This window comes from Camellia sinensis, chromosome 11, assembly GCF_055761805.1.
Source record: "Camellia sinensis isolate YWXY chromosome 11, ASM5576180v1, whole genome shotgun sequence".
Taxonomy (NCBI): domain Eukaryota; kingdom Viridiplantae; phylum Streptophyta; class Magnoliopsida; order Ericales; family Theaceae; genus Camellia; species Camellia sinensis.
In genome coordinates, this window is record NC_138971.1 from 53463419 (window position 1) to 53535507 (window position 72089).

Genomic DNA, 72089 nt, shown 5'->3' on the forward strand with positions numbered 1-72089 from the left:
ACTTCTTTTTTATATAGTTAAAATAAGGTGCTAGAATCAGAAGTTGTTTGAAGTAAGTTCAACCAAACAGTCCAAAATAATTTTTTCAAAGTTAGAATCTATAAGTTGGCCAAAATAAGCCACACCAAATACCCCAAATAAGCCTTACAATTTTGATATAATTATATTTTACGTGTATAAGCCCATAAAGGCCGTGAATCACTATGAACAACCCAAGCCCATCACTTGGAGCCCAATACATAACCCAGCCGGTGAGGTCCAGAACAGCTGGAATCCAACATGGCATAAAGAGCCAATGGCATCCAGACACATGGCAGGTGAAGGATGAGCCACATCAGCAGACAAAGATCTGCAAAGTTATTGCCACTGCACATCACCATTAATACAGCCCATCACAGCATTTATTACGACAACACCTCTCCGTCGGAACAGGACCCCCTTACCCTGAACAAGATAAGCTACAGCATAGATTTTCGGCGAGGAGGGCAGGTCGGAAGGGACAGTGAAATGATTACCAAAGGATATAAGCAAACGTTGAAGATAAGAAGAATGTTAAGCTTTTTATCTCTAATCTCTCTCTACACCCTACATCTCCTTTTAATTTGCTCGTCGGAGGGTTCACTGGGGACTACCCCGTTCCCCGTTGGACTTGTTTGCAGGTTATCCGGTGGTCTTAATCATTTGGGCGTGGGCCTGAGGAGCTTGGACCTGTCCGATCCATTCACTGGAACAAACTGTATCATCAGTTGGCACCGTCTGTGGGAAAGACTTTGCTCCGCGCGACAGTTGTGCTCATTGTCGCCGGAGACCCTATCCCAACAACCTTTTCGTCCTACCCATCAAAGTGTATGGTCACGACTAAATCCATGGCTTCTCACAATAATGCTGCCGACCATTAGGCCGACCCCCCCAATCCAAACAACCCACCGCGGTATTTTATCAAGCTTACTAACAGCATTAACCGCATGGCTGAGCAAAACCAGGCCCTAATAAATGCTTTACTCCAAAGAAACCTTCCGATGCCTCCTCCACCACCTCCAGATATTCCACCCAACCAAGAAAGAGCCCCAAGCCATACTGTTCCGTAACCCTATCTACCCAACTTGGAAGGTTTGCAACCTCATCCCCCACATATAAATCTACCACATCCACCCCCACACTCGTATGTCGTGGCACCAGCCCTTGAAGGGGAAGCCCGCAGCGTCCTGCCCCCATTGACTGACCGTGGTGACAACATTCCCCTCTGGGACGCTGATCTCCGAGCAATGAAGCTCCAACTCCAAGGGGTCATGCAGAACATTCAGCATAAACCCTCTACCACAGCAAACTCACCATTTGTTGCCTCCATCCGGGACAAACCTCTGCCCGCCAAGTTCAAGATGCCCACCATTGACTCTTTTGACGGTACGACGGACCTAGTCAACCATCTGCAGACCTACCGAACCCTCATGATCCTCCATGCCTTCCCTGACGAGATCATGTGTCGGGCTTTCCCCGTGACACTGAAGGGGTCAGCTCGACTGTGGTTCAGCCAGTTACCAGCAGACTCTGTCTCCACTTTCCAGCAACTCAGCGACTCCTTCCTTAGCCATTTCATTGGAGCCCAGCGCCAACGCCGCCCGGCAACCCAACTCCTCAACATCCGTCAGACCGAGGGGGAGTCGCTGCGCAGTTTCGTTACCCGCTTCAACACCGAAGCCTTGCAAGTAGCGGAAAACGATGACAAGGTCATCCTCACGGCTTTCATGGCCGGGCTACGATCGTTCGATTTCCTCTTCTCCCTCTCCAAAAATCCCCCAACCTCCATGGCAGCCCTACTCTCCAAAGCCTAGAAATACATGAATGCTGAAGATTCACTAGCCGCTCGGCAGGATCTAATAGCTAAAAACCCGACCCCCAGAGAAAAGAGAAAAGACTTAGAACCCAGAAACACCCAGTATAATAGCCAAACTCCCCACTATACAGATCGACCTCCCCGCGCTGACCGGTCGGCACCAGCCCGACCGCCTGGTCGGTTCGAGCGGTACACCCTCCTTAATTCTCCCATGGAACAAGTCCTCAACTAGATCCAACGGGACTACCCTCTCAAATGGCCCCTACCTTCATGGACCACTTCCAATCGGAAAGACCAGTCCAAATTTTGTCATTTCCACCAGGACCATGGCCATAACACTGATGACTGCATCAACCTCAAAGATCAGGTCGAGACCCTAATACGTCAAGGGCGTCTCAGCCGGTTCACGGACACCCGCCCTCAGCAGAGGCAAAGAACCGAGCCTCTTAGAAACAACCGCCGGCGCACTCCACCCCGGCAGCCAGCCCAACCTAACCAAGGCCGTGATCGCCGTCCACAACAACCTCAGCTGTCAGGTAATCCCCCTTCGCCATTTGGTGAAATCCGAGTCATTTCAGGTGGCCATGCTTGTGGGGGACCATCTCGCTCGGCTCAGAAGGCAGAACTCAGAAACATAAGGCAAGGCTCAGACAAAGCAGTTGCTACGGTAGACCGACCCTCCAAACAGCCCAAGCAGTGGACAGAGCCCATCACCTTCACGGACGCCGATTGTACAGGCATCCGTTATCCTCATGACGACCCTCTCGTCATTTCTACCCTCCTCTCCAACTATAAGGTCAGACAGGTTCTCATCGACAACGGCAGTTCTTCGGACATCATATTCCTTAACTGCTTTCGCCAACTCAAGATTGGAGAGGGAAGTCTGTCCCCCCTCCAAACCCCTTTGGTCGGTTTCGCTGGCGACCGGGTGACCTCCATCGGCTCCATCGATCTCCCCATCACCATCGGCGAATACCCACGACGGACTACCAAGTTGCTCACTTTCCTTGTGGTCGACTGTCCCTTTGCCTACAACATCATCCTTGGTCGCACCGCCCTCAACGCTTCCCAAGCTATCACTTCAACCTACCACCACGCCATAAAGTTCCCTACCGACCTGGGCGTCGGGACAGCAAGGGGAGAGCAGACCGTAGCTAGGGAATGTTATGTCGCCTCACTCAAGGAAGTCAAGCTGAAGGAGGCCATGATCATTGAAGGACTTGACGTCCGAGATGAGAACGAGTTAGTTAGAGGATAACAGGTGGAGGAGCTCGTTGAGATTCCCATCGATCCTACCAACCCAATGAAAACTGCCAAGATCGGCAGCCAACTATCCCCCTAAGCTAAGGTCGACCTTACTGCCCTTCTGATCGAGCACAATGATGTATTTGCCTAGACTCATTCAGACATGCCAGGCATTGACCCCTCTTTCATAACTCACCGCCTCAGCATTGAACCCCATTTCCGACCTTACCGCCAGAAGCAGCGCATCTTTCATCCGAAGCGCAATACTCTTATAGCTGCAGAGGTTGACAAGCTCCTTGAGGCCCAATTCATAAAAAACGTGGACTACTCTAAATGGTTGTCAAACGTGGTCCTAGTCCGCAAGAACAATGGCAAATGGCGACTCCGTGTCGATTACTCTGACCTAAACCGAGCTTGCCCCAAAGACAGTTATCCTCTTCCCCGCATAGATCTGCTGGTCGACGCCACGGCTGGTCATCAAATACTCAGCTTCATGGATGCTTTCTCTGGTTACAACCAAATCCTGATGCACCCGTCCAATCGGGAACATACATCTTTCATTACCGACTGAGGTACCTACCACTATCGCGTGATGCCATTCGGATTGAAGAATGCTGGGGCCACCTACCAACGGTTGGTCAATGCCGTTTTCCAACACCAGATAGGTCGGAATATGGAAGTATATGTCGACGACATGCTAGTCAAGAGCAAACTCTCCACTGATCATCTGACCGACCTACGAGAGACCTTCGCCACCCTACGCAAGTACCAAATGAAGCTCAACCCAGAGAAGTGCGCCTTCGGCGTAGGATCTGGGAAGTTTTTGGGTTTTATGGTCAATCAACGGGGCATTGAAGCTAACCCTGAAAAGATCAAGTCTTTGATCGAGATACAGTCATCCAGAACGGTTAAGGAGGTTCAAAGACTCATTGGCCGAGTTGCAGCCCTCAACCGCTTCATTTCTCACGCAATGGATAAGTGCCTACCATTCTTCAAAGTTCTTCGGTAAACTTTTGAATGGACGGCTGAATTCGAAGAGGCTTTTCAACAATTGAAGCAGTGCATGGCCAACCCCCCCTCCTTTCACAAGCAATTACGGGCAAGCCCCTCTTCCTCTATTTAGCCGTATCAAGCACCGCTGTCAGTGCAGCTCTTATCAGGGAAGACGGCTCTGTCCAACGACCGGTTTACTACATCAGTCGGGCCCCCAGAGGAGCAGAGCAGAACTACCCACTGTTAAAAAAATTGTCTTTGGCCTTGGTCACCGCCTCCAGACGACTCCGTCCTTACTTCCAAGCCCACTCCATAGTGGTCCTCACCGACCAACCCTTGAAGAAGGTTATGCAGCAACCAGAACTTTCCGGCAGACTCATGCAATGGTCAGTTGAACTCAGCCAGTTTAACATCTCTTACCGGCCTCGAACAACAATTAAGGGGCAGGCTATCGCCGATTTCATCTTGGAATTCACTAATCCTACCCCAACCACTGCCTCTCCACCCCCACCAGCTCCCATCGAGCCAGAAGACCCTCATTCTTGGACTCTCAACGTTAACGGATCATTCCGCAGGGAAGGTAGTGGGGCTGGCCTCATCCTCACCGCCCCTGAGGGTGGTTATTTCAAATGTGTTCTCCGTTTCTTGTTTAAGGCCAGTAACAATGAGACCGAATATGAGGCATTGATAGCAGGTTTTCGCCTAGCCAGGGATATTGGTGTTAGCCACATCCGAGTGTTCAGCGACTCCCAGCTCATCATCGGATAGATCACGAGAGAATTTGATGCCAAGGAGGACACAATGCGGGCTTACAGGGATATTGCACTTCCCCTTGTTCGCCTCTTCCATACCTTCCACATCAAGCACATTCCTCGGGCGGACAACTCTAAGGCAGATGAGATGGCTCAGTTGGCTTCCGCAGACCAGTCCGACCTCAGCGGTGGTGTCCGCCTCGAATACCTATCCCACCCTGCCATTTCCCCCGACTAGCACGAAATACAATTCCTCCAAAATGAGGCCATCTCTTGGGCGTCGGACATCTTGTTATTTCTGACAACGGGGGAACTTCCAGACGACCAACAGCAAGTCGCCAAAGTCAGGGCCTGGTCATCCAATTACATCTTCGTCAGCGGCATTTTGTACAAACGTGGTTTCTCACGCCCCTATCTGCGGTGCCTTAATCCGGCTCAAGCAACCTATGTGATGCAAGAAATTCATGAGGGTATCTGCGGCAATCACTCAGGCGACAGGTCCCTGGCCCACAAGATACTTCGCACTGGATATTTCTGGCCTACTCTCAACCAAGATGCGACTGACTTCGTGCTCAAATGTGATAAGTGTCAGCGTTTTGCCAACATCCCGCATGGTCCTCCTACTGAATTGATCAAACTTTGCAGCCCCTACTCGTTCGCCAAATGGGGGATTGACCTAGTTGGTCCTTTACCCACCGGTCGAGGCCAGACCAAATTTGCCATTGTCGCCATTCATTATTTCACTAAGTGGGTAGAAGCAGAACCCCTTGCCACCATTACTGAGCGGAACACAACCAAGTTCATCTGGCAGTCAATCGTTTGCAGGTTTGGCATCCCCCAGGCCATCGTCTCCGACAACGGCAAACAATTCGACAACGCCAAGTACCGGAAGTTCTGTGCAGACCTCCAGATTCAACCATGTTTCTCTTCCCCCGGTCATCCCCAAGCCAATGGCCAAGATGAGGTCACCAACCGTTCTCTTCTGAAGATCGTCAAAACCAAGCTAGAAGCTACCAAAGGACTTTGGGCTAAGGAACTACCAAATGTACTTTGGGCTTACCGAACTACAGCTCAGACTCCCACTGGGGAAACTCCTTTCCGCTTAACATACGGCGCTGAGGCAGTTATTCCGGTGGAAGTCGGTTTGCCTACTCCTAGGGTTTTACATCCAAATCCAGCACTAACGGAAGAACTCCGTCGGGCAGACCTGGATCTAATTGAAGAACTCAAAGAGACCACTGCTGTCAGACTGGCCTCATACCAACAGAAAATGGGAACACACTACAAATGCAAAGTCCGACCAAAGGAGTTCGTTGTAGAGGACCTTGTCTTGAGAGAAGCAACTCTTGCCACCAAAAATCCGACTGAGGGTAAATTGGCAGCCAAATGGGAGGGACCTTACGTTGTGCAAGCCCGACCACGTCCGGGCACCTACCGACTTCAGGACATGGAAGGTCGAGACCTCCCCCACCCCTGGAACGTTGAACACTTGAAGCACTACTTTCAATAAATTCCTACTGTTGTATTGCTCAGTTATTGCATTTTCTTTTTGATGCATAATGTAAACTTTGATCGACTGGACTACACTGTCCATGACAACAATTTTATATCTCAGCTATCCGTGTGTTGTCTCAATAACATTTTCATTTGCAACACTTATTAACAGCCTCAGCCAGACTGAGCACTAAAAGCCCCAGCCAGACTGAGCACAACAGGTCTCAGCCAGACTGAGCACAAAAAGCCTCAGCCAGACTGAGCACAGCAAGCCACAGCCAGACTGAGCACAACAAGCCTCAACTAGACTGAGCACCAAAAGCCTCAGCCAGTCTGAGCACCACAAGCCTCAGCCAGACTGAGCACAGCCTCGTCCAAACAAGCGCCAAAAAGCCTCAGCCCGATTGAGCATGAAGCACTCGGCCAGACCAAACCTCAGCCAGCCTACGCATAACAAGTCTCCGCCAAGACCGAGCGCCACAATTTCAGGTTCAGATTGAGTTACTTACAACGTCAGTGAATCATAGCTTAGCCCCAACTGAGCACGCATACAGGGCTCGATCAAGGCCACCCATGCACACTTCATGCTTGTGGACTTAGTAGACACACTTAGTCACATTTCCAGCTCCAAGTCTTTACACCACTCTTTGCTCAGTCAAATTCCAAAGACGTTCTTACACGTTTTCTTTACAAGTCAAGTTATTTTCTTCTCAATCAAACTCTTACAAGTCAGCCTCTTTCCTTACAAGCCAAGCCTCACTCCATAAACCACTAACCTACTTAAGCAGTGTGGCGAACACAAACTTATAATTTTATTACAAGTTCAATTTCACTCTGCATTGAGGAGTTCCTAACTTTACTCTGCATTGAGTTTTTATTACAACTTCAATTCCATTCTGCACTGAGGAGTTCCTAACTTTACTCTGCAGTGAGTTTTTATTACAAGTTCAATTCCACTCTGCATTGAGGAGTTCCTAACTTTACTCTACAGTGAGTTTTTATTACAACTTCAATTCCACTCTGCATTGAGGAGTTCCTAACTTTACTCTGCAGTGAGTTTTTATTACAAGTTCAATTTCACTTTGCATTGAGGAGTTCCTAACTTTACTCTGCAGTAAGTTTTTATTACAAGTCCAATTTCACTCTGCATTGAGGAGTTCCTAACTTTACTCTGCATTGAGTTTTTATTACAACTTCAATCCCACTCTGTCTTGAGGAATTCCTAAATTCAATTTTTATTACAAGTATAACTCTACTCCGCACTTCACAATGATTCATACACAAGCTCCACACACAAGCCACCATTCTCATCCATTTCAGATGCACAAGCAAAAACAATCAAATGCAAAACACAACTGAAATTTTATTTATTCACAACTTTGTACGTAAGTGCATTACAGCAATTCAAAAAAAAAAAAAAAACAACAAACAAAACAAAAATAAAAGCAACCACACAATGTCTGTGCAAGGTCTTCTTCTTCTTCTTCTTCAATTACTCCTCTTCGCTAGACACAAGGTCATCTTCTTCAATACCCTCATCCAGGGGGGTCTGGGCCACATCGTCGTCGTCGATCTTCACACTACTCAAGTCCAAGTTTGGGAACAGCTCCTCAGCTTTACGCTTGAACATCTTCCAACCACTGTCCCAGAACTCAGCCATTTCATGTTTATAAAAGTCTGACCGCTGGAAGCTCTCAATCACTTTTGACTCAGTCTTGCCTCCAGTGGTCGTTCTCGATGGGCCCGTCCCCCCAGACTCCTCCCTCGCCAAGCTGCTGGCGACCGCGGCATCAACTGCCATCTGAAATTCAGCAGACCCCTTGAATTGATCCACTGCTGCAACGCACAGATCGGGGTATGCCGCCCTTTCAGAGGCTGCTTTGGCCCTCTCTTCGTCCAGATCCTTCTGCAGGGTCGCCATTTCAGAGGCCGCCTTAGCCCTCTCTTCCTCCAACTCCTTCTGAAGGGTCGCCCTTTTAGGGGCTGCCTTGGCCCTCTCTTCAGCCAACTTCCTCTGCACGCTCGCCCTCTCAGAAGATGCCTTGGCCCTCTCCTCCTTCAACTCCTTTTGCAGGCCGTCCCCCTCCTCCATTGCCTTCGCACGCTCGCTCTCCAGCTCCCTCTGCAGACCGTCAATCTTCACGTCTGCCTCATCCTTTTCTTTAACCAGCTCTTCATTACTGGTCATCGTCTCTTCATGCCGTTCGAGCGCGATCGCGCAGGCTTTTTGGGCCTCCTCCAGCTTCCTCTGCTCTCTAGCCAGCTGGAACTCGAGCGACACAACCCGGCGGCGTTCGTTCTCCAGCTCCAACTTGACCGCTTGTAACTCAGCATGGGCACTCTCCCAGTTTACACTCTCCTTCTTCAACCTTGCGAGTTGAGCCTTGGCATCATCTGCCTTGAGTTTCGTAGCCCCCGCCTTTTTCAACAGAGCCCCTACTAAGGTGGTTACCTCCATTTGAGCGGAGCATAACCCCCTCAGCAACTCAGCCTCATTGAATCTGGCTGCTGAGCGCAAGGCTACCTCTTCCACAATCCCCACAAGGCGGTCTGCTCCTACCTTGGCTGGGCCCTCTTCTCCCTCCAGCCGCCCAGCCACTGTGCGAGCGTGGTAGATCGCAGTCGTCAAACTGACCCCCCTCCTTGGGGCGCAAAACCGCCTTGGGACTGTTCTCCTCCCCTTGGCTCAAGGCCTGTTGCCCCACCTTTTGCTTGCACTTTGGGGGCGACCTTCGTGACCCCTGAGGCGATCTCCAGCACTGCTGGGGCGACCTCCACAACCTCCAATGCTGGGGTGACCTCCACCACTTCTTGGGCAGCCACCCTTCCTGGGGTCTCCTCCACTGCCCCCTTCTCTGCCTCCTTGACCATAGGGGTGTCTTCCCCCCCAACCTTCGCCTTCTTTGACCCAGGCGCATCTGCAGCCCCGTCAGGGGCACTCATCTTCTTCTTCTTCTTCTTCTTCAAAGCCTTCCCTTCCTTGTTCGCCTGCTCCTTCACAGGATCCACTAGGGGCGGTCGTGGCATAAAACTGCCTAAGTCCTTCCCCCCAGCGGCTTAGGGCGCGGTTGGATCCTCTCCCACGCGATCGGCTTAGGCGGTCGGTCTTCCTGCGCCTCCTTAAATTTCATGGCCTTAGCCAGCATGGCCTTATCCTCAGCCTCCTGCACTTTCCTCCTTGCCTCCAGTTCAGCCCGCCCCATATCTCCCCCGCTCAGCTGAGGACCCAACCCCGCTGCAAACAAGGCTGAGGGTTGAACGAGTTCGTCCCACCTGACCCCCTCCTTCTCCCGTCACGCCTTCGCCCTCTTTATTCTCTCCTCTGCTGCCGCTCCCAACTTTGGCTCCACAGACTTGGTGGGCACTTTCCAAATGGTGCGCACTCCAACCCCCCCGCTGGCGGACATATAGAACCACCGTGGTCTCCACCCTTTGATCGACGACGTCAGCCCCGCCACCAGCCCTTTCCCTGCTGCTGCCTGCAGAGTGACCCAAGTCTCTTGCTGCCCTGAAGCCTTGTAACATGCGAAAAATCCGTCTACTATCATGGCCGCCCCTTCGTTCGCCTTCGGCCATGCACTTGCACAGGCCAGTACGATCTTCCACGCATTGGGCATTAGTTGGCCCAGCGCTACCTCCAAACGATTCAGGACATCTACCACCACTTGTGGCAGGGGCAGCCTCAGTCCTCCCTTCAATGCTTCCTCATAAAGGGCAAACTCCCCTGGCCTGGCGTCGGATGGCCTCTCCGTCGACATCGGCAACAATAACTCTATTTCAGCAGGCACCTGGTATTTTTCGCGAATAGCCTCCAAATCCGCTGCAGTAACCGTTGATTTGTCAGCCTTCGTGCACCAGTGATCTGGTTCCACCTGGCTGATTGGCTTCGGAGCTGCCATTACGGTGGAGACATGAGATCGTACCACCGGCTCACCCACCCTCTCTGTTTGCCTCTTCGTCTGCTCCGCTAACTCCACTACATCGTCATCACCAAGCGGATCCACCCTGGCATTCGCAGCTTCTTCTTGGGCCATTTCTATGGTATGTCTGCGAATCGCTTCAGATGCGGGTACAAGGAAATCGAAAAAGTGTTGCATAGGTGTATCGCGAGCAACAAAGGAGTTAACACTTGGGATGTTTTGATTTTTTGCAAACAAGTAGGTGAATCGAATAATCCCAAAAGCCCAAGGCTTACCCGTATTCCAAGGGTTACAATTAATTCTCGCCAGTTTGAAAACTTTTCAAAACATTCGCCAAAACTGTCTTTTCAACACCCATAATGACCTATCGTTTCATTTCTGATCCAACGCCTAATCTCCTCCCCCCCGCGGGATGTTGCCACGTGTACGACCACGATCCACTGTCTCTTCCCTTTACCCTGTCTTTTCCACTTCAAATCACCACGTGACACGCCACCTCTTGAGCCCCACGCCCCTCCACCTCACCCTTCGCGGTTGACCCTCCTCGTGGTCGGCCCTCCCAGTAGGTCACCCTTCGCGGTCGGCCCTCCTCGTGGTCGGCCCTTCCACTCGGTCACCCTGCACGGTCAGACCACCTCCCGGTCGGTTCACCCTCTCAGTCACCCCTGCCGGTCGACCTCCATCCTGCCAATCCCTAACACCCTCATCTTCTTCATTAGTATTTCCTTCGTTGGGCCAAAGTTGCACTCGGGAATGGGGGACTACTGACGTGTATAAGCCCATAAAGGCCATAAATCACTATGAACAACCCAAGCCCATCACTTGGAGCCCAATACATTACCCAGCCGGTGAGGTCCAGAACAGCTGGAATCCAACATGGCATAAAGAGCCAATGACATCCAGACACATGGTAGGTGAAGGATGAGCCACATCAGCAGACAAAGATCTGCAAAGTTATTGCCACTGCACATCACCATTAATGCAACCCTTCACAGCATTTATTACGACAACACCTCTCTGTCGGAACAGGACCCCCTTACCCTGAACAAGGTAAGCTACAGCATAGACTTTCGGCGAGGAGGGCAGGTCGGAAGGGACAGCGAAATGATTACCAAAGGATATAAGCAAACGTTGAAGACAAGAAGAAGGTTAAACTTTATATCTCTAATCTCTCTTTACACCCTACATCTCCTTCTAATTTGCTCGTTGGAGGGTTCACTGGGGGACTACCCCGTTCCCCGTTGGACTTGTTTGCAGGTTATCCGGTGGGCTTGATCATTTGGACGTGGGCCTGAGGAGCTTGGACCTATCCAATCCATTCACTGGAACAAACTGTTCATCAATATTGATCTCCCTTGTAATAAGGTTAAGTAGGTTAAGTGAATTGAAATTAATGAAAATATTGTGAAAACACAAAAATAAATAACAAAAGTATACATTTTCGTATAAAAGAGATGACAAAATTATTTTTTTCTCCATATAATTAACAAATTATTTATGAAAAGAAGATTAAGTGTTACATAAATTAAAATTATAAAAAAACTTCATGTAATTATGTTAAACTATAAAATTTATTGTATTTTTTCTAAATGAGGCTAGTGTAATTTACCCCAAAAAAAGAAAGTATAACAAGGAGGGAATATTTTGGATCTAATATTACTCTTTTGGGAAGACAAATGGGTCCCAAGGATTGAAATTTGTGTCCCCTAGTTGAGAATTTGAAGATCATGAGTACCTACTTCTAGATAATTGTTGGGAGGAATTGAAGAGAAATGATGTTTGATTTTTCTTTTTATAAGAATGAATGAAAGAGATATATATATAATCCCTATTTTACAGGAACAAAGGAAACAGAAAAGAGAATTAAAATAGAAAAGAAAAAAATTAGATCAAAAGATAAGTTAGGTGCACGTTGTTTTCGACCTAACATGTTGAGAAAGTGTTGCTAATTCAGTGCACCCACCACCCAACCAAACCAAATCAAATTAACACCATGTTTGGTGTAATTTATAAAGTTACGTATAATTTTTTTATTTTGCAAATTTGTGTTTGATTGTTTGGTAAATGGTTTTTAGCCTACGTCATAGACAATCGATTTTACCCACCCAAAAAAAGGACAATCGATTCATCCTAGAAAGAAATAAATTAAACAAGTTAAAAAATTAATTATTAAAAATAAAGAGAAAATATGCTCTTAATTTTTGTTTTTTTACTATCAATTTTTACCTTGTAAGAAGTTTTATATTCTAAGCTTTGTACCCCCAACCCATCGATTAACGAGTATAGACTACATTTTAATATTTAGGTAAAGTTTGAGAACTTGTAAAAGAATTAAAAAATTAAAAAGTTAACCCTATTTACTAAAAGTCAACAATTACGGTTGCACAACTTTCAATTCGAATTTTTCCCTACAAATCAATTTTTATAATTTTTTATTACACATTTTTTCATAAAAAGTCAAAAAGTTAATCCAAACATCCATATTTTTAACCTCAATTTTTTAGTCCAAAAAGATAAAAAGTGCACTTATTTGAGACACCTCAAACAACCCCTTACTTTTACTATTACATTTCCTTAACATTTTTATTTATGGTATTCATTCTATATGATAAAACCACCTTTTTTTGGAGTGTTTTGGAAAGGTGGTAAAAAGTTGACTTTTTAATTTTTTGGAAAATTTTGATAAAAAGCTAAAAAAATGACTTCTTACAAAGTTCTCGAAAGGAACTTGTGTTCAATTAGCACTATTTCTATCATTTCATGATTGAAAAATGTTAAGACCATTGAAATATTACCCTTATATTCACTCCAATGACAAGAATTATTGAATGTCAGTTGTTGATTTGTTTAGAAATCGATCACGTAAAATCCAAAATGATCTTTTAATTTATAATATTACTTTTCACATGTATATTTATTTTTTAGAAAAATAATAGATATCCTTAATCAAACCACCTTGTTATGTTTACTTTTTACATAATTAAATATATGACAAATTAAAAATTAACACATATTATATTATATTATTGTGGATCAAACTATAATTTTTTTTAAGGGGGTCAAACGTTTTTTTATTTTTTTATTCAACCTTTACTAATTCAACACGCATTCTTTTCTAATCTTATTGCACAATGCACCGACCATATCAAAAAGTATTCAAAGCTCATGCTTGCCACGTGATTTTAGTCAATTATTTTATTTATTTATTTTTTACTCAACTATTTCTCACCAATATCAGACCCTCTGTTGATTGGTGCACTAGTCTCAATATACTTGAGTTTCTTTTCTTTTTTCTCTTTTTTACATAATAGGCCATGGAGAGAGAATAATCTTACTGAGACAAGCCTCAACATTTTAAGACAACAATTTATATAATTATTGAGAGTAATTAACTTGTATTTGCAAACTAACTTATAATACATCAAATTAGGTGAAATTTTGGTGTTAAAAAAAAAAAAAAAAAAAAAAGGGAGATATGAAAATTGCTCATGATCAGTTTTGAAGAAAATAGTGATAGACTATTTACTGTTATAGTTGAGCTGATTTAGTTATAATTATTAGGAAAATGTCTCGTAACTCAAATTTTGTTGCTCAAAAGTGGCTCAAATGGCCAAAACGACGTCGTTTTGGCCATTTTTATGTTGTTCTGTATTTAAAACGGCGTCGTTTTGGCCATTTAAGCCACTTTTGAGTCACAAAATTTGAGCTACGTAGCATTGTCGTTATTATTATTATTATTATTATTTCGTTGCCTATCTTAGAATAATTTTGAAGTCATTTTAATATTTAAGGGTTAATTACACTTATCATTTTTATATTTTTATCAAAATTTCACTTTGATCCCTTCATTTTCAACTGTAAGAGTAAACCTTCCACGCTTGTCGTGTGCTTGCATATGATTACACTTTATTTTCGGTGTCAACCTAATTGGGATTGGATGTTGTAGTTATGATACTTTGAGCACTTGCCTTTCTTTATTGATGTATTGTCTTTAATGTTTTACATATACATTGATTATTATCCAATAAAGTTTTTTTTTTTTTTGCTGATAAAAAAAAAAAAAAGGTCCAGTAACAGTATCACCCTTCTATCCATTTGCTGTTAAAAAGGTTAATGGAAATTGTCATCTAAAGCATATGTGATATTTTTTTGGTTTCATTATAATCTTTACACCTTTATCAAAATCTCACTTTAGTTCTTACAAGTTCACTAAAACTTTTCCTTTACTCCCTCCATTTTTAATTTTTGTTAACTTTATTAATGGTAGATAGACGGAAGGGTAAAATTGTAACTTGACTTAAAATGTGGGGGTTGACTTTTACAATTAAAAGTAAATGAACTAAAGTGAGATTTGTAGTTAAAGTATGGGGGTCCGTATAATTTATTCAATATTTAAATAATAAGGTCTCATTTGACAACATCACTTTTTAGCCTAAAAACCAAGTCACTAAAAAAATCAAAAAGTCAACAACTTATATCAAAAAGTCAAAGATTTTCTTTTCTTTCTACTTTTTGCACATCTTTTCGTAAAAAATATCTCAAACATGCTAGTTTTTTTTTATCATATTTTACTCAAAAAGTTACTAAAAAAGCATATTCCCAAACAAGGCCTAAGTATGAAATGTTATAACTATTTTTTAACTAATCTAAAGATCTTTGTGGTTAACTAAAACATCACATAAAGGGGGTGTTTGTTTTGGAAGGATTGAGCATGGGATTGGACTATTAGTCCGGATGGACTAATAGTTCGTTCTTTGTTTCAAAAGTTTTGCTCCGGACTAATAATCCCTCCGGACTATTAGTCCCATATTTGTGGGACTATGGTATCCTATGGGAGGGTGGAATAGAAACCATGGGATAACTCATCCCATGAGATTAGCTGATAAAATTACATTTTTGCCCTCTGGTATTTGATTATGTATTATATTTAGTAAAATTTAAATGTCTCAATTTAAAAATAAAATAATTTAATTTAATTTTTATTTTTGTTTTATTTATTTAACTTTTTTAAAATAAATTTTTATAAATATTTTATTGATGTTTTATTTTAAAATTTTGTTTATATTTTATTTAATTTCATTATTTAAATTTTAATAGATGTTTTATTTTATTTCATTATTTCATTATTATTATTATTTAAAATAAATTTATTTAAAATTTTAATTAAAAAATAACATATATTTTTATTGATATTTAATTTTTTAAAAATAAATTTATTTAATTGTGCAAAAAATAAAATAAAATAAATTTTTATTTAATCTAGCTAAAAATAATTAAAATATTAAAGCTATGTTTAATATTGCTATTACTTAGTAAATAATTGAAAATGATAAAATAGCCATTTGAGCATTTATCCTTCTCCATAATATCCCAAACAAACATTAGATTCACTAAAAATAGTCCAATCCAGACATCTCATCCCATGATTAAACAAACATAGGATACAAATACAGTCCTACCAAATAGTCCGGGGACAATGTATCCCAGGACTAATAGTCCGATAGATTACAATCCCCCTTATCTAGTCCATCCAAACAAATACACCCAAAGAATTGTAAGAAATTAGCTCAATAAATTAAAAATTAATTAATCTAATTAATAAAGATCAATAAACTTTGATCATATGAGTGGGGAGATTAATGTTTGGGTAAACTACACTTCGCACCCTTGCATTAAATCTCATTTTGATCTCTACATATGAAATTGTAATAGTCAACCGCTTGCACTTCTAGCCAAGTGTCAATATTCCCTTTCTATTACTTCATTGTTTAAGTATTTTACAAAACTCAGTCATGTGACAAGCATGCGACTACGAAATGAAGGGAAAAGAGAAAATTCATCCCCATCTTCTACCAATACACACTTTGTTCCATGTGATAAGTATGCAAGAGTTATATAATACAATATATATATATATATATATATATATATATATATATATATATATATTCATATGCTGGAAATAGGGACGATACGAAGATACAAGAAAATAGAGTTTTTGAAATAAAAAGGGCAGCAAGAAATCGAGCTTTGTGATTTCAATTTCTATAAAACCCTAGTTCATCTCTTTAATCATTCACAATACGTATTTTGTTTTAGTGAAAAATAGTCATAATTTGATGTAAATTTTAGGATGCAATGTGTGTAGGCGGGAAATGGAGATGATTTTCCTCTTTTACTGTTATTTCATAGTCATGTGATTGTCATATTATTGACTTATATTAAAGACTTATATGGTGAAGTAACAAAAAAGGGACATTGACATTTGACCATAAGTACAGTGGGTTGATTGTTACGATTTCATGTGTAGGAACCAACGTACGATTTGGTATAAAGTGTATGGGTGCAAAGTTCTTAAAAATAATAATAATAATTAGTTGGGAGCACTTCGAAAGAGATAGAGATAGAGAGAGCGCGCTAAGTTAGTAAAGCTAATAAAGAAAATACTTTTTGACCCAATCAAGAAAAAATTAAGGATACGTCTCTCTACATGTTCGTGTGAGAGTTTAAAGACACCGAAAATTTGTTTGCTAATTAAAGTTCCTAGAATTTCAAATTTCAGAAGAATAAGGACAAAGTAAAACATTAATGATCCAAAACTAACCTTATTGTAACATTTTGGAAAACAAGGAACTGCTCAAGTAGTGAATCGGGACAACCAGTATCTCCTCTGCAAGTATGAAATTCTAGAAGGATGATTTGTTTGCTCGAGCGGTGAAGTCACCGCTCGAGCGGTATTTGCTCTCACACCTCTTGAGCTTAGTATTGATCGCTTGAGTGGTCTGTTTGGGTTTAGCCAATTAAAAGTCACTTTTCACCCCACTTTTTATTTTTCCTTTCTCTCCCTCTCTTCTTGTCTGAGAAACCCTAGCCACAAACCTTTGATTTCATATCTTTTTACTAAGAATCCATCCAAAATCTTGCATAAGAAGTGAAGAACAAGTGAAAATCAACCTTTTCATTGATTGGGTCACTTTTTCTCCAAGTTCTCCTTGGGTCATCACCTTGTTAGCTCTTATTCTCGAGGTAAGGGTACTTTTAACTTAATATATCTATGATTTGAGATGTATATGTTCTACTTTCTTAGTTATATTTATGTATGAGATGATTGGGTTGTATTAAATGGGGTTTGATGCATTAAAAAAGAGTTTTTACTCAAACTTTTGAAAGATTTTGAATAACTATGAATGATAATGGTTCTTGATGATAAGTATTTGTTCTAAAAATGCAAGAGAGAGAAAAGTCCCAATTTTATTCAAACCCTAATTTTGAACTTTGCTCTAAAAATGAAGTTTTATTCAATTGGGCCTTAAATCATGAAATTGAATTGATGTTTAGTCTAAATGTGTATGAATTTAGATTTTGAAACATTTTGGAAATGTTCATTGTGATGGGGGAAAATTGGGTATGCTGGAATGTGGAAATTGGAAGTTCTTTTGATTGTTGATTATGTTCAATCCTTATTGAAGCATTGAATGAATCTTAGGTAATTGAGGCATTTACAAATTCATGCATCATGTTGCATTTTCATGATCTTGTTCCATGATTATTACAATCTCTTTGATATTTGTAAATGTCGAAAGGGGGTAAATATCATATGAGTCCGAGTAGTTGAGTCAAGTTTTGGAAATGAGATGAGTATTGTATTGGTACCCGTGTAGGGACTCAAAATGTCCAATTACCTTTTCTTGAGCTTATCGTTAGACAAATGTGGAAAAATATTTTTGGGTGTCGACTGGTCCCAGCGTATTTAGAGTCGACAAATGTGAAAAAAAAATGTTTTTAAGTGCCCATCGCTCTATCATATTGAGAGCTGGAAAATATAGGTATATTTTTAGTATATAAATCTATATATATGTGTGATTTTTTATTCTTGCTTGGGACTTCATTGCGTATTTACCGTCTAAGATTGATGATGAGATTTTAAATGGCAAGTTGTGCATTGAACATCATTTATTTAAAAGAGAAAAGCATAGATTTTATCTTGACATCTGCATAGTATGATCATATCCATTTCAATCATTTATATACTTTGTTAATGATATTTCTACTGGGTATTAGCTCATCCCAAATCTAACAAAACTTTTAGGACTTAATGGTGTGACTTTGCCAAAGTGACAAGAAAGTGGAGATTTTGAATGGAGTATATTTGAATATTGTTTGTTTTCAAATGTCATTTCTCACTTTATGTTTTTATTTAATTTCTCTATTTGTTGATTTGTATGTTGTTGGTTAGTTTTACCAATTTTGGTCAATGGAATTTCACTATATTTTGACTATATTTGGTTAGTAAAATTTCACTAACTTTGTGAAACTTTGTTTGGTTTTGGTTAGTGAAATTTCACTAAATTTTTAAGATAGTGAAAATTCAATTGACTTTCAAATTTTCAATTTTAAGCACTCAATGAAATTTCACTAACTTAATCTAAAAGTAAAATTTCATTAAAGTAAATAAATAAAAAAATTCGTGTCCTAACATGTAAAAAGTTGATTCAAATAAGTAATTTTTAACAATTAATTGAAAACTTTTATGTTTCTAATAATGAAATTTCATTAACTTAGCATAGTGAAATTTCATTTCACAGAAGACTTACCGAAAACAGTCATCGAAAAATTCACTTTTTTAGAAACTAGTAGGATTTTTTTTTCCCCCACCAAAAAATGGTCACCAATAACTATTGCTAGTCACTGAAAAGTTGTCATCAACAGTTAGAGGTGGCAATGATAGTCAGAGATAGTAGAATAATGAAACTAGACTAAGAATGGTTTTGTCTAGAAAAAAGTTAAGTGTTTTTAAATCATTATACTTTAATTGTCCTTAAATTAATACAAAATATTTTTAGAGACCTGAATATAATTTATTTATTTATTTTTTAGATCTCTACTAATATTACTTTAGAAGAATAAGGACAAACAATTTTCTAGTTGTAGTTTAGGTTCTTCAACAAACATGATTAACCATTTTGGACAAAAATAGCCCCTATAGTTAGTTGTCTTTTATATTGTTTAAGTGATTTCTAAACTTTTGATTTACATCTCTATTTTTTGTAAAATTTATATTTTTAGATTTCTATTGAAAAGATCTTTCAAATAAGATCCATGAGTAATATGAAATTTTTAAGAAAAAAAATTCATGAAATTTTACTGTGTTCGTTGTTACGTCACAGTGAAATTTCTTTGACTTACATAATGAAATTTCACTTAGAGAAAGAGAAAAACATAGAGACAAAGAATTTTTTTTCAACACAGAGAAATTTCGTGCTACAACACAGAAAAATACAAAGACACAAAGAAAATAATAGGATGAAAGAGAGAGAGAGAAGGTGAGAGAAAAGATATTTAAGACTTCTTTATCAAATTTGTGCCCAAATTGGCGATAATGAAACAAATTGACCAAAGAGAAAATTAAACATGCAAGATTTATGCGTAGATCGGTGAGAGGATGCTGGTGGTGATAAATGACGATAGTTAGGCAACAGTGGTAAATGGCAGAATGTCGATAAATGTAGTTGTGAGAGAGAAAGAAAAAGAATGAATGCCAATAGATGAACGTTGCTGGATGTGGTGACGACATTGGAGATTCAGTTAAAGTGGTACCGCAAATAGATTGTGAAGAAAGAGATAAACGACTAGTGAAAATTTAGAGAAAAAAAAAGGTTTATAGGATTAAAAGGGCATTTTGATCCATGTATGTTAAAGTTTGTTCTTATCTTTCTAAAATTTTAAATCTTACTGACCATAGCTATCAAACTAATTTTTGTTATTCATAAACTCTTACACAAACATATATGGAGGATCTCTCCCTAATTTCTCCATTTAAAAGTGCATCATTATTATAATAAATAATAAATATTGAACACTATATGTCTAATTAATTATTTTGTCATATGAAAATTTAAAAATGATAAAATTAGAAAAAGAAAATGATGCATATTTGACAAACTTTATTTTTAGGGTAAATTATAAATACACTTCTTGACATTTGCTTTCAATAATAATTAGTTTTAGTGATTTTGAAAATTATATCATGCCTCTTAAAATTTCTAATCGCATAACTATTAAGTCAATTAATAATTTTTAATGATATTTTCAAATAAAAATTTTGATAATTTTATCATTATATAGGAAGATAGCTAGGGATTTCATATTTTTTGTCAATTCTGTTAAATAACAAATTCTTATAAGGGATAATTGTAATTTTTAAAATCACAAAAGGATTATATATTTTAGGCAATAAATTTAGAATTTATCTTTATTTTTATAATGAAATTTATATTATATATCAAAAATTCCAATATACACTATTTCTAAAAGAAATAAAATTAATAGTAACCCCTAATTTGGCTTTCATCAAACAATTATTTTTTTATTTTAAATTTGTGTTAATTGTGCCATTTCACGGCTAGGAGTGGCAACGGGGTGGGGCGGGGCCGGGGATCACACTCCCCGTCCTCGATCCCCGATGGTGAACATGGCCCCGTCCCCGGCCCCGATCCCCGACAGGGAACCTTTCCATCTCCCCACCCCCGCCCCGATCGGGGATCGGGTTTCCCCGATCCCGAAAATTCCCCGCCTAAATTTGTTTCAACATCAACAACATCACATACATTTTCAACAACATACAGAAAGATCAACAACATCAAGAGACTAAAGTGTGAGAGAGAGAGAGAGAGAGAGAGAGAGAGAGAGAGAGAGAGAGAGAGAGATGGACAATCAACAACATCACATACATTTTCAACCAGATCAACAACATACAGAATAAAAAAAAAAAATTGACAGAAAGATCTGAGAGAGAGAGAGAGAGAGAGAAACTAGATCTGGTGGAGTTCATGGAGGAGGACGATCGGTGGCGATGGACGATCTGAGAGCATCATCGGCGTTGCGATGGGTGGCTGTGGCTGACTGCGTCGCGACAGTGGCGATGGACGACGGAAGGACTCCTCCGGTGTCGTGGACAGTGATGATCGATGTCGCGAACTCCACCAGATCTAGTTTGGTTACAGTGATGATCGACAATCGACGTGATGATCGATGATCGATAATCGACGTCGAGAGAGAGTGGAGGGAAGAGAAAGAGAGAGAGTTGGAGAGGATGAGATGGGGGTTTGGTTAGGTCAGGTCATAGTGTGTGTATATATATCTAGGGGTAAATTGGTAATTTCATTTCGGGGACAAACCGGGCCGGAGAACGGGGACGGGGAAGGGACCGGGCCAGGTACGGGGCTGGGACACTTATTCCTGTCCCCGGCCCAAATCTGTTTGGGGATTAAATTTTAAATACCATCCCCTTCCCGTCAAGAATATTTTTCAAAAAAAATCCACACAATTCGGAGCCGGGGATCGAATCCCCGTTGGGCCGGTTTGAAATTGCCATCTCTATTCACGACTCTCAGCCGCAATTTCTGTAACCATCTCTGTGTCTCTGTCTGTGGTTCCAAACATTAAAAACGCACGCTGGCCGAGACGTTTAACCGCTAAAAACACAGCCACAGCGAGTGCGGACAACGAAATTTTCTCGGAAAGAAAATTGGAAGGAAAATTTCCGGGAAAATTTGTGAGTTCACTCCATTCACTTGCCAATTCCATTTCAGATCTGTTGTTGATTCTCAAGCCAAATCTCGAACTCGTCTCTATCGATACAATCTATGTGTTCGTTAGAGATGTTCCGATTACAGCAAGAGAAGATCAGAAAACGACGACAACTTTGATTTCCATTTTCAATCGATTGAAACGATTCTAGGGTTTTTTATTCTATGGCCGACGCGCTCTCTGTGATTCCTCCCGCCGTTCTCCGAAACCTCTCCGACAAACTCTACGAGAAGCGGAAGAATGCTGCTCTTGAGGTACTCTTTTTGCACTCACTGGAATTTTCTATCTCTTTTGTGTCTCAATTTTTGAGTTGATCATCGTTCTAAGGTTTTTGGTGGCTTGATTTTGGGTGAATGAATGTTTGATGATTGTGCAGATTGAAGGAATCGTGAAGCAGCTAGCGGCGGCGGGAGAGCACAATAAGATTACGGCCGTGATAAATTTGTTGGCCAATGAGTTCACGTACTCGGCACAGGTGAATCACCGGAAAGTAAGTAGCCAGGTTTGAAAACTAGGGTTTTACTATATATATATATATAGTGGTGTTCTATGGTTTTGGGGAAACACTATGGTAGCCACCCCTGAAAGGGTGTGTACCATATGCAAGATTCTTTCTGAGTCCTATCTTAAAAAAATATGTCATAACATAACTAAAATAATGTCACAACGAATAACTTTTAACACAAAAATGGCATATCTAAGGGTGCATATGGTACATGCCTTTGAAGGGTGTGTATATTAGAATTTCCATGGTTTTGGTATTGATGTTTTGAATTTTGATTTTTTATTTATTTTAAGGGAGGATTGATTGGACTGGCTGCAGCCACAGTTGCTTTGACTGGTGAAGCTGCTCAGCATCTTGAGGTATGGGAGGTTTGGAAAATATACAAAATTGTTTATGTACATGTTTTTTTCAGTAGAACAGCTTATACCCTCCAATTTGTTAATGCTTAAGTTTTAGAATTTTAGTATATGTCTTGAATAACATAGGCCAAGTGAAAAATCCCTTTCGATTCTTTCAACCTGAATTTATTTATCGGGGATTGATCTTATTTTGTTTTGGTGAGGCCTATTCATAGCTTTTCCGTGGCTGAGAAAGTAACCAGGAACTTTTTAGAACTTTTGCTATTAATTATGTTGACAAATTAGGATCCCTATTTACTTGAAGCCTCAAAACTTTACTAAAAAAATGGAAAGGTACAACAATACAAAATATAGATACATTTGACACTAGGAACTTTCATAAATAAAATGCTTTCAGCAATCTTAGGTGGTAAGCATCAAGTTTAAAGGCTATGTTGTCTTCTTCCAGTTCACATGAAGTTTAATCTATTTTAGGTTGAATGCTTGTCATACCAAGTTGCATTAATTGCCTCTTGTTGGAGAAGTTGTCTCTTTGAATTTTGCAATTGAAGGTTTGACAAAGATTGTCATATTATCATGATAATCTCCACATCATTAAATTTAAAGTGATCTCCCTTTTGTCCTTGATCTTGTAGAGCACTGTTACCTAAAGTTTTTAGAGATGAATGCATAACTTGAGGCGTTTTATCACTGATGAGGTGAGGCGTAAGTTTTAAGGCGTCGAGGTGTAGGTGTTTCAAATTTTAAATGATAATATTTAGTAAATAAATTAAATATTTTAAAATAGTAAAAATTAAATATAAAGCTGTAAATACTTTTTTCCTTAAGGCGTCGAATATTTCACTGCAAAGAATGAAGCTTGCCTTCTTTGAAAGTGAAATTGATATTCTTAACTTTAGTAATTGAGCCTCTCACTTGAGCATTAACTTTGTGTTTTTATTTGATTGGTCATTTACTTAATTTTTTCTACAGAACATAGTTGCAAGAAGGATTCTTTCTTATTTTTTTTGTTTTTTATATTTAAACCATCTTTTAGACTAAGTTTAATAAGAGCCTAAGGCAGCCTCTTCATATGCATAAGGCAGCCTCTTCATACGCATATAACTCATATGCTAATGCCCAAGGCGCACCTACAGTGCATGCCTCAGACTGTCATGCGCAAGCTTTTAAGGAGTATAGATCAAAGCCTTGATGCGTTTTTACCTTAGCCTCAGGGCGAGGCGAGTCTCAATGAAGTTTTTTAAAATTTTTGTGTTACCAATGCCGATATATGATCATGAGGTAGACGAAGGTAACAATGATGTGGTATATGTGAGTATGGGGCCCTTTTTGGTTTTTCTAAAATTCTTGGACGGGCTCACAAGTTGCTAGGAAAGATTTTGACATCAAATTGAAGTAATCCACTAGCAATTCAAAATAAGAAAATAAATAATATTTTATTTGCAAGGAGAAAGAGATAGAATTGAATAAGGGTGAAGAAATAAGAGTATGGGGCCCTTTTTTGTTATTCTAAAACTTCAAAACCATTCATCTAGGATTACCTAACTTTGTTGTTGATTTATAGAAGGTCCACTAATGCGACTTGACCTAGTCAACCTTCTTGATCTTCTGGACACACGAAGCTCCAGGTGTCGATCTTTGTTCTTGAATGGCTCTGATTACCCAATCGGCCTTGGCTGTAAAACGAACAATGCAAAGACATGCAAGGTTTTTTGTTTTTTAAGGGTTTTTAGAAAACTAACTCAAGAATATTCTCTCACGAACGTCAGATTTATCGCTAAGAATTATTGTTGAGTTTTCAAAATTTGGCTATGAAAAACAATAGTTAGAATACTGAAAAATAGGATGAGGAGATTTATTTATATAAAAACAACTTTTAAAACCAACTCAACAAAGGATTTGTGAAAAAGTATACAGGTGATTGATCGCACTTAAGGAGCAATTGATCACATCATAAATAGATCAATCGCTGTCTATTGTACAAAATTTGTTGCCAAGTGGTCGCTTAGGGATCGATTGCAAGTTGATCTCTTGCTTCTGTTAAAAGAGAGATCGAATGGTGATCGATCGTGTTTTGAGCACTTTCTTATGCTGAAAGAGCGATCAATGGCATCCCAAAGGGATTGATCACTTTGCGTAGCTGAGTCCATATTGACCATGTTTTTCAATAAAAGGTTTTTGTATCTTTTTCAAACACTATTTTAGAGAAACTTTAAGCAACAAAACATATATGCAAGCTTCACCTGAGCAGGTAATGGAGCAAAGCTTTGAACTCGGTGTGCCAGACTGATTGGGTAAGGCTTAAGAAGCATGGACATGGACATGTCATGCAAAACAGACATGATATGCAAATTTTCAAAAAGTATAGGACATGACACGTAGAGGACACATGCAAAATATATAATTTTATATATTTATTATGTCATATACAAGGATAAATAATTATATGTCATGAATATCTAAAAGATAATAAGTTTTAAAGTCTAAAAGAGGAAAATTGGTATAAATTTATATTGTTTTTGTTTTTGTTTTTGTCATTTTATTCCAAGTTATTTTATTCAAACCTGTAACGTGTTTCTTGTGTGCGTAAGTGTTGGGAAGTGTCTGATGAGTGTCATGTCTTGTCAGTGTCGACACAACACGTTACCTTCTTAGATGTGTCGGTGCTTCTTAGGGTAAGACAAATGACCGGAATACCTGCACACATCTAAGACAATCCATTACAACCAAATTTTGTCCACAAAAATTGGCAATACAAAATATTCTGTTACAAGATGAACTTAGTAGTAACATTCAAGAAGATGTCTTTTGGTGTATGTTATTTGTTTGTGATATAATCTTAGTTGGCAAAACAGGAGAATTGAGTGAACTTTAAGCAAGAGTTATGGAGAAATATTTTAGAATCTAAGAGTATAGGTTAAGTAGGATTAAAAATATATAGAGTGCAATTTTAGTAAAACTAGAATGGGGATGGAGTAAAGTAGAACTTGATGGGTATGAGGTAATATTTTCGAGATCTTGGATAATTGTTTAAAAAGATGGCGAAATGAGGAGGATGTGACCTATAGTGTCACGATCCAAACCTGCCCCTAAAAGTTTGGATCTTGACCGGTCAGTAATCTCTTGATTACTTACGGCCTCAGACAGATTACAAAGAATTTATCATAACGGGGAGCAAATAAAATAACAGAACGTCCATTGAGCAGTGCTTAAATACCAGGATCTTAAAACATCAAGCCATTTATAGAGAGTTTACATACACAGTTCATATAAATACAAGTCCAAGTCATGTAGGTATATACAAAGAGTTAACAACCTAAAATTTACATATAAACCAAGTGTTCAATAAAAGCCACCGAAGACTTAACAAAAATGTAGCATCAAAGGAACTCCTCAAAAAGACAAAAGGTTCCAACTTTGGAGTTTAACAAAATAGGTCCATCAAAAGTTTCCTGAATTATGTTCTAAAAATCATGCTAATCATAATTGTAAAGTCAATTTCAGTTTATCGCGCCTCTAAGGCTTTCAATTTCCAATGCAAAAGTTGTAATTTCAATAGATTTTCTCTTAACTAACAGATATAAGTTTATAAACATGTAATTCATACATTTAAATATGGAATTTCACATCAAGCACATAAGCACACATATAATGAGGGAATTAAAGCATATGAAGTATACGAGAGAGTCGGGTTATTACATATAGATTTAGGGAGGGGTGCATGAAGTGGAGTGCATCAGGGTGTTGTGTGATTGTAATATTCCTATTAAATAAAAGGGGAATTTTGTAGGGTTGCTATAAGACCTTGCTACAATATATGGTATTTGAATGTTGGACTATTAAAGATAAAACATGTTAAAAAATGAGTATAGCTAAAATGAGAATGTGTAGAGGGAATAATTCGTGTAAACAAATTTACGCCCTTTCTAACACTCCTTTTTAGTACACTTACATTTATAAAAAATAAATACGTAAAGGAAAAAAAGAAAATGCTGAGATGGATGAGCGATGTTCTAATCAAAGACAAAATAAGAAATGAATCCATTAAAAAAGAAGTTAAAAGTGATTACTGTGTCTGTAAAAAGTGATTTGATCCACGTGGCGGGTGATAAAAGAAATAGAGAAAAGTTTAGGAGAACTTGGGTTGAGGTGATATGAAAGGACATGGCTATCTTAAACATAGTTGTCAAATCGGGATTCAAATCGTGAATCAAAATGGTCTTGTACCGAATCGCGAATCGAATCGAATCGAATCGAATCGTGAATCGTAAAGATTCAATCACTTTTCTAAATAACTTGAAAAAATATATCTACGCACTTGGATGTTAAATATATCTTATGAATATGAAATATTTAGACTTAAATCAATGAAAATGTTGTTTTGAATGATGATCATGTAGTTTAATAGGTAAGAAGTTAACAAAGGTTCCGATGCAAGATCACCGTCTTACCTTTTCGTTTTTTTGGACATTTCTTATCAACCATTCTTAATAAAAACAATAAACAAAGACAAACTTTCAATTTTCAAAGTAACAATAATTTAACAACGATATTAATATTTGGATAATAAGCATACATACTTTTTTCAAGTAACAATAACTAAATAATTAGAAAACATTATTTGAGATCTTTCATTTTAAAGTCTAAAACATTTTAAAATATATAACTGACCTCACCCATGTAATATGCAACTATATTTAATTTAATAAAATAGCAATAAATAATTCATGGTGCAAGTTACATTAATCTTAAATATCTTTAGAAGATATATGATGATTATTTAAAGGAAAAGAAAAAAAAATAAGAATAAAGATTAAAAGTATGTTGGGTCTGACTGAATCTGATTCGATCCAATTAAAAACTCTATGATCGCTAAAATAACAACAAATCATGTATATATATTAGTTATTTTGGTACTAAACGCTATTAAAGTTGTATTATGCCATTTTCAATAAAAACATAGAGAAAGAAAAAGTAAAAAATATGTCAGTCTCGATAGTTTCAAAGATTGCATGAATCATAAAAAGTGAATCGAATCGTGAATCAATTGTGAATCATGCGATTCACTTTCAAAATAGATTCACCCGTAGATTCGTATCAATTTTGCAAAAATGACGAATCGAATCGTGAATAGAATCGCCAATCGTAAGATTCTAATAACAAAGATTATGACATTTCTAAGAGAAATAGAAATTTGTGAATTGAATTTGTCTCAAAAAGCACCAAATTGAGCATGGGTAGTTAGAAAGTTCATCAGAAGTAGCAGCCGGCATTTTTGTGTATGTTATAACTGTAATTATTCTTCTGTAATTTCCAAACACTGAACTGATTGTGCCAGTGCCACTTGTTGAGTTGGCCATTGGAGGTGGACCACATGATAGTGGGTCTTTTCTTTTAAGTTGAGATCATCTATTTGTTTAATGTTTATCAAGTTTCCATGAAGAATTTCTAGCTTGGGAATATTTTGTTTGCAATGTGAATTGTTTTCTGAAACCAATTTGAGGGGACAGATGGTGTTGCTCCATGCAAAGTCCTTTTTATCCCCATAGTTTGGGTAGCCATGATGCTATTCCTTGTTCTCATGCATTTACATCTGTTAATAGTACAAGAACCTTTTGGTCCCTTTTGCACCAATAAAGAACTTTCATCTGTTTCATGTCATTTAAGTACTGGTAAATTTTATTTTCGTTGGAGTATTAAAACGCATTCCAGTTCTTACCCTGAAAATATTTAAATATTTTGTTAGTTGCCAAATATTTCTTTTATCTCTTTTTGTTTTTTGTTTTTTTTTTCCTTGGACTATTTTGTTTAAATTTTTCCTTTCTGATGCATTCTACCAGCAAATTGTTCCACCTGTGCTGAGTTCCTTTTCCGATCAAGATAGCAGAGTTCGTTATTATGCTTGTGAAGCTCTATATAACATTGCAAAGGTGAGAATGAATTGGGGATTTTTATTGTGCTTGTATTATTTTTATTGTACTGATCTCCTTGCTTCTTTCCAGGTTGTCAGGGGAGACTTTATTGTGTTTTTCAATAAGATCTTTGATGCCTTATGCAAGCTTTCAGCAGACTCAGATCCCAATGTCCAGAGTGCTGCTCATCTTTTAGATAAACTTGTAAAGGTGACCATTAGTTCTATATTTATTTGGTTTTTATTTATTTATTTTTTTCTGATGAATATGCTTTTTAAATTAATTATGCTTTTAATTATTGGGGGAACAGGATATTGTCACAGATTGTGATCAATTCAGGTGCTCCATCTTCTCATTCAAGTTTCAGATCTGTCTATCATGAATTAAAGGTTCTAGGAAGAGTTATTTATTTTTCTTTCTATAACTTTGTCATATTGTTTCTTGATTTTTCTTTTCAGCATTGAAGAATTTATACCATTGCTGAGAGAGCGTATGCATGTCCTAAATCCTTATGTCCGCCAATTTTTGGTAGGATGGATCACTGTCCTAGATGGTGCTCCAGAAATCGATATGTTGGGTTTTCTTCCCGATTTTCTTGATGGTAAATGTTCATAGCTCAGAACTTGATAGACTCATGCTATGCAGGTTCAAGTTCTTTGGCAGCAAGTACATATAATCCACACTCTGTGATGAATTTCAGGTTTGTTTAACATGTTAAGTGATTCCAGTCATGAAATTCGGCAACAAGCTGATTCAGCACTTTCTGAGTTTCTTCAAGAGATCAAGAACTCTCCAGTAAGATCTCTGCTCTGATGGAATATAGAAACTTTCTATTGAATACTATGTTTGGTTCCATTTTTCTAAAAACAGTTCTACTTTCTTATTTTCCGTGTTTTTTTGTTTTTACTGAATTTTTTTAATATTTTATGCAAATTTTTTACTTTTTAGACACACCTAACATAAATACACCTTAAAAGTAAAAAAATTGTAAAAAAAATCTTTTAAAAATTCACTAAATACCAAAAATACAGAAAAAAATATAAGAATTCAGTACATTTTTGTATTTTTATGTATTTCTTAATTTTTTAAAATATTTTTTCACATTTTTTTTTACTTTTTAGATACATCTAAGTAAGGTACATCTAAAAAAGTAAAAAAAAATGTTTAAAATTTTAAAAATATTCACTAAAAACAAAAAAACACGAAAACCAAAAAACTCAGTTTTCAAAAAACTTAATCCAGAAAACTCAAACCAAACGAAACTGATCTCTGGTAGTAAGCTACCTGGTTTGAATCTAAATGAAGAGTAATTTTATTTTGTCTTATTTTATTTTATTTTATTTTTGGTTGTTTCACAGTTGGATGAGAGACAGTGAACCCATTCCTCGATACATTCTTGGACTTCAGAATTATTTTTTCCCAAATTTTGTATAGGACTATTAGCTTTTATATAAAGTTTGTACTTGGTATCAGCCAGTTTTTAAGCACATTATATTGAAGTACTTTTGCATATAATTTTTCCTCCACTGCCTAGCCCATTGCTTTTTTCTTTTTTTTCTTTTTCTTTTTCTCTTTCAATGAATTATGACAAGCAGTGAGTACTTATGGATATGATGGTGGGCATGTATAAACTTTTGACTTGATGAAGAATAGCATTGAAGTTATTCTGGATATTGGAAATATTTTAAGACAGACAATTTTTATCTTTCATTAGTAATTTTCTGACTTGAGCAGTGCTACTCTTGAAGTCTGTAGATTATGGTCGAATGACTGAAATAGTGGTACGAAGGGCAGCTTCCCCAGATGAATTTACTCGCTTGACTGCTATCACTTGGGTAAGGTTGCTGATGCTTATGATCATTGAACAAATTCTTTTCTTCCATATTGACATGGTTTTTGGCCAATCCTGTTCTTGTGACTTTCTGGGCACATAAACAAAGTTTATTCCATTTTATTAAGTGTTTTGGTATTCAGATGATCTAAGTGTGACCTTTTCTTTGCAGATAAATGAATTTGTAAAACTTGGTGGGGACCAACTTGTTCCCTATTATGCTGATATTCTGGGAGCTATTTTGCCCTGCATATCTGACAAAGAAGAAAAAATAAGAGTTGTAAGTTGACTTGCTCTTCCCTTTCATCTCTAATACTATCTTTATCATCTCATTTTCTTTCTTTTTTGTTCACAATCTCCCTTCAGTACAGAAACAACCCCAACAAACTCCAAACAAAGGAGGGAAAAAGAAAGAAAGAAAGATAATATGGGTGGTTATGATAGTTCTGTGAAAAATTATTTTCATATTTTTTCCTTTCTTCTTTGTTACTACCAGGTCGCTCATGAGACCAATGAAGAACTTCGGGCAATCAAGGCTGATCCAGCTGAAGGATTTAATGTAGAAGCAATCTTATCTATTGCAAGGAGGTATAGTTCTTGTAACCTGGGGAAAATTCTAGGTTTATTAGTATTGGGGATTTTTAATCTTATGTGTTGATTTAGCTTTTCACTTCTTAAAAAAGATAAAATAAGCTGCATTTATAATTTCTATAAAAAAGGAGTGGTAGTGCATAAATTGGTTTGATGGTAGTTGCCATTGATCGTTCTTCTTATCAGGCAGTTGTCCAGTGAATATGAGGCGACTCGAATTGAAGCATTGCACTGGATTATGACTCTTCTAAATAGACATCGCGCAGAGGTAACCATGGAAGAATAGAGCACTTGCCCATCAGTTCATGTGCACACTTTTTCTTGGTCTGATATACCTGTGGATATGTTCTCTTTGGGATCTGGAGTTACCTTAGTTTTCATTTTTACGCATTAGTTTTTATTCAGTTGTTTTTTATTGTTATTTTAATAAAATGTTAATTTTACTTTCTGTTATTTTTGGGTGGGGTGGTTCAGTCATGATGTCAAAGGTTATTTTTATATATATATATATTTTGCTTCCTCCGTCTTCATGCTTATATGATGAGATTATTCCTCTTGTTTTCAGTTTATCTTGGGTCTCTGCATGCCCTTTTTCCTTTGGAAAAGGTTTTTGTAATTCATCGGAGTCTCTTATAATCGTTTGGGAAATATTGGGTTTTAAATTGCAGGCCCCTAGTTTTTTCAATGTGTTGCCCCCTTTAGTGGTTTGAGGACACCTTATTTCTATGTTATATGAACTTGAGTGTTGGGTGCGGGTATGTGTCTTAAGCGTATGATTCATTCAATACAGCAAAACATGACTATATTCATAATTCTTAAAAAATTCTTTTATTTTTTAATGGTGAAGTGACTTACAAACTAAAACATAGCATTTTATATTTAAAATGAAAGTCTTATGATTAGTTATAGAGTAAACTTGACTGCTTATTTGTACTTGTTGGTTGCATCTTCTTCTAGGCATACATACCATACTGGCATACCCTTACTCAAGTGTCAATAGTCTTGTTTTAATGAGCAAAGGATTCAGATTTTTTTTTTTTGGGGTACTTGAAACAGGTCTTGTCGTTCCTGAACAATACAATTGATACTCTTCTGAAGGCACTATCAGATCCATCTGATGAGGTGATCATCTTTTTGTGGTTGCTTTGCCTGATAGTTTCATGAAATTGCATTTTGATATTGGTTATTTTATATTTTAAACTTACAGCATCATAAATTGTTGTTTTCCATATTCTTCTTGAATTCATTTGGCTGTGTATAATTATTTTCTTGCGATTGATTTTTACTATCTGTTGCTTATAATTATTTATTTACTTTTTTTTTGGTGGGTTATGGACATTCTCTTTTGTATGTTAGGTACTTGCTCATTAAAATTTTTTAGCTTGTACTTCTGCTTTGATTTGTTAGAACTCATGAAAATATTTAGGCCAAGTTTGGCATACACAAAATAATCCATCTTTTTATCTTTTTTCCATCACATCACCTCTCTACTTTTCTGCACATCTTTTCGTAAAAGACAAAAAGTACATTTATTTAGGTCATCCCAAACAACCCTTTAGTAGTAACCAAGGTTTCAAAAGTGGTGTTATATAACGGTTGCGGTGGTAAACGCTACTCATTACACCCGTTTTTGTGGTGTGACGAAAAGTCACATGTGTGTAACGGCCGTAGCGGTACTGTAATGGCCCATTACACACGGTTACAATATTTTAAATAGGTTCCTTCCAAAAAAAAAAAAAAAATAATTTGTCTTTTAATTTTTATTTCATTACTTTAGCATGTAAAATAAAAAATATATAAACAATGGTTGTATTTATTTTTATAATTATTTCATTTAATGTTTAATTGTAAATATTTTTATTTTGTTACTATAATGTGTTGTCTAAAAAATGTCTTTAAAGAAACAATCAGTAGCTCAAAAATAATTTTTGCTTATAGCACATTTTTTTAGTTTTATAATCATTTTATTTAATACTTAATTGTAAATAATTTAATTTAGTTAGTTGTAAAGTGTTGTCTAAAAAAATGTTATTTAAAAAAAATCATTAGCTCAAAATATTTTTTGTTTATGGCATAATTTTTTTTTTTATAATCATTTCATTTAATAATTGTAAATATTTTTTTATTTAGTTAGTTCAGGTATTGGGCAAGGATAATTTTATAGACATTTAAAATCAATTATTCTTAAAGTCATTAACTATTGAAATAAAATGTAAAAAGCTCCTTTTATAGTGATTTAAAGATATGAAATATATAGGATTATACTTTAACTTTAACAAAAATTGATCAAAATCTAATTCAAACCCTAATAAATGAGATTTTGAAAAAAAAAAAAAATGTGTATCAGTAAGTTTTTTTCAAATTGTGCAAAAAATTTAAAAATTCACGGTTTTGGTTACCGCAACATTTACGCTACGGCCTTTACATCCCGCAACTGTAACCACGCCTCCACAATCGTTACGGCTACCGCAACCGTTTTTTGAAACCTTGGTAGTAACTGTGGTTGACTATTAGCAGTTATGAATAATTGGTCTTCTGTTATGTGAATTTTATTTTATATTTTAAAATAAAAATGTCATTTTTTGAAACATGTGGCATCCATTCTGCCTATTAAAAAAAAAAAAAAAAAGAAAAAAAAAAGAAAAAAAACACAGAGAGATAAAACATGTGGCTTCATTCCTAAAATGCATGGTAGTCATTCATAAAATTAAGAATTGATAGTTAGTGGCTTTTTGTAGTCAAATGGAGTCAACAATTGAGCTTAATTAACTCTTTCAGCAGCAGAAGTGTTGATTTTGGCTCAATTTTGGTTTGCTTTATATTATTGTCAAACGAGTTAATTTTTTATTAAAATACTGTATCTTTCTTGATAGAGTCGTAGACAATTGTATTAGTAAGAGGCATCAAGTGGGTGCGCAACCCATTTATAAAAGAACAATACCATCTAATACATCAAAATGCCTAAAAAAGGCCTCAAAAGTTTAAAAATTGGGTCAAAGATAGACTAACCATCCTCCGAAGCCAACTATAGAAAAAGAAAGTGATTTGCTCTTAAACGGCGCAATTGATTCTTTTTGCGATCAAAAGGTCTGTTATTCTTTTTGCTCCAATCTATCTAGATTAAAGCCAATGGAACCAAATGTCTAGTCTTCCTTCTCCCTTTTCCCACACGAGCTCTTTTTTATCATTATAGAAGCGCCTCCACCTTCTTGGGAGACACCTAAACGATGCCAAACATGACAAGGATCAAACACCACAACTCCCGAGCCACCTCACAATGTATAAGATGGCTAACCTATTTGCTATCATGTTTACTTATGCAACACAAATTAATATGCACATGCCTTCTCCTAATCATATTGTCAATAGTGAGGATCTTCCCATGTGTAGCACACCAATCAAACAAAGCCCCTTTGAGTGGGGCTTTTGTATTCCATACCCCTTTCCAAGGGAAAGAAGAACCCCTAAAATGTGCAATAGTCATAAAAAGACTTCACATTAAACTTCCTAGAGTAGGATCTCAACGATCGAACCAAATCACCCCATCATCAATACATGTCAAATAAAGATGCCCAAGAAGATCCTGCAAGTCCACAACTCCCAGTCATTTAGCCCACCTACAAAGAACAATATCCTAAAAAACCTACACATCCTCCATATTCAAGTAACCACTCACCGAGATCTGCATGTGAAGAGCAATATAGGCAATTTTAGTGAATGACTCCTATAGACTATCCTCTCCTCTCACCATCTGTGGCTCCAATAACATGTGCCTCATTTCCACCCTAAATTGAATGTGATCAGAAAAGGAATCACACTTATTTCAGATACCTTTCCACAAGCTTAACTCAAACAAAAGAAAAAATTGGGGATGATAGATGCGATCGATGGTAATACTAGAAGATATTGACATTGATGATTGGATAGGAAAAAAGAGAGGCAAAAAGATGCGGATTTATATTTATAGCCTAATTGTTAATGGTCATAATCAGCCTCTAGAGCTTAATTTTAGGTTTTAGTATTGTAGGTAATCAAGTAGTGATGATGGAGGTGATCAACAGAGATAATTGACGTTATCAAGTCTAACTTCATAAATGTAAAGAATTGATAATGACAAAGGCAATAACATCATCAAGTTGAAGTGGATAATTGACCATATTAAGTTTAATTTAACAAAATAAGAAGTGGTGGATGTAGAGGCAATAGACACTTAATATTAAAGATTGATGAAAATGATCAAATGGATAATGTGGCTTGGCATGTGTAATTTCAAAATGCCATTGACACATCATTTTGGATGTGTTTTTTGTATAACATTTTTGTTTGCAAATTATTTTCCTAGTCTGAAATTATTTTTTGTGAGACTAGAGGACTTGGTAGCAAATGGTTTTGTTGTAGAAGAATATCCATGGGAAGAATCTATGATGAAAACGAAAGTCTGGTTCTGCTCCTGCCTTTCTTCCTCTCCTCATAATTCAAGGACTGTTCCAACATTCTTGGTTCTCTGCTTGATTTATTTGACCCTCCTTTTTATGCCACCCATCACTGCTTGAAGCATTCCACCATTTAGCCTCGGTTAATTCAAATTACTGCATCAAACTCTTCCTCCATCCCTTAACAAGAAACACCTATAAAACGGCTAAAGCCTTTCATCCTTCTCAACACCCAGTTGGATACATTTCTCTGGTCACCAACACGCCCTCCAGCCTCATCCCAAGCAATGGCAAAACTCTAAAATTATCACCTACTGCAAAGTCTTTGGGCAAGATCATGGTCCTAGTTAGCAACGTAGAGGAATTAGAGCTCCATCAAAGTTCTTGCAATCTTCAAGAAACTCTCCTCCCATGATATCTGCAGGTCTCACGAAATGGCCTCCCACCTATTGGGTAACTCCAAGCACCTATCATCAGCAGCCTGCCCCTCATCACTGACAACAACAATAGACTGTACCAATAGGAGTGGGGGCATATAAGTTTTTAAGCTTGGAAGCGTCTATAAGAGTGTGTATGTATTTTATATATTAAATATATAAATATATTCTAGCTATTATTTTTTTTTTCTACTTGGTTATAATTGTATGTATTAAAATATAAATATATATTAGAGATTGATATCAACTACAAATTGTCTTTGTTAAGCATAAATTAATATTATGTAAACTGGAAGTACTATAATGAGTTTGAATTGCTGTTCTTTTGTTTAATTGAGATTTGTATGTTTGAGATTGAGTTTCTATATTTCTATCTCAGTTGGGATTGAGTTTTTTCCTTTACAGGGAGCAAATTTCTTACAAGTTTGTTACTTAGGAGTGTAGAATTGAGTTTCTAAGTAAGAAATGTCACGCAAGTGGGAGTTTCTTAATATTAAGGCTCTAACAAAACAAATTCCACTGATAGAATGCAAATCCACACTTAATGCTGCATTTTTCTGTTTAAAATCTCACTTCTTGTTGTTTTGTGGGCGGGTGGATTTGGTTACTTGGTCTTGTGGTTTCTTTTCTATTAAATATTGTATCATTGTTAATGAAAAATAACAGTTGTAGTTGTGTTTCTTAGCACATCTGCTAAGGCTGCTATCAATCTCTTGTTGATTATTATATGCCGGTTGGTTTGTTACTGTTCTTTTCTTCTCTCATTTTGTAGAATGTAAATAACACATCTGAACAAGAATTTATGTTTAAAATAGCCCCTCTCATGCCATAGAGGCTAAAAGTGCTCCATTTTTTTTATTTGCTAAGTTGAAGTTAAAATTTATTCATTGGGAGCTGTATCTTTAATTATGTGATGTGCATTGTACTCCATTTTTTTCCCTTTCTCCAGGTAGTACTCCTGGTTCTTGAGGTGCATGCATGCATAGCCAAAGAGCCACAACATTTCCATCAGCTTGTTGGTTTTTTAGTGCATAACTTCGGGGTTGACAACACTCTCCTGGAGAAGTGAGCTCCCAACAGCCCCCTTCCCCCTTTGCCATTTTTGAAATTTTATGGTTCAAATAATTTAATTATTGTGTTTCTGTTAATATATTTTAACATGAGCCAAATATTGTATGTAAATTTTATCAGCTACAATTTCCTTCTTTCAGGCGTGGGGCTTTGATAATTCGCCGTCTTTGTGTTCTTTTAGATGCTGAAAGAGTCTATCGGGAACTTTCCACTATACTCGAGCGAGAATCTGAATTGGATTTTGCGTCAATTATGGTTCAGGTTTTGTTATCTACTTGACAACTTATCATAAAAGGAACACAATGATGATGTTTTGAATGGGCAGTCATTAATAAATGGAATAGTACAACCAGAGAAGTCTTTATCATTATGTTTTGTATGGTATATAGACTGATTGAGACATTGTACAATAGGCAAAGATTTCATCCTTAATCTTCTTGAGCCCTCATTCTTTTCACCTTCACAATAAAATGGTTCTTACTTTCCTAGTATTGTAACCATTTTGCATATTTCTGTTTTCTGTTTCAGGCTTTGAACTTGATTTTGCTTACTTCTTCTGAGTTGTCCGAGCTTCGTGATCTTCTCAAACAATCACTGGTCAATGATGCTGGGAAAGACTTATTTCTTTCTTTGTATTCTTCATGGTGCCATTCGCCAATGGCCATTATTAGTCTTTGCTTATTAACTCAGGCATGGCTCCATAACTCTGTCGATATGACCAATATTTTTGAATTTGCTTCCTCGGTCTTCCTTATTCAATCACATTGACTTTCTCCTCTGTGGCTAAATGTGGTAATACTTTATCCATCTTCGCATGATCTTTTTGCATTTTATGATTTGATTGACAGGCTTACCAGCATGCGAGTTCCATCATACAATCTCTGGTTGAGGAAGATTTCAACGTCGAATTCTTGGTTCAGTTGGACAAACTGATCCACCTACTGGAGACTCCAATTTTTGCTTACCTTAGGTTGCAGGTGCTTTATCTTCTCTATAGTTATTATGTAAATAAGCTTAAAGTTTCCCACTTGCTTTATTTTTATCAAAGTGTTGTGTTGTTTCTTGGTGAAGAGTTACGAGTTAGTATCATATTTTCTTTCGGTCTGTCAATAAATTTTTGCTGTGCTTTCCAAATTTTCTGGTTGCTGTAGAAGCCATTTTTTTATTTAGAGATCGTGTCTTCCGGACTCCTTGATGGATACTCAAAAACCTTTGTTTTCGTTAACTTTTGACGTATTTATTTAAAATAGATGTTTATTTTGGGTTATTCAATGAGTTAGTAATATGCTTACAAATTAAATGCTGTGGGAAGCAGTGATTTGGTCACTTTAAATTTTATGGATTTCTAGTATGGTATTGACTGCTGTCCACAGTTTCCTCTTACAAATTTTCTAGACCAACTTGCCTGAAGTCATTACGTCCTTCTGGTTTCTAATTCTGCAGCCCACTTTTTCATCGATGCATGGTGAAATTTGTTTTCCTTTTGTAGTTTTGACTTGAGGAGGTACGCTTCTTAAGCCTCCTAGGAATAGCTCTATTTGAGTTGCAGTTGTGTTAGGCATTCCACTGTGCTTTTTACTGCAACCCGTTCCAAACAGATACATGTATTTTCTCAAATCAATCTATGCTAGAGGTTGAATATGTTTAAAAATCGTAGTTAGTTTGGAGAAAAACTGAAACAATAAGTTGCTTATATCTATCTGACTGTGTAGCCTCTGGAAGTAGCCTGCTATTCTGTAAGTATCTCAAATAACTTTTCTCTGTGACATGTTTAAACAGGGTTGGTGGAGAGAAAATCAGATGTAAGTGTTAGAGCTCTATTAGTGGTATTTTTAAAAAATACTATGGTATCTAATTATTGGTGATTGATTGTCAGTTTGTTTTAAGGCACTGGATAAATGTTTAAAGGAAAGAAAATTACCCAGGTCTCTTTGCCAGTGGTTCAATTATCATAAATTACATTCTTGATATGAACTATGTCCAATCTTTCCTCAATTATGGCACCCAACAAGTCTTTTACCTTCATTTCCCACTTGAGAACTTTGGTGTGTGGTTGGAATCAAGTTTCACCAATGATTTGTTCTAGTGGCTATCATTGCTTCTTGAGGGACCTTCTCCTTTTCAGTTACTTTCTTTTGTCTGTCAGTGCCATTAGTAATAGAAAGAAAAATATATAGTGAGACAAGAATATTCAACCATGTGAAGAATTTCATAGGAGAGAAGAAAAGATGCATACAATTTACAAATACTGAAACAAATATGCTCAAGTACTTCTTCTTTTTAACTTAAATCTTTTTTTATCTGCAATCTCTGTTAACTGCCAATTACAAGATACTGTGGGGAAATCACAACAAAGTATAAGGAGTAATAAGCATTGACTATTGTGTCCAGAACGGGTTAAGAATTGCTCTCAGCAGATGAGTTTGTTTATGGGACCAGTGAACAACATAGTCCTCTTGTTGTTACAAGTGAGTTGGTTTCCACTATGGGTCTTGAGATGGAATTTCATAGCTACTATGTAAGCATTGAGAAGAGAATCACTTGAAATTGTTCCAGTGCTCATTTGCCTGCTTCCCCAGGCAATAGTGACTAAGCTTCAATTTCTGCCTATCAAACTTTGAAACGGCTGGGTCGCTTGTCTAGCTAGGTAGTAAGAGGCAAGATGGACAGCTCCCTCATGAAGTTGACAAGTAGAATACCTTTGAGTTAAGAAGTAATGCATACAAAGAGATTGGAACTTCATTATATAGAAGATGGCCTTAAGGATGCGCCACTTGATAAATGTCCTATTTGTTTCTTCATAGATATTAAAATAGTTGCCAAACTCATCTTTAGCATTGCCCCATGGAACATTAACAGTTGGCAGCTACATATCTTTTAAGTTACTCTATACCAACAACAATTAGCCTCCTGGATGAGAGGAATGAAAAGTTAAAACAATGCAATGGAAGGATAGATGAATTTGCCAGTCACCCTTCAGCAGAAGTAGATGTACAAGGAGGTGGTCTAGGAGAGCACATTAGAACTGTTAATTTTTGTTCTGGCCTACTTTCTCAACAAGAGTATGGCGCAAGCAGTCCAACTACAGAGGTGTTGAAGAAGGGCTATTTGAATGACAGTAAAGAAGGATTTAAAAAAAGTTGTCATTATGGCCTTTTTATTCAGATGTTATTTATTTATCTACCTACTTATAGTTTGTGGTAAAAGAAAGGTGTCCTGTATCACTTTTTGTCAAATAGTATAGATAAGTGCAACTGACCAAAACTGTGCCAATCCTTAGACCTCTGCTAAATGAGCAATTGCCTTGGTCAACTCACCCACCTGTGCTGGGTAAATGCTATTGAAATTCTCTCATTCAGTTGTTCATTCTTGATAAGTTTACGTTTCTGTGGTTAGGAGCTAGTTATAGATACAATGTGTTGAACTATGAGCAATAGAGAGACATGCCCATCTATTGTAGGGTGACACACCCAATCAAAGTTGAAGTGGTGACTTGCATGGTTATCAGAATCCCGATCCGGATCTTACGATCCTACGATCTTACGATCCATTTGAGTACAATCGATCCGGATCGTGTAAAAAACTCCTTATAGGTAGGATCTTTCGATCCTGGTAGTGGGATCTTATAGGATCGTGGAATCCCGATCCGAATCCGATCATATCCTATTTGATCCAATTTACAAGCCTTGTTTTGTATTGTATGACATATTTTGTTGTAAATTTTATATTTGTTGTCTAAATATCAATTTATGTTGTCAAAATAAATAATAAAAATTAAGTAGTATTGAATCAAATAGACTAAGAAAAACAAACTAGGAAACAAACATTCAAATATTGCGGTAATTTAAGAAAATTAAATAGTCGGAAAAACAAACTTAGCTTTAGCGGAGTCTAAGAAGGGTAAGATGATTGCAACTTTATCCCAATTTCTGGAGAAATTATTTTTGTGACTCGAATCCGCTCCACCAGGGATGCTAACGACAAATCTTATCATTCGACTAAGCTACTCTTTTGAGTTCTTAATCTATTTTCATATCCAATTTTGTTAAATATTTTTTTCTTCACTTTTTATGCATTATTGTACATTGTAAAGTATTTTGTTTAGAATTCTTCTTCTTCTTCATCTTCTTTTTTGATAAAATACAGAACTTTTACCATCGAGTTTTCTATTGCATAATATTATATGTACATTTTACATGGAGTATTATATTTTTCACAATATCTTCACTTCTTTTTAATAAAATATAGGTTCATTTTGTGTATACTTTATAAGAAATATTTATTTAAATTAAATTATTATGTAATTTGTCTTTTTCGGTAGGATCTTATGATCCTCGATCCGATTCTACAATCCGATCTTATAAACACCTCCAACGATCCATCGTAGGATCCCGATTTTAACAACCTTGGTGACTTGGACAATTTGGTTGGATGTTAACGCAAGGTGGTTTCTGCTAAACTAATGACTGTGGCTTCTACCAGTCTCATACTATGGGTTGGGCACATTTATCCAGGATATATATATATATATATATATATATATATAAATGAAGGGAGAAATTTGTTCAATATTTCATAAATCAATTGTGTTCCTCCCAAAATTAAACACTACATTGGGCTGGGGCACATTTGAGTCGTTTGATTGTTATCACAATTATAATATTTGAATACATTTTGGACGTGATGGAGGCTGTGTGGCTCTAACCACTAATAATAAGTATAATAATTTTAAATTTTGTTTTTTTTTGGGAAATTTATGTTCAGAATCTGGATGCACTGACCCACAAGAGATGATGGGGTTTTCCTTCATGTATGTGATAAGGGATTTTCTCTCCTCTTCCTATTTCCACCATCTGGTGCATCCTTAAAATGAGCTGTGCAAATGAGCTTACAGCTTAAGAGTCGAGCTTGAGCTTCAACAAAGCAGGATGAGCTGTGCTTGACCCAGTTTTTCCAATATTGAGCTTGAACAACATGAAATTAGATTGAGCTAAGCTTGAACAGACGAATACTCTGCTGAGTCTAATTGCAGCCCTACCAACAATATATACAATGCCTTTACAATTATACATATTCCCTTTACCAGTTTATGAATGTGCAATTTGTGTTGTTGACATGGAGTTTGTACATCAGTGTGCCATATTTCTTGGATGTATACACATTCATCTAATGGCATTTACCGTAACAATGCTCATATATTTATTGGAAACTGAGACTACATTAAAACTTCATATATTGTTTTATATTTGCTGTCATTTACTGTAACAATGCTCTTACCAATGATTACTTATGCCCTTTTAACAATTTATGAAATATGAAAATACAATTTATGTTACTGATTGCGTGGTTCTGTACTTGTGCCTTTTACCAGTTTATGAAATATGAAAATACAATTTATGTTCTATACTGTTTGAATTGCTGATCAGATAATCTACAGACCTCATCACACAAAACCTTTTCTTTTGGGTCACAAAAAATTTCACCCATTTTGGTCTTCCTTAATCCAACAAAACCTGTGTGTACTGAAACTAAATTAAAACATCATGTGTTGTTTTGAATTTATTGTCTAAAGATTGACTATTTCGTACTACCTATGTTTAATTTTCTTAAAAAAGGGTAATCTTTAGCATCTCAGTTGTTTTCTGTTTCTTGCAGCTTCTTGAACCCGGAAGATATATATGGCTGTTAAAATCCTTGTATGGTCTTCTGATGCTGCTTCCCCAGGTATGTCTGGGCTAATTTCATTATTCTGCTCCGGTTAGCAAGTAGTCCACTCCAAATTGTTAGATGCCATGTGACCACTTTTATGATCATGCTGCAATGGTTTTGGCAAGAAGCTTATGCTCTTTGTGATTATGGAAGAAAATAAGGAAATATACTGTTCCTTTGGTATCAGACGGGGTGAAAACCTCTCTGGGAACCAAGGATTTCATAACTTCATTTAAAATTTCGACCTGTAACTGATTTGTTCTTCAATTTTACTGGGATGTTGTGTTCTTTGCTAGTTGATCCACAGACTAATTGATTTTCTAATGGTTATTCATTATTGGGTTTAGAATTAGATCAATGGCATGGTGATCGAGTCTAATTCATTGTACTAAACTAATAATGTAATGGTCTACTAGTATTTTCCTATTAAATACCTATGTAATTGATCAGTCAACCGTGCTTATTCAAGTATGTGGGATTACCAACCTGAACCTTGCTTAAGCATTCCAGGTTCTATCAAATTTAAATGCTTTCTTATTATGTAAAATCATGATATTTCAATTTGGTGTTGGCAATTCAATCTAGGTTTTTGGACTTGGATAGAGGGGAAAAAAAAAAAAAAGGGACCATATTCGTAGATTGGATTTTTAAACAAGATAAAACTCAAGACATGTTTAATTTAAAATTTAAAATTTCTTAATTCTGTACCTCTGTTACTGCTTTTATTGCATAGACTCTTTTCTTACTATTTTGTGCTTTTACCCTTGAATGCAGCAAAGTAAGGCCTTCAAGATTCTAAGAACTCGATTAAAAGCCGTGCCTTCATACTCCTTTAATGGTGAGCAGTTCAAACAGACATCGTCAGGAAACTCTTACTCCCAAATTAATCACCGGCCAAGTGGATCATTCTCTGAGGATGGTGACATAGATGAAAATTTGCAGAGTGTGCACAATGGAATAAACTTTGCTTCCTGGCTGCAACAGTTTGAGCAGATGCAGCAGAAGCATCGTATGCACTCAAAATCACAAACACAATTGCGCTACAGTTCTTATGCATCTACACAGGTTCACCGAAGTTCTCTATTCCTATTTCATTCTACTACTCATCGGAGAACTGCAATTATCATTTTCAATATTTTCATTATTTTTACGAGGCTTTTCCATTTAACATTGCAATGCATTTTAATCAGAGCAACTGGGATATAGAATTTATTTATTTATTTAGGTAGTGTATGTGTAATAAATATGAAGGAGGCAAGCTTCCCACCTTTCCAAGCTATGGTCTCTGATGTACCCAAAATAACAAGAACTAGGGATGACCTGTGCTTTGATTCTTGGTTAAGGTGTGGGTGAGATACATGGGTTATGATGTGTTCACTGAAGAATAAGGGCCTATTGAAGATGCTCAAGTCACTGTGAACAAGTCCTTTGGTGATTTTTCTGATGGTCTGGAAGTGGTTAAGGTGAATGGAAAGCCAAAAAATGTGAACAGAATCTGCTGGAAGATGTGACATTTTTATTTTTATTTTAGCCGTGATTGATATTTTTTGTTGGCTAATATGGCCTGAAAGTAAATTCATGTTATTCCTAATAGTCGGAGTGAAGCTTTATAGCACTGTGTTTATAATGTTTAGAGGGAGGGAAGGGGTTCGGTTTGAAGTTATCACATCTAATATCTTTTCATGTTCTATGGTATGTGTAGTTTTCTTTCCTCAACATAAAACACCATTGCTCGAAATCTTTTGACATGAAGTTTATGCAGGAGGTGCAGAGAGCAGAAGAACCCCGACGACCTTTGCCAGTGCCAGACATGAGCGGCCTCAAGATCATCACATAGAGGTCCGGGACAATTACAACTGTAACTATTTTCGGTTCTTACCCCTAATGGTGGGTGGTCATACGAGGATCAGAATTTGTAAATTGTATATCGTCTAGTATTTTGTTTTTGTTAAACTTACCGAGGATGGTGAGATGGGTGGGTGATTGGGATTTGAATTGAGCTCCGGTGTTACCGGAGTTATTCTTTTTCTCTGTGAACAGGAACAGGAACAGGATGTGCTCATGTGGTTCTGTTGTTTTTTTTATTGGAAACCATATGGGCCAGAGGTAGAAATTTGATTTAGATAATGCAGTTTGTTCTCTCTCTCTCACTCTCTCTCTCTCTCTCCCTTCCAACAATTAAAATAAATAATCATGTACACATTGATCTTAGTAAAGATTATCCCTTCCACGTCCTTAATGTTCTTGTTTCATCTAAGTTTGTGCAAAAAGTTGTTAGTTTTTGTTAGACACCTTCCATTTCAAATCCTTTTTGGCTCCAATATTTTGCAAATGAGATTGTGTTTGATTTTTTGATTTTCATTTTCGAAACACAGCCTATGGGCACTCTCTCTCTCTCTCTCTCTCTCTCTCCCTCCCTCCCTCCCTCCCTCCCTCCCTCTCAATGGAAATGCCTTAGTAATTATAGGGGTGTACGAGGTGCGGTTCGGACAGTTTGAGAGTAAAATTATAAACCGAATAATGGATTGACAAATTGAGATTAGAGCAGTTTTGAGCATATTGAAAAATATTTTGACAATTTATCAAGTCTTTGCATATTATGTAATTTGCATAATATTTTTCATATATATATATAAGAAAAATTAATTTACATAATATTATATATATAAATATAATTATTAATTTGTAATAAATTTTACATATTAAATCTTTTTCACACTCATTTTTACTTTGATATTTCATGATAGTTTAATATATATATATATATATATATATATATGCATTAATTATAGTGGAATGGAACGGTTTCGAAGGTGGATTATAAATTTGAAAGTTTAAATTGTGGTTAGCAGATAGAGTGAGACGAATTAATATGAATCAGTGCGATTTTCACGGATTGAACGGTATTTTTAATAGTATTAAGTGGCTGTATAAACAATGAAGACATTGGCAAAGTAACGTGATATCGTTTTGAGAGACCTGAGGACTCTGCTGTGCCATAAGACAGGGCACATGCTGTAAGGTTCTGTAGGGATTTGTTCTGAGCCTATTTTGATAAAGTAGTATCTTTAGATGGGTTTAATTTTTAGAGGGGCAATGGCAAGGCAGTCCAAACCTTATGTTGAGCTATCCAAAGTTAGAACTTTTTAATTTTTTTCTTTTTAAGTAGTGCTTGTATTATATATATTTTTAAAGATATATTGTATTATATAAGGTTAGAGTAATTCTACTTGCACCATATATTTATCTCCTTACACTACCTTTCTTATTGTACCATATTTCATCTCATTACACTCCATAATTTCCAATATATCCTCATCATTATCAATTTATCCTCTTTTTACACGCATTCACATTTGAAACCTTAATTTCATCCCATCACCTCTTACTACCATCTCCTCCACCTTCAGCCACCACTGTTTTATGTAAAATATTGCCCAATTCGCTAAATTATATCGATTCGCGTCAAATTGCACCTCTCTATCCGCTAACAGTGATTGAATCTTTAAAGTTAATAATCTGTTTTCGAAATAGTTCCGCTTCCTTATAGTTAATACATATATATATTTTTTAACGTATAATAAAATATCAAAATAAAAATGAGTGTGAAAGAGATTTAATGTGTAAAATTTATTACAAATTAGTAGTTATATATATGAAAAATATTATTTAAAAGTAGTTTGTGTTATACATATAAAAAATATTATATATTATGCAAAGACTTGATAATTGGTTAAAATATTCTTCAATCCGTTCAAAACCACTCAAATCGCAATTTGCCAATCTATCAATCCGCTATTTAATTTGTAATTTTATTCTCAAATCGTTTGAACCGCACCGCGCGCACCCTAGTGCCGCCACTTAGCCACCATCACTGGTTTAAGGGATTTTCATATTCAGTATTATGATAGCTTCATTCAATTGAAATATTTTAGACCCCTCAATTTTTAGCTTTTTTTATTACAATAATAACCTAAAAAAAAATTACTAAAAATAACATCATTAATTTCGGGACACCCCATCTCACAATTAAACCCATACACCCACTATATCATGAATTAGGGTTTATAAGAGCACATACCTTCATCACCATCCACCCATTTTCCCCAAATCCTACCTTCAAGACATACCTACTCTCAAAACTTTAAAAACCTTTTGGCGGCAATATTCTGGCGGTAACGGTAGCAACCATTGGATTACCTACTTTTTTCTGGCAATGACAATGAGTGAAAGTTTTTTCAATAACCACAACTCCATGAGACGAGAGGAGTACAATAATAAAAGTTCAGGGGAGGTTCATAACTTTGATGGTGTTTTTAGCTAAGTTTCTTAAAAAAATGGCAAAAATAATAAAATACGTTCGCCATTCTTTCAGGACTGAATTCCTGAACATATGATCGAAATTCAGGAACACATGACTGAACATTGTTTATTTGTTTGGAAACTAGTAATTGAACATTTATTATTTGTTCGGAAACAAGTTACTGAACATTAATCACCGAAGAAAAGGATGAGGCGAGAGAGAGAGAGAGAGAACATCTGGTTAAATTGAAGAAAAGAATGACGCGGCAAAGACAGTAATCACACTTAGCTCTTCTTCTTTGTGGGTTTTGTTAAAGGTTTTGGAAGAGAGATTTTTTTGGAGTGTAGAGTGTGAGGGGTGTGCATTCAATTGAATTGGTGAAATATTTTTACAAGGATAATTTTCGTATTATTTGGAGGGAGACAATAAATTTTAAGGATTTTAAAATTTATAAGTGGAGGTTCAAAGAAATGAGGGATTCAAAATAAAAGATGGAGTACTAATAGCACTACTCTTTTTTTTAGTAGTGTAATGAGATAGAGGATGTAAAGAGATAAACTAGTGATGTAAGTAAAATCATTCTAAAAATTAAAGGATGTAATGAGTTCTTTTTGTGGTGTAAGTAAAATTACTCAAAGTTATTTTGAGAATTGATTGTTTTAGTTCACTTTTAAATTTTTTTATAATGAGACATATAGAAAAGGAAAGAGAAGTGTTAATTTTTTTATAGTGACTTTTTTTTTTTGACATTTTGAGTATTTTAGTGAATTGCCAAAACAAGCAATAATCTAGTGACTTGTTCCAATTAAAGGGTCCAGTAATATTGTACATAATTTTATTTTCTCACCGTGCTGCGAGACATTTCCACAGGGGGGGGGGGGTTGTCCATTCTGGGCACATTAAAATTATTTGAATAGTCTATTTTTGTAGATTCCGTTGACAATGTTATTTACATAAAAAAAAATTAAGTTGATTGAATATCAAAATAACATTTGTTTTAAAAAAAATTATTTTTAAAATCACATTGTTTGTCCAATTTGAAGATGTGATTGAATCATGTAAAATAAATGTAATCGTTAATGTCCAATCAATTTAATTTTTTTACATAATTAATCGGTGAAAAATTATTGTTTGCTCTTGGGACAAACTGATGTGGTGTTTTAACTTAATTGTTATTGGTTGAATTAGTGAGACTCACCACCTTTCTGTCTCTTTTTAGGAGATAACGAAACACTTGTCCCTCAATAATTAATGTGGAGCAATATTTCAAGACTAACCAATAACTTCTCGTAATCATATAACATATTTTACATGATAAACGGTTCAAATAATCTCCATAGGATGAAATAGGTCCCATGTAAGTTCATAGAATGTCTGTACCTTGGACCCGACATGCACCCCAATCCCTTGCGACCCATGTCCAGCTGGGGCAATAGTTCCTTCAATTTATTTATTTACTTTTTTTTTTGGGGGGGGAAAAAATACACTAATTTCTTAACATGTTTTATAATTTTAATATAATTACATTAAATTTTTAAATAAAATTAAAAGAATCGAAATTAATTTAGATAGTGTCAAATAAAGCAAAATATATATTTAAATGTAAAAGATATGATGATATTATTTTTCAATCTATATAATTAACAAATTATTGATGAAACGTAAATTAAAATCTTAATGGAACTAAATATAATTATGTCAAAAATGTAAAATTTATTGTATTTTGTTCAAATCTTAAAGGAAGTCAATGTAATTTACCTTTTTCTCCCAAAAAAAAAAAAAAAAAAAAAAAACAAAAGACTTTAAATCTTACACCCTTCTTAACTTCTATCAAATCCACAATTTACAAAATCATCTATTGGGTTATAGGGAAACCCTATGATGCACAATTGATATCACTTTATCACAAAATTTTGTAATATCAATCACAAAATTTTGTAATATAAATCACAAAATACGCAATCTTACCACAAATTAATGTAAAAAATGTCCAAAATTACAACTCATATAACAAAAGTTTGACTTAATTACGATATTTTTTGTTACGTCACTTTGTAACGAAATTACGTATTTTGTAATTGATGTCACAAAATTTTGTGATAAAATAACACTAATTTATGATAGGGGGCATACCATAGAATTTCCTTGCATTATGGATTATATACCTAACATACTTACCCATACATGCAACATTCCAGCATTGAACATTCCAGACTTGAAGAGGGACATTTCATCTCTTTCTAATCAAATCAATTTGATCACAAGTCTCAAACAATGCCAAGAACTCACAAAACATTTATTAAACCTGAACAGGCTAAATATTAATATATGCATATACAAAATCTACAACTCTTTTCATAAGTGCCCATTGAAAAGATTAAACCAAACCAAACAAAACCTCCCGTCCACAACCTTCAAAGCCCATTGACAGAGCTGAAACCCTAGTGAACCACCACAGTTACACAAGACCAAATTGCTACCACGATAAAATCATCATTTTTTGGTACCCAATATCAAATGTCACAGAGCATATATCATCTTCTCGTGGTCGGAGTTATCGTCATCAAAATCAGAAATATTAGCAGAATAAGTCCATGAAAAAGATTTGCTCCCGCTGGCCCTTCTGATGCGTCTCTGAGAATCGTTGCCAAAAAACCCAAAATGTTGCCGGAAAACAAAATAACACAAGCCAACAAGAGTTCCCACAAGAATTGGTGCTCCTATTGAAGTAATAGTGATAGCCATCCACGAGGTTTGCTTTCCCACAACCACAAAAGCAATTGACAGAAATGCCCCGCAAGTGCTGATGCAGGCGCCCCACATGAGCTTGTTGATTATTGAAACAATCCGTTTCTGAGCGCTTGTGTCCCAAGCAACCAAAGTTATCTGAACCACGACAACAGCTAAAGATACGAAAAGGGATGTAGCATTCAAGAGGCAGAATATCCGGAATGCAATGGTGTCGGCTATCTGAGCTTTTCCGGCTTCAGGTCCAACCTTTAGATATTGGCCGGGTAAATTGAATATTGCCAAGAAAGCTATGGAGGCGAATAGAACGGCGACAACTGTGACAGAATTAATGGTGTTCTGGACAGCTTCCCTGTGAATTTTCTTGAGTTCTTTGGCAATACCGGAAACTCGCCTGTTGGTTTTTTCATTTTGCAAGAATTGTGAGTGCACCTCGTGCTTTATATCGCTCACAGCCCTTTTGAGTTCCATTGCTTCATCCACTTTGCCGACATGCCTTGCATGCTTAGCACCAACTTCTTCTAGGGCTTCCTTAATTGCCAGCGCAGATTCTCCGTATTGGAGTTTATCTGCTAAATCCATAGCGGTTTCATGCTGACTATTAATCGCATTGACTTCGACAGATTTATAGGTCAACAAAAAGCCAACTATCTGAAACAAAGAGGTAGATTATCATGATTGCCGAACAAAAAGCATCAGCGAGGGAATCAACCTTACAATATTTACAGAAAGGAAATACAAATATATTGTTTGCATTTATCATGGAGGATGTACTTATATTGGATTTTTTTTTCTTTTAAGAGAACAAAGAGTCATCGGCACATAAAAGGACATATGACCAATATATATGCATCAATTCATCTTGGCCAAATCATGAATTTCCTCAGAAATAACAAAACTACCCTTTTCATCAGAGTTTTCTTTCATACTGAAAGGAGTAGAAGAAATATTGAGCAATTGATTGTCAAAGGAAACTTCTAATGTAGGGAAAGCATGTGTTCGGCTCTGAAAGTATAGCATACCAACACAGCAGAGGATGAATCAGGACACTATTTGACCATATTAGATGTAAATGATGGAGATCGTGAAGACATTGGATGAACATAAATTGAAGATCAGGGATTTCAATTTAATTTTGGTCTTATTTTATATTTATTAGGTTTTATTTTTTTATCAGCAATTATTTAATTTAGTTTTTTTTGGTCACTGCAATTATGTTTTCTAGGATAACTATAAATAAGCCTATATGTAATTGGTTTGGCAGAATATGTTACGAATTGAGCATTTGATTATTTGATATATTGATTTGGGTTGGTTCTCGTTTCTTTGCTGTCTGTCTGTCTTCTTCTCTGCTTATTCTGCCTCGTCTTTTTTTCTTTTACTTCTCTTCAATGGAGCTTCATGTACTAAACTCGTTTACTAGTTTCTCAGGTCTCAATGAATTACCGTTATTTTTTCCTCTCCAACATCCTGTGAAATTATATAGTATTAATGTTGCTTATCAGTGTGCTAGCCCAGATTGAGTTGCACGACTAGTAACAAGCATTAGCACCTACCAACATTAAATGGAACCAAAGCTCAAAATTTGAGTCTGCAAACTAAAAAAACAACTCTCCATAAGTTTAAAATAGCTCTACAAAAGCTTGGCTTCAGAGATCCTAAGAAATGAATTACATACTAGGCATACATATTGCTGACAGTTGAGAAGAATAGGTGCAAGAGGGAATCATGGGAATAAGGGGAGGTTATGTACATGGCTGAGCATGCTCCTTTTTCTAACGATTGACAAAAAGAAATTGGTTGCTGTTCTTCCCAACTGCTCCATAGATTTTTGTTATTATGATAAAAAAGAGTACTGATAAATCCCAGGACGAATGAATTATGACTATATGATAGAGAAACACCAGGGAACTCATTGATCAAATTCTGGCAACTTGTTCACTTGGTTCTATTCAAGGTTTTAAAAAGTGTGAGACAGAAATTCACAACCGTAATGGCCGCCTCCACTACATAAAGGCCATAAAATTGCTGCTATAACACCGTTATGACCGTTGCACTTCTATTTTTAATTATTATTACTTATAAAATTTTGTATATAATGCTATTTTCTTTTTTTTTTATTTTCTAATTACATACAGAATTTCAATAAAAATCTTATCTGTACATGTTTTGAACGTCCAATCTTCAAGTTCTACAAAATCATCACTTTTTCACTTAATTATATTTGAATATTAACTTCTATCTATTTCTCTTACGTTAAATTTATTGAACAAAATTTAAATTTCATATTATGTACTTTTACGTTATTATGTTAACATTTTGTATTTTGAACTTTTGTTTATGAAACTATTATTTTTAATATTAAATATACTTTTTTTTTTTTTTTTTCCCTTAACAAATTGGAAGTTATCCATAAGTATAATTAGTAAAGCAAAGAAAAATAAATCCAACACTAGTAAAATTCTCTACGACTTAAAACTAATATAAAAATTAGTATATATATTAGATCATGTCTTAAAACTAAACAAAAATACTAAAAATTATTTTGAACCTCACTAAATGTGATTCTAAAATAACATATGTATTGGTATGTTTTCCTAAAATTGTGTGAAGAATTACAAAATACATGGTTCCGATTGCTGCCACCGTTATTGTTAATATTATTATTATTATTATTTGACAAATAAGAAATATATTAGAAACTAAAGCATCAAGAAAATGCAAAAGAATACAGAAGCAGCACCCACGAGAGGAGCACGAAACAAAGCTAACAAGAACAAAACAAAACTAAACAACGTCACCCAATCACATCATCTAAAATATCCAACAAGGTAAACAAGTCTGAATCCATTTGACTGGACACTCATCCACGCAACATGGAGGAACCTCGTTTCCAGCCAAGACACCGAACGAACAAACTCCTAGAAAATCTGACGATACCTCTCCAACTAAATTAGCCACATTAAACACAATGGAGCCAAAGCCCAAGCCTTCCGACGTCTCTTCCCTACCCAACTCCAAAAGACCTCCAACACACCCTTCGGTTGAATCCACTGCACCCCAAAAGTAGAAAAAATAAGGGCCCACAAGTGAGAAGCCACTGGACATTGAACAAGCAAATGATCCACCGATTCCGAAGCAACACAGCACTTACAACACCAATTAACCAAGACCCACGCTATATGGACTTGTGTACGAATGTCGGGTGCGGATATATATCTAGAGATCGGACTCGACAAACCTCTAAATGAGGGATATGCGGGTACGTCTAAAAAGTATCCAAAAATTAGACATACACGTGGATATGGCTAAATATGGATATGTCAAAAAAATATTATATATTTTTTAGTCATCCCACTAAAATATTATGTATTTTTGAATTGAATCCCACTAAAATAAAAAATATAAAAATTATTTTAGCCGTAAATAATTTATATTATATATGTATTGTGAGAATATATGATTTATTTTATATATATAATAAATAAAATAATAATTTATGTATAATTTATATTATATTGATTTATTTTATATTATATATGACTTTTTTGTTATGGATTAGAGAGAGAGAGAGAGAGGACAGATCGATGAGAGAAGTCGAGAGAGAAGCATCGAGCGAAGAAGATGAGATCCAATTCGGCGACCAGGTTCATTTCTTGCTCTCTTCTCTTTCATTTCTTCTGCCATATCCATCTGCAAAGAGTCGTATCTCGTACCCGCACCCATGTCGTGTCATGTTGTGTCAACACGGGTACCTCTGAAATTCCAAAGAGTCCATGTAACGTAGACCAAGAAATGTCCCCAGCGAACCAAATTATCAATTTTGAGGATACTATCAAAAGCCGCAGACCACACAAAGAAAGTCACCTTTGAAGGAACACCTGTGACCCAAATCCACCGCCAAGGGAACTCCCCTTCCATAACAAACCCCGATAAAAAGAAGAAACCGAGAAAACGCCTTTCTTTCCTGGCCCTCCCTAGACCAAGACATCATCTCCCATTTCCACAGCTGGCACCCCATAAAGAAAAACCAACAAATCCACCATTTGCCTAAGCTCCCAATCCTGAACCTAACGACGTAGAGTAAGATCCCAAACCACTCCACCCCCATCCCCAACCTCCCCAAAATAAGAAGCCACATTTTTTACCAAAGTTAACCTCTCACCCTTAAATAAATACTACCTTTTCCAACCTGCCAAACATCACTGAACTCTTTCAATAATCCCATCCCACACTTGCTTAGCCTTAAAAGAGGCCCCCAAAGGTAAACCCAAAGAAGACACCGGCAAAGAAGACACCTGACAACCCAAAATAGCTGCCAATGTGGAAATCTGAGCCACATCCCCAACCGGAATCAATTCAGACTTGGCCAAATTCACCTTCAAACCTGAAACTGCCTCAAAACACAACAGAACACGTTGCAAAAAACCCAACTACTTTGGAGAAGCCCCACAAAAGATCAAAGCATCATTAGCATACAAAAGATCAGATCAGAACACACCGTTACTGTTAATCTTATGATTTGATTTTCATGATGTCTAAAATATATTTAATGTTGTGTTTTTTATATTTCTCCTTGACACAAAATTAAGAATTAAAGATATTAATTTTTTTAAAAATATTTTTTTATTGATTATGTTTGCATTGCATTGAATGTATCATGTTGCATGTATGTATGTCGGCATGTGTTTTTGCAAAGACATACCCACGTGGTGAGTGTCTTATGGCAAATCATTGCTTTCTTTTCCTTGTTTTGTTGATTAGTGCAAATTTCCCTTGATGTGGTAAGCTTATTTTGACCAATTTGCTGAAGTGTGCTCAAATCTTCGAGATTGTAGATTTTCTTTCGTGAATTTTCCTTCTGCGTGGAGCATTTGTCTCCAACGGATATATTTTTTAGGAATATATAAGATGTACTTTGGTTGAAGAAAGACTAACATAAGAGAAGATGAGCGAAAAAGAAGTGATATATTTGTGATATTCAAAAGCCCTCTATGTTGTGTACTTCATTGCGTAATATTCTTTGAGAGAAAAATTATTGAAAAATTGAGCTTTTATTGTAAAAAGATTTTCTATACCTTATTTCTTTTCTTGTAAAAGAAAGTGATATTTTTTTGAGTGATTTTTGAGATAAAATAGATGTGACTAGCACCGGATTCAAAATTAGTTGGTTAAAGTGATCGGAATAGATCAATTGCTAAGGTTCACTAGCACCTATGATGCAAGGAGTGTAACTACTATTTGACAAATAGTAAAGAAATCTCAAGGAGGATCTTGAGAAGTGGACGTAAGCTTGGTTTGAGCCAAACCACTATAAATTCTGTGTTTGCTCTCTTTTCCCTTTCGCTTAATTTATTTGTATTAATCTCATTTATATCGTTTCATATTTTTATTTATTTCTCATTTGGATTAAATTTTAATTTATTACTCTCATCTTTATTGCTTCATATTTTCATTTATTTATTATTTGGGTTAATAATTTAATTTAGCAATTTTTTTAGAAACACAATTCAACCCCCCTCTTGGGTTGCTCTTTGGGTAACAGTTATGCTGTGACTGTTACACCCCGCAACCACATCAACGATACCATTACCGTTATGGTAACCATCACCGTTATTTAAAACCTTGGTTCTATTATATAATGGATCAACCCTTTCAAGAACTCTAGCTGAATCACAAGCCTTCCTATTACATTTGAGTAGGTTGACAAGGAGTTCACCTCTAAACCCTTCACTTAACATCAAAGATTGCATGGCCATACCATTCATCTCACTGTGAGACCTCTTACTAAAGTATCAAATTACTATGGGAGCTCCTAGGATGACTGGAGTTCAATGGGTAACCATGTCTCCCGGGAGAGGGCTATGGAAGGGCATTCAACTTGTTTGGAGGATTTACTGAAATATGCCAACGCCAAGGTGGGAAGCAGGGATAAAATGAAGTTTCGACACCACAAGTGAAGATGACATACTAGAGAGAGCTTTTCCTGTCATTTTTCTCATCACTGCTAGCAAAGAAACTTTGATATCATACTATGTTCGGGACATGGGTATTGGGTAGTGATGTTTTTTTTGGGAATGGGGGGTTGAAAAGGAATCCTCAAGACTAGGAGATGGATTACTTGGAGAAGGTGATGATTTTTGTGGTCGGTTGTTCTGGGAGAGGCATTCTACCTAAACAATTTGTTGCAGAAATCTTAGTCAATTTGGGTATGATCCATGGCAGGACTGACCTCTTGAGAGGATATTGCACATTACCTCAGGACATGAAGAACTAGGAAGCCATCTAAACTAGAACTGAAGTTGGATACAAGGCCATGGTCTCTAGTGCAATGGAATCACGTATTAAGGGCCCTATGATTTTTGAAGTCAAAATATAGAAATGTTGGTATCACCCATGGAATGAAGTAGACAAAGATCACACTTTGTTGGAGAAAAGTTTAATACTAATCAACAGATGTTCCAATAAGAAAGATATTCAGTTCCATTCAATTTGAGCAAACCATGTTGTCACTAATTTATAATCAAATGAACTATCTTCAGTCTACAACACATTAACCCTTATTTTCATTATCTTTCCGAAGACAATCAAAACCATGTGTTGGCGGGGGGAGGCCAGGACGGGGTAACTCCTTAGTAAACAATGTGGACTCGTGCAATAACAACAAAAATTCATGTAATTAATTTATGACAAATGAAAATTTCACAATAAACTATGCAATTCCATCTTAAAAAAATACCAGTGGGCGGCATTTCCTTGTGGCTATGTGGACAGCTGTATTACCCTTCTTATCACGTTCATTCAGTATTAAGTGATCAGCAAGCAATAAATCCTCAACTACCGAAGTATCCTGACCCTTTACAGCCATATGGAGTGCTGTTTGGCCTTTCTTATCTTTGACAGAGAGAATTCCTGGATCTCTGCTTATAAGTGCTTCTACAATTCGAAGAAGGCCATATCTTGCAGCTGTGTGTAATGCAGTTTTCCCATTTTTCCTCACTATCCGCATTGAGCTGGCATCTGCATCTAATATAGCATTCACTACATCCAAGTGATCCTGCACAGCAGCTGAATAGAGGGGGCTAGTGTTTGAGGAGTCACATACCCTACAAAGTTCAGGCCACATGCCCAGAAGTTCCTTCACAATCCCTACAAAAAAAAAAAAAAATGAAGGTAAATGCCATACCAAGCCGAAAGTCCATGAAAACAATAACAAAAAGGTGAACCAGCAGTCATTATATGCACAAATTTCAATGTTTACAACACTTTCTAATTTCTTCTTCATCATTGTTTAAACCTATGGATCTTATGCTGATTGAGATACATAACAATAGTATTATAAAGCTTTTTTTTAAAAAATAAAATTTACAGATTCTGCATTATTAAAGGCTAGTGAAAATAAATTAAAAATTAGTAAAAATCAATTCTTTTAAAACCAGAACAGGTCTGTCTGCCCTTAGGTAATGAACTAGAATACCACTCATATGATATGCATGCCTACAAAAAATATGTGCACAGACATTCATATTGCCACAAGATTCATTTACACTGGGTGTATAACTTGCTTAGCCTCACACATATGATAACTTTCTTATATTTTCCCAAACCAGCTATTGGGTTTTGTAGGTAACTGTTGCTCATCACACTTCCCAAATTTTATTTTGCTCAGACATTAAGAGATGCCCTATCCATATGGTGCTTCAAATTATACTCAAATTGTGCTAAATAACACTGGTTGCTACTGAAAACTTTATGGGCCACGTTTGAGGCCATATATAATTGGAGAAATTATTTGAAGATGAGATCAAAGCTAGCTCTCACGAACACAAGATATGAATAAAATCATTTGAAATTGAAAATATGTGAAAATTCAATGGTTGATACTCATGTGCTACATCCGGTTGACAATCATTTTACCTTGATTTTCAGGTCTTGAGTAGGGTGGACAATGTCATGGTTTTTGTGATTTTTAGGTTTATTGTATGCTTGTGCCTATGTAATGTTGGACTTTGACAATTGAACTTATTCGACTTCCTATCGGTTGATGGTGTTATCGGTGGTTGTGATTTTTCGGCTTATAATTGCATGATTGTGGGTATGTATAATGTATTGCCTTGGAATATCCAACTTGGCGCAGTCCTTTTAATATTGGTGAACTTATCTCAAACTTATTGACAAAAAAATTAAAATAAAAAATCCATGATACTACTCCATTTGATTCTGTTTACATCTGTTTTCTGAAAAACAAACAAAATAATTATAATAATAATAATAATCATAATGAAATTTAAAAATTAAAAAAAGAAGTTCATGAAAAAGTGGTGAAAAAACAGATTCTTTAAACCAAACATTACACTAAGACCATCTCCAACGTTGCATCAGATTCAATATCAAATTTGAATTTGATGAAAAAAGTCACTTTTTTTGCTCCAATGGTTTCACCAAACTAATATTAAACTGAGAACAGAGCAAATTTTTCACCAAACTGTTCACCAATTCACTGTGCTGTAACGTTGCAAGTGGGCCATCGGTCGACCGGAAAAAGGTTCAAACAGTTCACATAGGTAGGTTCAAATAAGTTCAAAAAGAAATTTTTTTTTTTTTTTTTTCCTTACCGGTCGACCCCCTGCCTTTGACGACAACCATTGGAGCAGCTAATATCAAATTGAGAAAATGGTCCTTTTTTCACACAGGTTTGATGATAAAAAAGTGAACCATTGGAGATGCTCTAACTAATTCAGATTTGTAACATTTGAAATTGAAAACAAAAAATAATGAAAAATTTAAAAACACACGAAAAAATAGGTGAAAAATTTGCTGAAAACAAAAGCAAACATAAAAAGGGTAAAATTAATCGACCTAATTTACGATTGTAACACTTGAAATTGAAAACGCAATACAAAACCCATATGCATATATACAGTGAAAACTCTTGAAAAAAAAAAAAATTAAAAGATGCAAATTGAAAGCAAACAAAATTGAAAACATAATACAAAACCCATATGCATAAATACAGTGAAAACTCTTGAAAAAAATTAAAAGATGCCAATTGAAAGCAAACAAAATTGAAAACATAATACAAAACCCATATGCATATATACAGTGAAAACTCTTGAAAAAAATTAAAAGATGCCAATTGAAAGCAAACAAAATTGAAAACATAATACAAAACCCATATGCATATATACAGTGAAAACTCAATGATTCAAAGCTCAAAAGATGCAAATCAAAATCAAAATCAAAATCAAAATCAAACAAAGAAGAATACTGACCCAAGTGACCACGCTTAGCGGCGACATGAAAAGGGTGAAAATCGGACTTGGACCTGATCATGGCGATCTGTAGATCGCAGAATTTGAGCAAATAACTGAACATCTCTTGAAAGTTGTTCTCGGCAGCGATGTAGAGAGCTGTCTCGCCTGAATCGTTCTGCAGAGCCATAAGAGATGGATGATCAGACCCTTCATCCTCGATGAATCGCTTCAGCGATTCGAGGTCGCCCGATCGGACGGCCGAGAAGAATGATTGGTGGGTTATGAAACGCAGAGACTTGGAGTCCATGTAGTAGGGTATCAAAATTCTTGGGGCTTTGTCCTCTTTCTGTGTGTGTGTGTATCAGTGGAGTGGAAGCGAAGAAGATTAGATATAAGGGAAGGGTAGAATTCCTCACTGCTCTCTAATTTTCTATCATTTTCTCTCCATTACTTCCACACAAGGAAATCTCTCTCTCTTTCTCTCTCTCTCTCTCTCTCTCCACCTTAAGTCAAGAGCAGACCAGGTGTAAAGTCCACTATGGATAGACTTCCCACCGTGTGTTTGTGCTTTTTGTTTTTTGTTTTTTATTTTTTGTTTTTAGTTTTTTATTTTTATTTTTGAAAAATATAAAGAAATTTGAACAAATTACAAAAAAAGAGTAACAGTAAGATCTCTGAAATTTCTGTTTAATACAGATTTTCTTGTATTTAAAAAGTTACATTTTTCTCTTAAGATTTGTAACCTTATTATAAATTGGGCCCTGAATTACTAATATTATATCTTAAAATTTTTTAAATGATCATTTTGTCATTTTTTTTACCATTTCTTTTGCTATTATCATGACTACATTCTACAATTTTTTATCATTAAATCCTATCTGAACATATTTGTGTTAGGTGATGATATACAAATATAAATTTTACATAAAATTTTTCAAACACAATGATATACCTTAATAGTGACTTTTTACTTTAAAATAAAACACTCATAAACATGATTTATATTTACAACAATATCACTTTCACAATATTTTTATAATTTTTTTATATAAAATGTTACATATGAATAATTTTTCATTTTGATTTCCACCATTATACCTATATTAGATCAATTAAATCTAGATATATTTAAAAAGTATAAAATTTGCACAAAAAAACTTATAAAAAATCCATTGAATACAACAAAATAAGATAATGTATTGAATTTTTTTATATTTTTTTTTGTATTTGGTGAATTTAAAAACATCACAAAATATTATACTTCTTAAGTATATTTAAATTAAGTGTATCTAAAAAATAAAAATAAAAAAATTGCTTAAAATATTAAAAAAATTTAGTAAATATAAAAAAACTCAATTTTTTATATGAATTAAACTAAAAAAGATGATTGTTATTTCTCCTATAATAACATGAACAAAATCTTTGTATTATTTTATTATTTTATATGTATAAAGATTAAAAGATAAATATGTCATTCTAATTTGACAAAGGATAAACGTGAATTTTCAAATATAAGGAAATATTTGTATTAAATAAAAATTTTAAGGATGTTAGTGTAATTTATCTTTTTTGAAAAATATAAAAAAAATTTGGGCAAAATAAAAAAAAAGAAAAAAGAAAAAAGAAAAAAAAAGTCATGGAGTATCACGTGGTTTTCAATCCCATCTCTCCTATCTTCCACGCGTTAGGCTCCGTTTGAGAAGAGGGGTTTGAAGTTTTTTTGGCTAAAATAATCGCAAAAAACAAAATAGATTTTGTAATTTAATAAGACAAAACATCATATTCAACTCATAATCATTACATTCTTCATTTCACAAAAAAATAAAAAAAGTCAAAAAAACCAAAAGCTTTCCTAAAACTAAGCTTTTTAGCCCCAGGCTAAAATAGCTAAAAAAATAAAAAAATAAAAAAACCAAACGACTTCCCAAACGAAGCCTTAGTCTCTATGGGGATTCTATCTTTGGACTAAGGTTACGTTTGGCAAGTGTTTATTTTAATTTAAAAGTCACTAAAAAAATTAAAAAAACTTATAATTTTTATCCTACAAATCTATATATAGCCTCCGTTTGGGAAGTGGGTTGACTTTTTGACTTTTTTAGCTATTTTAGCCCGGGCTTAAAAGCTTGGTTTGGGAAGGACTTTTTGACTTTTTGGCTTTTTTGAATTTTTTTGTGAAAGAAGAATGTAATGATTATGGGTTGGATGTGATGTTTTGTTTGTTATGACTAAAATAGCCTATTTTATTTTTTGTGGCTAAAATAGCCAAAAAATCCCAAACCATGGCTTCCCAAACGAAGCCATAGTAGCCTAAAAACCACATAGTAGTTAGTGTACTAGGCAGCCAAATTGGTTTTCCGTTTCACACCTTTTCGTGTACTAGGTAGCCATCAAAAAGTATTCATTGTGATTGTGTGGAAAAAATTTATTGAGAGTCTTGGATGTATTTAGTTTGTGTTTTGAGATAAATTAAAAAATTTATAGAGAGAATTTAGAATTTTTTTTGATTTATTTGGTTGTATATTTTGAAAATAGTTTTGAAATTTGAGAGTGTGAGGTGATTAATATTTTGTTATAATTGAATAGATGTGTATGAGAGAAAAAAATAATTGAAAAAAGGAGAGGAGAGAGAAAAAGTGATTGATTGATGTATAATAGAGAGAGAAGTAATTTTAAATTTTTTTTGAGAAAATTTGTAACCAAACACGTTTTCGAATTTTTTTAAATCCAAGTCAATTTTCACAAAAAAAAAAAGAAGAAAAAAGAAAAAGAAAAATTAATTTTAAATACAAGTTACATACATGACATGATGACTGTCAATCTGCACAGTGCCGTGCCATCATACTGTCACGGGTTACGACAAGGGTTGTCAATTTACCCATTTTTATATTATTTTTTTTCACAATTTTAACCAATAAGTCAAAAAGTTCATCACAATTTTAGCAAATAAGTCAAAAGTTCATATTTTAACCAAAAAATCAAAAAGTTATTAAAATAACTTGTTCTCAAATGAGACATGAGTGATTAGCAAGCATCTTAACCACTCTGCCATAGCAATTCTTACGATAAATAGTTCTCAAACAAAATATTTAAACCATTTTAACATTGTTTTCTTCAACCTTTTCTCAGCCTACCAAACTAAACTTTCTAATGAATAAATTAAAAATTAATTTTCTATTTAGTGGGAAAAATTAGCTAAATTTAAATTTGATAGACGGATGTGAAATTTTATGTTGTTTTAAGTATTGGTCAAATAATTTATTATATTTTATATATACATGGGCGATCCAAAAAATATACGTAAACAGTAAGCAAAATGTGAAGAAATGAAAAACTCAATTAATTAAATATGAAACATTTTAAATATATATAGGTTGAATTGATATAAATTAGAAGCAATTTTAAAATTTTAAAAACGTTCTTACGAACTAATATATACATATGAAACTTTGCCATAGATTAGATTAGATCTATTTAGAAAGTACATTTAAATTATGTATGTAAAAAAAGTAAGCAAAATAAAAATAAAAATAAAATTAACGATACAATTGTAAAAAGTTTTCAACATACCAAGAGATGGTGTCTTGACGAGGAGAGTTCAAACCCAGAAAAATTAGCCCAAAAGGAGGTTCCATACGCCTTCACGCACAGTCTGAACTTTCGTCGGAAAGTTCAGTTCGGCAAACGGAGAAAAGGCTGAAGAAGACCAAGTTAAAATGGTTTATATAATTTGTTTGCAAACTATTTAGCACAAAAATTGCTATAGAAGAGTGGTGAAGGTGCTTGCTACGTACTTGGTCCAAAGTTCAAATATTTAAAGTGGGAATTTGAGATTATGGTTTTGCCTTGGGCAAAGGCTGATGCGTGAATGACGTGAGTTAATTTGAGATTATGGTTTTGCTTGGGCTAAGGTTGACGTGTGGATTACATCAGTAGACGGAGATCAAATGAAGATGGATGGGGGCCATTAATTGTGATACAGAAATAATATTCACTGTGTTTTTAAAAATTGAGTTTTTTGATTTTTGTATTTTTTGATTTTTAGTGATTATTTTTAAAATTTTAAACATTTTTTTTATTTTTTTAGATGCACCTTATTTAGATGTGTCTAAAAAGTAAAAAAAATGTGAAAAAATATTTTAAAAAATTAAGAAATATATAAAAATATAAAAAATGTACTAAATTCTTGTATTTTTTTTTATATTTTTGGTATTTAGTGAATTTTTAAAAGATTTTTTTTTATAATTTTTTTACTTTTTAAGTGTATTTATGTTAGGTGTGTCTAAAAAGTAAAAAAATTACATAAAATATTTAAAAAATTCAGTAAAAACAAAAAAACACGGAAAATAAGAGTGTAGAATTTTTTGAAAACTGTTTTTAAAAAATGGAAACCAAGCAAAGTGATTAGGATTTTAATTGTTAAAATTGAAACCTTGAGAAATACGCCAAACTCTAAGGTTTTGTTTGGCGTGAGTTTCTAATTAATTTTTTATTTTTATATTTGAATGCTATGTTTGGTTTTAGTTTTCAAATCATAATTTCAAATCAATTTCAAAATAAATTTTAAAAATATTTTTGATAAATCAGACAATTTTTGAATTTTTGGTCTACCAAGTCGTCCGTTTGGACATACAATTTTTGGTCTACCAGGTCGTTCGTTTGGACATTCTCCCGTATGTCCGGCCTGTTGACCGGAGCAATACTTTACTTTACTTTACTTTACTTTTTTTTTTTTTTTTTTTTTTTTGTGTGTGTGGCAATTGGCAATCGCCACATGTTATTTGGAAAAAAAATTATATATATTTTATATTTTTTAAATATATAATTTTTTTTTTAGACCAAAATGATAAATTATTTTTGAATTGAATTTTAAAAGGAGTTTGGTTATGAGTTTTGAATAGAATTTTTAATAGAGTTTTGAGTTGTTTGTTTGATTATAAGTTATAAATTTTTCAATTAAGTTTTTAAAATTCTTCACAAAACTCATAACAAAATAACTTTTCTCGGTTCATATGTCACATCAAAAATTCAAAACTCTTTTCAAAATTCATAATCAAATAAATTTTCTCTTTTCAAATCATAATTCTAAAATTTACAAACTCAAAATATAACTCTATTTTCAAATTATAATTCTAAAACATTACCCAACGCTACCCAAAGTTTTTTTCTTTTTTTTTGTAATTTTCCCAATAATTTTGCTTTGTATTTTATCCAGGTAGGGAAATTTGGTATATATATATATATAAACTCTTCATATAAAAAAAGTATCGCGGATCATGTCCATTTAAACTAAGATTAATGCACCCAATTCCTTATTATAATTATTCTACGTGTAAAAGACAGACGGTGGGAGGTTCTAAATGTACCTAAAATTTATGTATAGTTTGGAAAGACTAAGGCTCCGTTTGGTGGAGTTTTCAAAATCTAGTTCCACACTCACTTTTGAGTATGATGTTTGTTTAGGGTTTTCAAATCATAATTCTACACTCATTTTTCAAAACTCAATTCAAAACATAATCATTACTTTTCAAAACTCATAACCAAACACATAATTCAAAACTCTTTTCAAAACTCCATTCAAATCAATATTTTAAAAATGTTTTAATTTTGTTAAGATTTTAAATATTTTAATATTTAAATATGTTACGATTTTTTTAATTTTTTTAATTTTTTGAATATTTTTAATTTTTTTAATTTTTTGAATATTTTTAAATATTTTAATTTTTAAATATTACGATTTTAATTTTTTAAATTTTAAAATATTTTATAAAAATAAATTCAAACTCTATTTTATAAAAATATTTTTAAATATTTTAATTTTTTTGTTATGTATTTGGTTACGATTTGAGTGTAGAGTTGTGAAAGTAGCATGGAGTTTCGAGTTATGTGTTTGGTTATGAGTTTTAAAAATAATTTTTTAATTGAGTTTTGTTTTATGTGTTTGGTTACGATTTGAATGTAGAGTTGTTTTTAAATTTAAAATATTAAAATTTTAAATTATTTTAATTTTTTGAATATTTAAATTATTTAAATTTTTACGATTTAAAATTTTTGAATATTTATTTTAATTTTTTACTTATTAAATTTTTTAGATTATTTAAATTATTTAAATATTTATTATTTAAATTTTTTGAATATTTATTTTGAAAAAAAATTATTTCCTTTGTAGTATTTTCAATTAAAAAATTGATTAATGTTATTTTTTGTTAATAATAAATTTTTTTAATTGAATTTTAAAAAGAGTTTGGTTTTGAGTATTGATCAAAATTTTCAATAATGTGAAAGTAATATGTTTTGTTATGAGTTATAGCAATTTGAATTAAGTTTTGAAAACTCTTTTCAAAACTCATAACCAAACAAATTTTCTTACTTCACATGTCAAATCAAACTTTCAAAACTCAATTCTACACTCAATTCAACACTTTATTCAAAAACCATAACCAAACAAATTTTCTACACTCAAATCATAATTCTAAAACACACAAACTCAAAATACAACTCATATTCTCAAATCATAGTTACAAAGCTCTACCAAACGGAGCCTAAATAAGTGTATTTTTTGACTTTTCATGAAATATGGGTTGAGTTTGGGTTGAGTTTGAAGTGATGTGTTAGAGAGGTGATGTGACTTAAATAGAATAGTGACTTTTTGACTTTTTATCTTTTTTCAATCATGCCAAACTTAATCTTAGTTTGGTCACTTCAATTATCAAAAAAAATTTAATACTATTCTACCCATTAATCGATTTACCAAAATTATCAAATTCCAACCTTATCTCCCTTCCAACTCCGATTGCCCTCTGGCCAGCCACTGGTTCACATACCCCCTTCCCTGTTGCTGTCACATCATCTACTCTCCATCGCTATTGCACTTTCTCCGCTCGTTGCCACACCTCATTCTCTTTTCGTTCTTCCCATCACCACCCATCGCTACCATTCTTTTCTTCTTATTCTTCTCATTATCCTCTTCTTTCTTCTTCTATAAACCTTAGATCTAAAAACCCTAGGTCTAAAGCTTTAAGATCTAGGGTTTAGCGGCAGCAGAGAGGAGGTTGCAGTGAGGGCAGAGATCTAGGTTAGGGTTAGGGTTTGTGGTGGGAGGGAGACAGGAAGAATGAGAAAGGGTTCTAGCATGAAGAAGAAGAAAAAGGCAGTGGGGAGCAACAATTTACAGAGCGTGGCAGAGAAGGATTTCAGAGTGATGATGAAAAGAAGAAGATAAAGGACAAGGTGGAGCGGTGATGAGATTACAAAGGGTGGCAGAGAAGGGAGCGACGTGAAGGGGGAGAGTTGGCAAAGAGCAGGCAACGAGAAGAGAAATGAATTCTGGGCAGCGAAGAAGGATGTTGGAGTTGGCTTGCGAGGGTGAGCCTAACCACCAAGGATCCTCTAGAGTGAAATTTCTCTAAAGTTTCCTAGAGTACTACATTGTGTGGTTGAGATTTACTGGCAAGTCACATCAGAAAAATTGATGTGACTTGCCAGTAAATCTCAACCACACAATGTAGCACTCTAGGAAACTTTAGGAAAAAATCACTCTAGAGGATCCTTGCTCGAGCCTAACGGAAAATAGGTGAGTAAGGGTAAAAGTGGGATCAAATTGGGTGCTCAACAAAAAAAATAAAGGAAACCAAATTTAGGATTAGGGGGTATCCAACCTAAGTTTTGGGGTGCATTTAGAGCCTCGTACAAATGGCAGGTGCAATTTAATTATTTAGACAAATTTGTCCTTGCAGTGAAACCAACCTTCCGTAACGTCGTCCCATGTAGCCCAACTTAGTGATTTATTATTTTGTTTATATTCACACAGAAAAAACCTTAAGGTCTCAAGTTCCACTCTTTCCGGGGCTAGTCACATGGGCAATAAAACATATGGTTGATAGGATGAACCTTCTAGGCATGGGTGAACCGTACCTAGTGTCAGGAGTATAGGTTCGAATCCCCGCATGTACGCAAGTTCACGATTTACTGCTACATGGTTGAGTGACCTTGCTATGCAACACCACCTAAGGGTGACCTCTGAAGCCTCGGCTTCTTAGAATTTAGCCCCAGAGGTCACCCATCTGTGGTTATGTGTAATGCCTCGCTTTTTGTTACTTGGATTCTATTACCAAACTATTATTATAGATTCAATTTCAAAGATAACATGCGAAAACTCTTTACATTAACAAGAACACATGAATCAAGATTCTCTCATCCAAATACAATATGAATGCAACAGGAGTTATAATTAAATAAATTGCCTGCAAGCTTACATCTTTTAAATTAAAGAAACGGTTTAACCCTTTTACATCAATGGCATTCCTCCCACAAATAAAAGGCCTCGTGGCCAATAACTAAGGATGATCCTCGATCTTGAACACTTCTTAGCATCACCTGAAAAAATTAGCAATGTGGGATGAACATAAAGTCCAGTAGGGATCCCAACGTGATCCTAAATAATAACAACATACAGATAGCTATAATCATGAATGCTTCATATCATATCATATACATAATATGACGGTTTATACTGAAAATATACTTATACAGGTACTTCTCTCAAAATCATTCAATTTACCCAACAACACAAACAATTCACTTTTATTTCTCATTTCTCATTTATAAATAATGCATCACAACTAGTTGTTTTAAAAATACTTTCACAAAATCTGATTACTTCTCATTATCTACACCCAATACAAAATATACATTCACTTCTGATACATTCATCACATTCCCTTGGCCCTAAGTCTATGGTCAAGAAACATTTTCAACAACTCGTCCAATACGCCTATTTACATACATATATGCCCTAACACGAATATGAAATCAATACATGTACAATGATTATTACACTATCACATAAAACAACCTGGCCTCACCCAACCATAACCATCACCTACTCATGATATACAAGGATATATCGAGACAAAATGAGCAATGAAACAATGCTCTACCTGCCTTAAGCACGGTAAGCCAAGGATACACCTTTTTATAATGAAATGTCAATTTACCAGACACAAGCTGGAAGGTAATGGTACCTCTGCCAAGTTCTCCAGGCGCTAGCTGGAAGGTATTGGTACCTCTCATTCTAAGCGCGACCAATTCTCCAGGCGCTAGCTGGAAGGTAATGATACCTCTCATTCTCAGCGCGTGAATATTTCCAACCATCTCAACATACTAGAATGCATAATAACACAAGTGTGCTACATATATGATATTATTCAACACAATAATGCCATCCTCCACCAATGACTAAAGACAAAACCTCTAGGCATATTTATTAAATACACGTAAGACAACAATCTAATTCTCACGAGACCTTAAGTCCAATAACAATAATAATATGTAAAGGTTTCAAAATTCAACCTCAAGTTCATTATTAATTTACGAAGGGTCATGATTTCATTTTCTTTCCAAAAACTAATTTTCCTTATTTTCAAATCCACACTACTCCAATCATTTTCTAAAAATTCATTCTCTTCATTTAATTAAAAACCAAATCCTTGATGCCAAAGCCACAACCCAACCCCACTCAACATAATTATCTAAACAATTCCAATACCATGGTTACTTCTCCCTTTTAGATTAATACAATTACACAATTCATATTAACAAATTACAAAATATTATTCAACTTCCTCCCTTTTAAATCCATTAAGTCAATAATATTAAATTAGGGCTTTCCTCCCTCTCAACATGAACATGTTAAACTACTCCCCAATTAACAACTTCAATCACAAATATCAAACCCTAGATCCCTTTTCATGACTTTCAAGGAAATCCATAATGAATATGGTTTTTATGCAATAAAATCTAGCACATGTCTATCTATGGATGATGTATTGAAAAGGAGTAAAGAAATCCCTACCTCTTGAAGCGAAGAGTAGACAACCCAAAAATCACCGGGGACGAAACCATGAACTACTTGGATCAAACGGAAGTCCTTGACGAGATCTACAATCTTTCTCAAAGAACCAAGATGAAAAGATACCTCTAGGTGAGTAGATCTAAAGATCTAAGTGAAAAAGTTTGAGTTTAGAGAGAGAAGAGAAACTCATGATGTAGAGAGAGAAAAGAGAAATAAAGTGAAATGAACAAGAGTTTGGAGCCTATTTATAGTAGCAAAGTAATAATAGAATAATAGCCCTAAAGTCAATGAAAAAAATAAGTCAAAATTCCTAAAAAGTAGGGCCCAAATTGTACCCAAAAATCTGGAAATTACTTGCAGGGATCGACCGCCAAGGCAGTGGTGTCGACCCTCAAGAAGAAATGTTGAGACACTAATGTGTGTAGCAAACAAGGGTCGACCCTAGGAACCTGTGGTGTTGACCCTATAAACTAGTAGCAACACCCAGAACACAGCAGCAGACAAAAGTCAACCCCATAACCCGTGGTGTTGACCCCCAAAACCAGTAGAGACACCAAGAGTAAGACAACAAGGTGGTGTCGACCCCAAGAACCCATGGTGTCAACACCAAAATAGAATTTCTAAGTTCCTAAAGAACTTTTCGATGAAATCAAGTGCAAACGAACAATCCTACCAAGTCTAAATCGAATTATACTCCAAAGACTTCTAAAATGAAAATAAAGGAATTAAATACACTCTCCGATAGTTTAAAGGACACAAGTGTTACAACCTCCCCACTTTAGGAAATTTCGTTTCCAAAATTAAGAACATATCGCAACACAAGGTGAACCAACCACAAAAAGTGACATTATTCGCAACACATCAATGTTAAAAAAAATTTCCACATTTTCTCATTTTCTTTGAAAGTCTCCCTTTTGTATGTAATTTTTTTTTTAACCCAAACTTGCACAGCCCACAACCAAAATACGTTCTCAATTTCCACGTAAAACCTTAAAATTTTGCAACCATCCTCCGACAACAAAATATAGTGTTACTCAGAATACCTAATCATTCACATTATCATGATTTGTTAGATTCATCTTTTATTAAATCAAATAAACTACGCATTGAAATCCTTTATTACCACTTAGATTAAATTCACAGCATTACAATTCAACATTGCCATCCGAAGCTACAACACAAGGAAAAATTTCATTTTCCGAGTTCGTTTCTTCACATAAAACAATTGGTGAACCTCTACCGTCACCTAACAACACCTGTCACCCTTATAGTGATGCCACAACCAACATAAATGTAACATTTCTATAATACAATTAATAGAAATTACAACTGTGCTATCAACATAACAAGGCACAAGAAAAATCCACAATCTTGCAATTCCATTCCGTCATAACCGTCATCATAAATTATCAGCTACACGAGGCATAATGTACACGTAAAATGAAGAGTTCACAATATGTTACCCCAACCAGAGGATTTTCCACAAATTCAAGACAAATTTCACGCAAGCTTCACAACTACTTACATGAGCCTTAATGCTCGCCAAACCACTCTAATGCACCTACAACCTTACAACCTCGCACACCAGCTGTAGACACCCCATTTTTGACCGTCCCCAAGACTTGGACGTCATCGCTCGTGCACTCGATGATTGTGACTATTTGTATTCATCTTAGTGCCCGAAGTCCTCGGTGGAATGTCCTGTCTTTGAGCCTTCAAACCTCATCCATTCTGTGCCCTGTTTTGGACAAAAACTTTCAAGCTTGCAACCCCTGGTGGCTGCCGGCCATCAATTGAGGCTGCCGGCCACTAATTGAGCCTACCGACCACCCAAGTGGCCTGCCGGCCATCACTGGTGGCCTGCCGACCACTGGTGTCTTTTTTCAAATATTTTGTTGACAGCAGTTTTAGTTGTTGGCACAATTGGTCTCATCTCCACACATGTGTATGGATGGATTTTTCTCAGCCAAATGCTTGTTTATCTATATATATGGGGTCTCCTTCCCTATTTTTGAGGGTTATAAATTTTGGAACAAAAATCTCTCTCTCTCTCTCTCTTTACATTTCTCGTTCTCTCTTGCAAATTTGTGCATACTTGCCTACTTACACTACACTTTTGCATACACTTCCTAACCAAATCCTCTCACCTTTGAGCTGAGGTTCCTTGAGGCCTTCTTGGAGCTCTTGAAGGTGGTTTTGACTTGCATTAGTGCCTAGAATTGTTCTTTGCTTCGAGAGGTATAACACTTGTCTTTTAAACTTGTTTTGCTTACTTGTTTTCCTATCTTTTTCCACTATTTTTGAGCTGTTTTTGGACCATAAAAAACTCTGTTTTTGTGAGCTGAAATTGGTGTTTTAGGCCATTTAAGGTTAGGGGGGTATCTCACCCTTCTTTATTCCTTGCTTTTAAGGCTTTTTCACCTTTGTTTCCCATTTTCAAACCATCTTTTCTTGGGCTTTTTAGCACTGAATTTCAGAGTATTTTTCAGTGAGAAAACTCATGTTTTGAAGTCCAAAATTGGAGGGGTTAGCCTCCCCTCCTTGTGTCTTGTTTGCTAGCGTAGTTAGTTCCATGTGTTAGCTTAATTTTCTAGCATTTTGTAGCTTAATTCCAGCATATTTTAGGCTCTATTTTAGACTGTTTTAACTCTATTTTTGGTTGTTTGTTGCATTTGAGTCTTGTTTTGCATGCCTCTAGTGTAATAGTCCTCACAAGCTTGGTATTTTAGGTCTTTAGGCACCACTTATTTGAATTAATTGCATGTTTTAGTACTTTTCTCACTTCATTTCAGCACTTATAATCTTTGCAATCTCCCTCATTTCTTCACTCTTTATTTGCTTTGAGGGTTGTTTCAACCTTAGGATAGTTTAAGCTTGAGATTAAGGTTCATTGCTTAATGGTTTAATCCTCTTTCGAGGGTTCATTATCAATGACATGACACCTCTCTCTTGCCTTAAACTACCTCTTGTTTGACACTTCCTTCCCTTTAGAGGAATTCTTACCAATGGATTTAATTGGTTAAAGAATGGATTGGTAAGTTAAAATGAGTAACTAAAAATTTGAAACTAAAAGTGTGCAAGATAAGAAATTGGTTTTGTTTTCATGTGTTCAATCGGACGTTAATTGAACACAAGAAAAATTGGGACATTTCATACTCAGGGTGATGAAATGTGCCAAGTTTCCAAGGTTTTCATTGCCTTTGATCATGCATGATAGGATGATGGTCTTTTTGGTCTTATTTATGCATTTATTAACTTG

At 35.5% G+C, this 72089-nt stretch overlaps 2 protein-coding genes across 2 annotated transcripts; one reads left to right on the top strand and one right to left on the bottom strand.

Annotated features, from left to right (window-relative positions):
* The first annotated feature begins 21617 nt into the window (after positions 1–21617).
* Positions 21618–44628, top strand: LOC114285248 (protein VAC14 homolog). The gene is given in 21 exon segments (XM_028228282.2): positions 21618–22081; positions 22204–22317; positions 22626–22691; positions 28532–28621; positions 28694–28813; positions 28914–28942; positions 29062–29204; positions 29304–29398; positions 30352–30438; positions 30607–30714; positions 30931–31022; positions 31212–31293; positions 32082–32147; positions 36845–36960; positions 37107–37227; positions 37495–37656; positions 37815–37943; positions 42622–42690; positions 43450–43740; positions 44438–44490; positions 44492–44628. Coding segments are annotated over 21 exon segments (2169 nt in total). The 5' UTR covers positions 21618–21991; the 3' UTR covers positions 44538–44628.
* A 4625-nt stretch (positions 44629–49253) lies between these two features.
* Positions 49254–59552, bottom strand: LOC114285247 (Ankyrin repeat family protein). Its single transcript, XM_082893934.1, has 3 exons — positions 58999–59552; positions 56466–56875; positions 49254–50377 (listed from the first exon to the last, which is right to left on the bottom strand). The coding sequence occupies exons 1-3, from the start codon at positions 59285–59287 to the stop codon at positions 49499–49501; spliced, it is 1578 nt and encodes a 525-aa protein (XP_082750060.1). The 5' UTR covers positions 59288–59552; the 3' UTR covers positions 49254–49498.
* Positions 59553–72089: the final 12537 nt, after the last annotated feature.

Coding starts and splice junctions, on each gene's coding strand:
- LOC114285247 (XM_082893934.1), bottom strand. CDS start 59,287: ATGGACTCCAAGTCTCTGCGTTTCATAACCCACCAATCATTCTTCTCG. Junction 56,876..58,998: donor CGCTAAGCGTGGTCACTTGG/GTCAGTATTCTT, acceptor TTTTTTTTGTAG/GGATTGTGAAGGAACTTCTG. Junction 50,378..56,465: donor CAAGGAAATGCCGCCCACTG/GTATTTTTTTAA, acceptor TCTTTGTTTCAG/ATAGTTGGCTTTTTGTTGAC.